Source organism: Lepeophtheirus salmonis, chromosome Z (assembly GCF_016086655.4).
Source record: "Lepeophtheirus salmonis chromosome Z, UVic_Lsal_1.4, whole genome shotgun sequence".
In the NCBI taxonomy this organism is placed as follows: Eukaryota; Metazoa; Arthropoda; class Copepoda; order Siphonostomatoida; family Caligidae; genus Lepeophtheirus; species Lepeophtheirus salmonis.
Genome location: NC_092584.1, coordinates 21,195,272 through 21,267,360, shown reverse-complemented (window position 1 = coordinate 21,267,360; position 72,089 = coordinate 21,195,272). Strand labels below are relative to the sequence as shown.

General features: G+C 32.0%; 1 protein-coding gene and 1 long non-coding RNA gene across 2 annotated transcripts in view; both read right to left on the bottom strand.

Moving 5' to 3' along the window:
* Nucleotides 1–173, bottom strand: part of LOC139907337 (uncharacterized) — a 1,396-nt gene extending 1,223 nt beyond the window's left edge. Inside the window, exon 1 of the long non-coding RNA XR_011783879.1 lies at nt 1–173. This exon is cut by the window's left edge and continues 35 nt beyond it. This is a non-coding gene — a long non-coding RNA (uncharacterized lncRNA).
* Nucleotides 174–50,064: 49,891 nt separating this feature from the next.
* On the bottom strand, nt 50,065–68,526 carry LOC121130335 (rho-related GTP-binding protein RhoE). Its single transcript, XM_040726090.2, has 4 exons — nt 68,091–68,526; nt 56,937–57,033; nt 51,823–51,994; nt 50,065–51,147 (listed from the first exon to the last, which is right to left on the bottom strand). Exons 1-4 carry the CDS (start codon nt 68,232–68,234, stop codon nt 50,424–50,426), a joined length of 1,137 nt encoding a protein of 378 aa, XP_040582024.1. The 5' UTR covers nt 68,235–68,526; the 3' UTR covers nt 50,065–50,423.
* Nucleotides 68,527–72,089: the final 3,563 nt, after the last annotated feature.

Sequence of the window (72,089 nt, the reverse complement as noted above, 5' to 3'; positions counted from 1 at the left end):
ATGAACGATCCCTCCATTAAAGTAGATGAAATCTGCCGAGAAAAGCATCTGTTCATGGGATCTTACATTAAAAGAAGATATCCCTTGAACATACCATGAGATTGAAGGGAGTATTTATCATCCAACACCTTGATGAATTCTCAACACACGTTATTATAATAATATTATTGTTTTCATTTCTGAGTAAATAATACATTTGTGACGTCATTCAGTTCAGCAAATCAGAATGCAGAATATAATCGACACCCCTCCCCTTCCACCATCTTGCTTTCTTAACTTGGCAATGACATATGGATGGATGTATTTATTTACAACCATGGAATAGAGTTTTTTAAAGAAATAAAAACACACGACTTTCTATTATGTTTAAGTGAAATGAATCTTTGGGTCATGGATTCGTGACTTGAAACAACCTAATATTTAAATATATTCTTCCTGGTTTTTATAAGTAGGGGAGTCGGGGAAATGTTCGACTGATGTCTTTTTTAAAGTCAAACTTATAAGTTTAAGTTTTTTTTAAATCTTGATTTGACTGAAAAATTAATGCAACATATGCCTCCTATTACTTTAATAATTTGAAGGCTTAGATTAGTCAATAGTGTTTCCACAAATTGAATTTGAATGCAGCACGCCAAATGTTGCAACTGCCCCTATGGACGGTTCCAGGGGTTTAAAAAATTTGAATTTGAGTTTGAAATTAATAAAATAGACGAAACAATATTATTTGATGAATAAATAATTAAATTATATTTCAATCTATTATAGTAGATTAATAAATAATCAGATTAAACTATAGATCACTGATAAGTATCATGGATAGGATAAATTTACTATCAAAAAACTCTTCAAGGCTAAAAAAACATGCTTGATGTAAGACGTAATGGTTACACTAAATAAAATTGATATATTCGTAATGGAAAAGATGCGCAGTGGAAAAGGCGGGAATCTAAAATAGGGTTCGGGAAGTTTCGTGTACTACTGAATTAAATCCTATTATATAATCGTTAGAAGTGGTAAATTATAAATAAACAACGTGGTCAGGTTAAGCGAAGCCACACGTTGAAAATATTATTGAATTAGCCGGTGAGGGCTTTCAATTTTTTCAAGATATTTATACATTAAAGAATTTAGAGAGTCACTAAAGTAGATGGAAGGTCTCAATATGCTTTTGTCTCTTATGGTGTATCAAAGAGAGAGGGTCGATCAGAGTCGATCCTTGGACTAAATGATGAGGCCAGAGGAGATCACATGTCATTATGTAAGACACTATGACTTTTTTTATATTCTTCCTCATCCCTCAGTCCACGATAGACTCCTATCTTACCTTCCCAAATTCTCCATAAGAGACAAACTCACAATCTCCTCCAGTTATATCCTTACTATTAGAAGGTTGCGATTATTGAATTTCAACTTACTGCTTCTGCGGCGTCTAATCTCGGAATAGAATGAGAAGGTATGACGCACCTGGAAAACATATATAGTGTACAGAAAGTAATAATAATCTACCTTATATGGACTCTATTTACAAAATATATAGTTGGATATCAACTTTTGCTTCCCTCAATCTGAAAGCATGTTCCATTAAGGAAATTGGGTAAGTTGACACAATTTTACTAAATTTGTTTTTTTGCAAAAAACAAACAAACTTGCACATTGTCCTGAATTAGTCTTTTAAAAAGTAACATTGATTCAACTTAAGAATCATCTAGCAAGTAAAAAATAATTTAATGAATATATAAAATACGTTAGCGGGTGCACTGTATATAGTCATCCTTGATTCATATACCATTAGAGTATAGAGAAAAAAAAGGGAGTGTAATATACAGGGGGCACTTTATAACATAATTGAAATCTTGCAGGCATTTAATGCACCTCATATTAAAAAGAGTACTAAATTTAAAAAAAAAATGAATGTGACATGAGATGAGGTTTTGAAACAAAATAAACTACTCTCTGGCTCATCGCAAATATTATATGTGGTTAGGTAAAATGATTACTTTAGAGCTCTTTGTTTTGCAAAACGTTCATTTCCGCAATGATTGTGGGTATTAAATATGAAAATGCGAACGGCTGGTGTTAATAGTTATGGTGTGTGTGTATACCATAAATATTCACTTATTTTTAAATAGCTAAAAGTATTGATTTACCTAATTAAATTATATATGATGAATGTGTTTGAAACTATTTACATTTGTATTTAATCCATAAAGATGTGATGTGTGTAAAATGAAAGAAATAAGTATATTGATTAGAAAGAGAAAAACGGTTGATGCGTCGACTATTTCTACTTTTTTGTTCATTATCTAATCAGTCGCGGGTGTGTCAACATCTCCCTCTAAAAGAAGAGCCTTGACCTTGTTTGTTTGTTGTAGAAGACGAAAATATGCATAACTCTAATTCTTCTCTATCAGCCACAAAGTCTTCAGAAGAGTTAATAAAGGTTTAATCATACTAAAAACATTCAGAAATGCCGAAGGAATCTTTTCATATTAGGATTTGAATATCAGAAATAACGAAATATATATATATATATATATTGGTCTTCTCTGAGGCTGAAAGATAAAAACTTTTTGAGCGTATTTTTAAACTCAACAAATAAAATTAATTTTTGCTCTTGGAACATTTTTAAAATAAAAAAGTGTCAATTTAGGACTTTATACACAAATAATAATCGGATATTTTTTTTTCAAGTGGGGTAGCAAGTCTATGGCTCACTATTTTATTTTTGGTGGCTCTATTAAACATTTCAATAAGGATTTTTACAAAAATATATTACAGTTTTATGATTAGAAAAAGAAAAATGGGATTTCTCTTTTTTTTAAGGTCGTTATGTTATAAGAAAAATAAAAATGAAGTAGATTTTTTTTCTAAATTCCACAAATTGTATCAAAGATGTTTAGTATTGAAAAATTCACTTTTCCCTTTTTTTAAATTTAGAAAGTGAATCTTGATTTAATTGCAATTATGCATTTTTTCTCTCTTCAAAATCACCAAATAGAAAAATGATGTTAGGAAAAGAGTATTTCATCATGAGCTTTATTTTCCAAGAGGTTTATAAAACATGTCATAGAAAGCAAAAAAGGGGTATTATATTTGGGAATCAGAAAAGGTTTTTTTTTTTTGATTTTCACTCTGATATAATTATTATTTAATAGAGAATATATAAGTATAAAGTAATCACTAGTGAATGTGCTTATGAAGGATGGAGATAAACACTTAGGGTTTGTTCCTCGGGAGTTATAAATGTAGGTCCTTGTGGACTAGGTGTATAATTGAGGATCGACATTGAAGTACTTCCACCCTAAATGTCCTTGCAGAATGAGATTTGTGTTTATTTACTCCGCCTTACAGCTGCTTGGAGCTGATATAATGAAACGTCATGCCCGCTAAGCTGATCTCCTTACAAAATGTCTTCAAATTATCATGATGACTACGTTCACTTTCAGTGTTTTTTACTTTTACATACAGGCAGGATGTTTATATAATAATGTATATGCCTATATACTCTCCCTTCTTCATTCGTTCTAGATAATTCACATCTCTAATTATATGGAAAGCTCAATCTTAAAAGCCATACTGTGGGTTGGAATCTGGAATTCCTAATATCACATGGAGAAAAATCAATAGGGCGTTTCTTCATCAATTTATCAAATTTTCTTCATATGAAGGACGTAATTATTCCTTTAACATCGACGAATATGTAGCTACCTACTGGGAAATAGGTTAAGGAATTGAAAAGACTGTATATTGAGCCTCTCTTATAATGAAGTCGTTTGATGATCTCAAGATGGTAAATTTGAGCACCCTGAAATCTTTAAACTTTTATTCTTCAGAAGTAGTTGATAATATAAAAGTAAATATTTACATGATGAAATATCAGGGGATCGGAAAGTGAAACGTATATTCTCAAATTCGGCAATACATTTTTGTTTATTAGATGTAAGGTAAATTTAAAGTGATATAGTGTGTATCATGTACAATGTGTTGATGTCTGAAAGAGATAAAAAAGATTGGTGAATAATTAAATATTCAAAAAATTTACCATATGGAATAAAGATGTATTCATCTAAATATGTGTATATATTGTTTATGTAAGTGATAATTAGCAACAAACATCGAGAAAGTTGAGTTCTAGTCCTAATTTCTAAATATGACGTTGCCTTTTTCACATTCAGAGCCTCTGATTTTCCACCTCTCTTATTAAATCAAAGTCAGAGTTTAAAGGCCAAAAATCCGGCTAGATGAAGGTGGTTAAAATTTTCTTGGATCAATTTTTGACTTATTTTCGAGGTTTGGCAGGGAGAAGAGTCCTGCTGCCACATCTTATGCCTTCCTTGTCAACCATGTCGATCCAGGGCTTAATCCTGGTCTCTAGCACCAGTGTTGAACCTGAGGCCAACAGGATGAGGCATGACGTGGCTATCGAATATAAACACCCCAATCACCATAATGTAGGGCGGGACCTTCGCCTGAATAACAACGGGCACATCCTTAGGGCAGAAGGTCAATTACCAATCGTTCCTTATGCTGACCTTTAGGTCCCGGAAAACGTTTTTCGGTGCAGATTCCAAGGACGGCTCAGTTCCAAATATTTGGAACAACAAATTCAACAGATTCCATTTTCCCCACTGGTAAAGGTTTGATCAAGATGTATCAAAAAAATCATTATCTCAAGTACCCGTGTTTGCCTAAGAGAGCGCCCCAAAGTGGCAGCGTAGATAGCTTGCGCACTTTATATATTGTAAAATGGTATTTACTATTAATTATTAACTTCCAGGTATATTTTTTAAGTAGGTAGATCATGGCATTTTAAATATTTAAAGACCAAATTATATCCTAATCCATCACGGTTTTTTATAAGCGAGCAACTTACAATGTGTCGTGCTAGTGTAAGGACGTTACTTGAACTTATCCTAATTATAAGTTAACACAACAAAATAAATACTGTGGTGTGGCTAACCTTTGCAGAGGTATAAATGTATCTTGAAACATTAATTTTACAACATGAATAGAGTAAAATAGATATATCTACGTGTACTCGTATATATTTTTTATTACCACTGCAACACAATTTTAATGCAATCATAAATGACAAGCAAAATTGTTGTGGAATGCGTGTGTCTGACAAAAAAACAGACTTATAGAGTTTTTTATTGGGGTCTTGCAAAGATTTATAATTAATAAATATAACCAAAGTCATAGGTTTAAAGATATGACGGATCTTTATTTTTTTTAGATTCGAGTCGGTTTGGATCTTTAGAGGTAAATATTCAGGTAAATTTCGGGTACTATATCCGAAACCAAAATTAAACAGATAATTGTTTCATATTTTAGTTCGAACATTAATGAAATAGGATCTGGTATATTTTTATTGATTACTGATTCCAAAAAAATGATTAAAAACCAATATTATCACTATTAGTTATTATTATAATAATTGTGGTAATACCATTGCACACTTCCTTACTTATACTGTATCTTACAACATTTCCTCCCAAAAATAATAGAAGATAGACCCAAAACATGTTGGTAGTTAGCCAATTCTTTTAATTATGGAATTATTATTCAATAATAGTTTTAAATTGTTCAGAGCTGGATAACAGCTTATTTGAATCGAATTAATCATTATTAAGAGCACAGATTAGAGGCAAAGAAGAAGAAATATCAACAGCTGACATCTAAACACAGTTTAAATGTTTGTGTTAGAGAGGTAACCTTGTGGAATAACCACAAGCGACGCGTTACAGAGCTAACAAAAAAATATATTCTCTATTTGTTGCCAGCTGTATATATTTATTCTTCTTTACCTCGAATTATTGTCCTCAATATTGATTGATTTGAGTGAAATTATTTTTTATTCAGCTAAAAAGAAATGGCCACCTTCCAACAGACTTTGAGCCTTATTTCTCTTCCTTTTCGGAGGAAAAGTTGAGTGAACTCCTGATCCTATTGCTTTAAAAATGAAAAAAAAACCAACAACTATAGTTTAGAAGCTATGGGTTTTATTAATTATAAATTAGATTGGGTATGCTTCCTTCAAGATGGCAGATATCCAGAATAATGGCCTCATGGGAAAAAGTAATTTTAGCAACCATTTAGAATAGACGTTGTTTCTTAATCCAAGGTATGATTGTACAAGTATTTCTTCAAATCATCAAACTCCAATATAATACTATTCTTATTAGGAGTGTATCGGTCCCGTCCTTGTTATCAGTTCTTAAAAAACCTCACAAATCTTAGAGCGCACTCTAACATGGCATCATTTCAACTAATACAATAAGTAAAATAGCATATTTTACTATTTAAATATGCTTAGTAAACCAATAATTATCTTTCATACAGGATAATTTTTTCAGCGATTCTTAATTTAGACCTATTTCATTGTTCATATATCAATTAATAAAGATTGATGGATGTGAACGTCACAAAGTAAAATATATGATGAAGTCATGAAGTAAAGATTGTTATATGCAAGGTATTACCTCGATAACACAACAATACCCAGCTGTGCATTCCCTAGCAAGTAATTTTGACCTCCAAACTCTCCAAATCTGAATCTGATTGATTTTTTTATGTGGTGCGGAAGCAAACGACAAACCAAAGGAACAACCTGTAACGAAAAGATAAACTTATCAGTGGGATCTAGATGGAATTCCATTATTCAAGCGACCAAGTGGCAAAGACCTGCTTTCACTTTCAGTCTCGTATAAAGACTGTTATTGAGGCCGGGGATGATTTTATTGATTAAAATAAATCCTACCCCATCAAACTAACAGAATCTGGTTTAATTTTTTTGAGTATGATAATTGGACGGAGAAGAAATTGCGTCTGAAAAAAAACAACAACATTTCATCGGCACAAATACCCTATGCATCCTGTATATATATAATGTAATTCCTTTTAAAAGTTGTCGCGCTCGGGAGAATTTATTCTCTTGAATTCAATGTGTGTTCACCTTTTGTGTGCATGTCGAGCGGAAGGCATGTTGGGTACGTCTTCCAAACACCTACCTCAATGTCATTGCCAGGCAGTACTGGGAAGCCATGACAGAGGACTACATATGCAGCGGGTGGCAGGTCTTCCAACACCGCCTGGAAGCATCGTTGCCTCTAATGACAGCTACATTAATGATTAAATGAGCTCAGACGCACATTTATTAATAGTATTCATTTTTTTGAAATTATATTGTTAATTAATGAATTATATCTTGTTCAATTTTAAAATTCAAAGTGTTTACATTTTAATGGACCACTCGGTAGTGAATAATACTTAGATTAGTAGTTTATAGCGTATATATTTGCTCCCATCATAAGACTATTTGTCATATTTATTGACAGTGGGCTTACCAATAGTGTGCGGTACTTTTGTCCTAAACCATTTTGCCTTAATTGTGGAAAATTTCCGATGCATCAATAGTAGAATCGTCTCAATATTGCCAATTCCAACGATACCAATACCAGTACTAAGCAAAATAAAAAAATAGTCAACCAATAAAAAATAGAATCACCATAGCTCATCTACAACACGCTCGGGAGAAGTTATTCTATTGAATTCAATGTGCGTTCGCGCCCAGGTGATTCTTAGAGAAACAAATATACTTTATGAATATGGATTACACCCAAAAGATTCCTAGGTCAGATGGTCAAGATGGTCTTTTATACTTGAAAATGACCATCTACGTTTATCTTTTTTATATAAATATATCATCTAAACTGATTTTAGTTTTGATAATTTGCGGCAATTTGTACAATCAAGTGAAATTATTTATAATTAGACAGTTTTTGCTAATATATAACTAAATGTATATTAAATTTAATTCATGCCAGGTATTTTTATGCATTGCTTCTGGACAAAAATGAAGGAATTGTTATGGTAATTATCATGCTGAGAAAGGGTAGTTATTTATTTATGATTATAATAGAAAGTTTATTTATTTTTATTTTAATAAAGAAAATGTTTAGGTATGTTTCAAAAAATAATTAAAATGTTGTTGTTGTTTTTTGTAAAATTATTTATTCGTCTTTTTACCATTCAGAACAATAGAAAGCCCGGTGTCCCCAAGAATATCTCTTATATGTAATCTTTGAAAATTAAATTTTTGTTTTCTTTATATATCCCATTGAGTACAACAATATCAAAAAGTTGGATGAGAATATCATCAGGGATCTTATAGTCCCGAAAGGGATAACTGCGATTCGGTACTTTATTTCGACATGAAATAACTATATGGATAAAAATGAATGTAAATAACAAATTGATACAAAATGTCAGCATTCGAAAAATGAATTATTTATTAATTTATCTTGATTACAATTAATATAAAATGTATATAAGGTCTAAAAAATAGATTACTTAGAAGTGAATATCTTTTTTATTTTCTCCACGAATCCTTTCATTGCTTTGCCTCTCTACAAGACAACCACCTCTTTTTCTTTGACATTCTGCATCATAATTCAGCGGAAGTCACTTTTCCTTCTTCAAAACAAGTATTGACTTTTTTTTAAAGTAATAGAAATTACATATTTTGTTTTAAATATTCAAAGCAAACATTTATTTCAACCAAAAATTTAAGAAAAAAAAACGAATTATACATATCATTTATTTATATATTATGGCAAAATATCCTTAAGGCAAATCGTTCTCAGACTAAATAGTTTAAGAGTAATCTACCGAACACCGTATGTAAATCCCTGTCAATAAATATGACAACTTTATTGTAAACGAGGAAAGGGAGCAAATTTATGTCAAAATTATGTTCTAGAGGGATTGATGATCACATTCTTGCTTAAGGGTGAGCAGTAGATGTCCTTTATCCCACCTTAATTCATTAATAAAATTAGCACCGACAAATAAATCAACAAACACGACCTGTGACTTTTTGTAAAAAAGAATCTGACACCTTTAAAAATATGTGGCTCAGGGTATGTTTTTATATGGCAGATAAATAATTAGTTATTAATTAAGAAATCAATAATTACCTGATTAAAAATGTAATCCAGACTTATTTTTAAGAGAAATTATCCTTGCTAGCTTTTGTACTGACGACCATCAATATACAGATAAAATATAATATATATTTGATATTGTTATAACTTATAGAAGTCATTGAAAATATAACTTTAAAATCCCAAAAATCCATTAACACAATTAAAGAATATAATAGATTATATTTGAATGGCCGTATCAACACCAAATAAAATGAAGACTGTAGCTACTAAAAAATAAAATTATTGGATATTTCAACCCATTCTGGATATTTAAATATAACCCCCATAATAGGTCATAATATGCTTATTAATTGTTATGGTTTTTTAATATTTATAAGTCGTAAAATATACCTTTGGAAGTTCTCAAATGCTTTTGTTATCGCAACACCACTTTTACTGTTTAAATTGTACTTTATTTTATGTTAAACTATTCAAAAGTATCCAAATAAGTACCATTATGTCTGCGTAAGAATATTTGGATTAATGTATAATTTGTCCCATCATAAAAAAAGTATAACATTCTTGTTCTAAGCTAGCAATTTGATTAATCCAAACTTTTAATATAACATACTTAGATTTGTTTCCAGTATTTCAATTTTTCTATCAAGCGGTGGGGAGACAAGTATTGGTTTCAAAATAAGTGTAGACTAGTAAGATTTCAAATTTGTTGGACGTAAAGTAATATAAAAGCTATTTTATATTTTGTGGATGTATTAAGCATTCTTCACTTTAGGAAATTTAGGAGTAGGATTGTGTATTGACATCCCGCACCGAATGGGTATAAACGTTAAAAATAAATCACATTGGCCATTCGCATTGTCAATGTGATTTTCCGCTCCCTCCTTGGCCCGAGAAGCGATAGGATTTTTTTTTCTTTGTTCATTTTTACCCTCTATATACTTAAGATTCCACTAAGCATATACTTTTGTATGTGAACCACTTAGCACTTATTTTAAGATAATCATCAGAACTTGACTTAAAATTTTGTAACAGATATATTTCTTTATTAAAAAAATTATTGAATATATTGAATTTTTATTTCGTTTTAAAAATTTCTATGAAATATTCATTAATTTATTCGAATTTTGGGAATCAACTTTGTGCCCATCAGTTTTGAAGAGAGCGCCTGTATTATATATAATAACTTGCAAAGTTTGGCCCGGCGTTCTTGGGCAAAGGAGGGAGCAGGAAATCATATTTACAATGTGAATGACCAATGTTATTTATTTTTACCGTTCATACCCCTTCGGTGTGAACATTATAATAAATAATTTATATGTATTATAAATAATATGAGCCTGCCTTTTCCACAGACGGGCAGGGGATGAAAATCAAAAGTGTGATTTGATGTCAAGAAACTTACCCACTACTAAATTGCCTAAAGTGAAGATCGCTTAAAACATGCAAAATCTATAAAACAGCATTAATATTACTTTACCTCCAAATAAATTTGTATCCAGCATAATATCCAATGCTTCAATAAAATGCTTATGGTGCATAGGTACTTCAATATATTAGCAAAGTAATATGTAAAATTAGGTATACATTGTCACTATTTGGCTTTATTGAACAGATTAAATTTTTATATGTGTTCATTTGAATTGCAGCAAAAGGGTGTATTTTAATTGTAGCAATCTATGACGAATTAACTGGTTAATGCAATCTCCCCTTCATGTTGCTACCTTAAGAATTATTGAACATATTGAATTCTCATAAATGTTCATCCAAGACAAATTAACTGGCAAATGCAATCTCCCCTTCCTCTCTAATTTTTAAAAGTACAGAGAGGAGAACAAAAATTGTTGTTAGGCAGAAAAAAAGGGAGGAGGAGGAAGATTCAAAAGTTTATTTATGTATGTACAAGATGAATTTAAAAAAAAAGTGTTATATCATGAAATAACATATCATCATCATACCTATGGATAAAATTTTTTTGTCTATATGAAAAATCCATCTTTGTTTTTTGTCAATAAATTGCCAAATCGAACTTCACAAAGAAAAATTGCAAAAAACAGTTTTTCACTAATTTTGCAAAAATACAAAAAAAAAGATTGTGTACCTAAAGAAAAATCGATAGTCACATTTTCACCAATTTTTGATTTTGCTCCATACTTTTTTATTATGAATAAATTAAAAAAACCTCCATATTCGTATAGTTGTATTTTTGAGACGCCAGTCACTTTTAGATTTATAACTCAACCCTTTATCTAATCTCTTTGAGCTCCAAAAAACAACTTTGGTGTTTTAAAAATAGAATAAGCCTCCCATATATAACCCCATCTAAAATCGAGTACCCCCTTTTCAACCTAGCCAGGTTCAAAAGAGGTGTTCATACAAAGTTTCAGCCTCCTAGGTCCAACGGCGTGGGCACCCATAAAGAAATAAGTTAGATAATAGAAGGAATAACTTTGAAGCAGATTCAGTAAATTTAAGTCACTAAACCTCCATTAAAAAAATGTGTAAATATACGAATAAATCCTAAACAAGGCATTATCAAAATAAATAGGGAATTGTATATAATAACATTTGATGCTTCAGGAAAGTATTGCCGATTAAATGTGGATTCAAATGAATAAGAAGCATTATAATGTCCCAGTTCAATAACAGGGTGTTAAAATTGATAAATTGTATTTGTTCTTAGTTGACATATTTACAAAAGGAAGTAAATATTTCATTGTATCTCTTTTTTTAAAATAGGACTTCCGAGATACATAATCATACTTGGCTAATTATATATATAATTTAATGACTCAATGAACCAATGACTTATTACTCATTTATTTTTGTCAACAATAAAAAAAAACAAAAAACTCAAAAACTTAATGGTGCAAAAGTTATTATTTTTTGATGTTATTATTCTTAAGGACTTCGATGTAACACATGGGCTGAAAAGGACGGGGCTTATCATAGAAAAAAGGTATTTCTTTGCTTCAAAATTGTTTTGTTTTTTTAAATTATTATTATTTTTACTCGGTGAATAAAGCAAATGTCTTATACGCCTTTTCAAGTCATTGCTTAGATTCAATGGTATTTTTGTCCCATCAAAAAGAAGTGTTAAATTAAAACAAGAAGGAGTTTTTGATCCATTACTTTGGAAATAACAAAAGTATCGTATTACTTAGCACAATAACTCACACACAAACTAAAAAAAAACAGATTGTCATTTGAAGGTAGGCCATAACTGAAAATGAGGGTAATTAAAAAGAAAATAGCGCCATCTATGTGTAAATTCCGAGACTTTTCAAAACATGTGTTATAACTTCAACCCTCTTTAAATACAATTTAAACATACGAATAAATTGAACCAACCAAATCTATGATATAAAACTCTACCCACTAAAAAATACATAGGAAGTGAAATTATACTTGCCCCTAAACAAGGGACAATACAAATTTATTAAGTCATTTTCGCCAAACCTTCAAACTAACGAACTTATTTCATATTAATTATATATAAAATGAATATTCTAAGTGATTTTTTAATCTCTGTGTAGAGAAATTAGACATGTGCAAAGGTTTTGTCACAAATTGTTGAAGCAAACCCTGAAAGTATTTCATTGAATATAAATTACTAAATTGATTTAATGGGTCTTTTACTTTTCTAATTGATCAGCTCAAGTCGTCGCAAAACTAAAGATTTTTAGTTCTTCAATTGTTTTAATAAGTTGAAATATTTATAGTAATGGAAGTTTTATATGACTTTCATTATTATGTTTGTCCCCTGTTTTTTGAGGGTTTAGTTTATGTTCAATGATTCGTTCATTATTCATCCCTAATTAATTGTATAATTATTCTGTAAAAAGTCTAAAAATACATGATACAGACAAGCAAATAAGAAGTAATCAATTTTTATTATATTTCCTCAGACATATATATATAAATATATTTTTTCAAATATAAAATATTGTGCTATTTTCTTTTTGCAAAATTATATTAGTAATCATATACAATATTCATATATGTATAATGAATGAATTGTTTTAAAATATCAATATATAAAGTTATATCCAAATACGTCTGCAACAAATTGTTGTTGTGTTTTGTCAAAATAACTTTCACCTTGACCTCTCAAAATATAATCACTTCTTACTATCATCATATATATTCTTTGTACTAAGCTAGATCAAAATCCAGACGTAACTTTTGCCTTAATCCTGAGGACCATCAGAAAAGCAAGCAAACAATCAAAAGTAAAAACCCAACATCATAGTAATTCCTAAACTGTGGAGTTTCTTCCTTTAATAGTTGAAAATTGTATTCATAATATAAATTATGATTTTAACTTTTTAAATTAAGTGCTCAAATTACTGTGAATGTATCTATTAGAAACATATCATACCGGTTAAGTACACGTTTACAACAACACTGATACTATGTATTGTGCAAAAAGACGCATGGTATTTCAGTCACATCTAAAAATTAGTAGGTGTGCATGTATTTCGATTGTTCTTCGTCCGGTCTAACAATTTCGTACTATGAATTCAATGAGTTGTGTGCTCACGTAATCATTATTTTATGTATTATATACTAATATACAGTGCCGTATGTCAGGAAGATTTTTCGGTCCGCTTTACAAGGGTGAACGGTTGATTTTCAGTGGTGAACGTGGGATATTTAAACAGGGCAAATGCTACAGCATAGATTAAATCTTGCAAGAATATCGTCCAATGGACTGTCTGACCATTATTTTCTTTCAGGCAAACATTGGGAAAAATAAAATGAAAAGGAAAAACTCTAGACGGAAAGTCAATGCCGACCTATTCATAAATGAAGGAGTATAATGGAGTATAAAATGCACGGTGCAAGAATGAGAGAAAATTTTTGAACTATACAATTAAGTCAAACAATTTAAACTTCCTTAAATATTTTTAAAATAATAACGGATGAAGATAATGAACGAAATTATAATATACCATGAAACGGTTACATCGACAGAAATAAATTATGTTCACAAGTCTTGATGTTCTTAACTCGCATGTATACGTGGTGATGTGTTTGAAAAAATGAAGAAAAAAATACATGTGTTCTTTATCATGATTAGAAGAAGAAGTTTTCCTCTCTTTCCTTGATACAAAGGTGTCAATCAAACTGTCCATGTCTTCATGAAGCACCTTGTCCCCCATCACCCTGTCCATGTTCAAGAGGGTGAGGGAGGAGAGCCTCTCCTGGTCCATGGTGGTCCTCATGTGGTTCTTGAGCCTTCTGAGACAGGAGAATGACCGCTCCGCCTCACAGCTGCTGATGGGCATTGAGGCCAGGATAACGATCACCTTGTATAGCTCCGGCATCGGGTGGAACACTCCCGAGCTTATTAACTCCGCAGCAATTTGTGACGAAACCATGTCTTCTGTGTCAATATCTGCCTAGAGAAATATAAATTTTAAACATATAATGCAAAATGAAACATTATAATATTAACCTTGAATTGCTGGAAGATTGCATGGTCTGACTGGAGCTGCTCGAGCTCAAGTCTGTAGTGCTGGGCGACACGCTCAATGACACAGGTCTCCACTTCACTGTCATTGACGATTGCAATGAGATCCATTGTGATGTTTGTATCGTCGGTGGCAAATCTGCTCTCAAGCTCTAATACAATCTTATTGATTGCAACATCGAAATGGGTTTCACGGAAGTAGGATTCAGTTGTTCCTTTCCACTTTATTCTCCTTGGAATCTTCGCCTCCTTGAATTCCAAATCAATTGAGTCCTCCTGGTCAAATACTAATTTCATCTCAGACGACTTCAACTCAGAAAGTTTCCAGATTGATTCAAAGATTTTCTCATTCTTCAGATCTTCAAGAGTCCTAATCACTAGGTTGACGTGTTTCGGGGCCTTTGTTAGGTCAACCTTTCTGCCTTGAAGTTCATCTGACAAGCTAGATGTGTGTCTGAGGAGTGTCTTCAACAGTTCAATGCCGAAAACAAATTCGTGACTAAAGATGCTGTTGAGCAGAGAAGTTGCTGTTGAACTCGACAATGTATCTTTATCTTTTCTCATTATTATGAGGGGCTTCATGATTCTGATCATCCCTAGAGATACAGCGTGTACAGCATAGTAGCGGAGACTACAGCGGATAGCAGACTGGTTCTTCAGGGTCATCACCTTGGCATGCTCCTCATCTTTACTTGTTATCTTCACCGACTTGTAGATTGCTGACCTCTTTGGTGACCCTTCAATGAAGTTGTATAAAATTTGTACTGTCCCCATTGTATTTCTCAACAGGGTTATATCTGAGAGAAGATCCTTGACTACAAGATTGAGGACATGGGCGTAGCAGTGGATGTAGACACACAGTGGGGCTGCTTCTTTCCACTTGGTGGCAAGACCCTTCTTGATGCCGGATATGTTGGAGGCACCGTCCGCGGCCAGGGAGACAGTGCGGCCAGGGTTAAGGCCGATATCCTCGACAGCCTCGTGAAGCTTCTCAAACAAATATTTGCCGTCAGTCTGGGTAACTTTTACAAACTTGAGGAAGCTCTCTTTCTTGATGCTTTCACTCGTCAGATATCCCAGTGACAGACTGAACTGCTCCGTGTTTGACATATCTGATGTCTCATCAACAATCACAGAGAACCAGTAGTCATCATCGCCGGCACAAGTCTTGACATCTTCAATTATATTTTCCGTCACTTTGGATGCTAGAATCTCTATCAGCTCATTTTTGATGTCAGGTGAAGTCCGTTTGGCAAAACCTGCCCCAGCTGATCCAAATTTTTTGACTTTGGCCTCCAGTTTATCTTTGAGAATATGATTGTCGTGTGAACGCAGGGACAAAAGCTCCAAGAAGTTTTCTCGATTGTTTTCATTAGATTCTGTCAACTTTTCTCTTGTTTCGAATCACCCCTAAAAGCCAATCCTTGCTTTGCGAGGAACCCAACAGTTTGGAAAAGATACCTCAAATAACCTTGCCACTTCACGACTTCCTCAGCATGTTGAGACTGAACATGGCCGAGAACCAAAGTATTCTTTCTCTTTGATGTGAGGAAATTGATCCACTTTTCCATCGACAGTTTGTGTTTTTGGTTGTTAGAATGAACTTTCAACGAGGAACTGTTTTTCCATGTTTTGAACTCAAATTTCTCAAGGTTGGAAATGGAAAATTTGGAACAGGCGAAACACTTGGCTGACTTTTCAACCTCGTCATATTCTAGCCACGGGAACTTACGGAACCAATCATATTGAAAGTCTCTGGAGTATTTGTCATCTATCTGAGGACTGTATGCTTGTAACTTGGGCTGTAGAGGATGATCTCTCTCGACTTTAGGCATAGTTTCCCGCTCAGTCTCCACTCTGGCTCTGGTTTGGATGTCCTTCCGCTTTGGCTCCCGCCCGGTAAGTATTGGGTCACCCAGCTGGCTCGTGAAGACGACAGGGTACTCTGGGCCTCCGCCCACAAACTCCATCTTCTCAGTCTTGCTCTTGTCACCTCCCTGGACATTGTCGCTAGTCTCAGAGTCCTCTGCAGAGGGAATATTGTTGTTGTTGAATACAGAGAGCTGCTCGGGAGAAAAGATTGGTCCGGTATCGAGATTAGGAAGTCTTATTCCATGAAAATCCGTCCGCTGGGGTAATTTGATGAGTCGCCATTATTTTCTGTGTCTGCAGTAACTTTCTCTTCAGCAGAAACGGACTTTTCAGATCTTGGTTCAGGCAGTAAGGCCTCAACTGGAGCAGGGTCATCGGGGCAGGAGGAGGCAGTGACTGAGGATGAGGATGTAGCAGAAGAAGTTTTCTTAACAGCAAAGTGCAATGTTTTCTGCTTCTTATGATCAATTTTCACTTGATACTTGCAGCTGGGGTCATTCTTATGGAGTTTAACTTTGTGATCATTAAAGTGTCCTTCTGTATTTCCTTCTGACAGATAGAACAAATTACCAACTCTCTGTTAAAATGCGTTTTCCGCTTCCCGTGGTACATTTCTGATAATTAATAAATTACTGCAACAATCCACTCTAAAAAGTACATAACTATTATTTATGTCGCTTTTAAGCAGTAATAATTTAATTTATTTTGTATTCAATGAAACAAATTCTCACGCTCTTAAATATTTCAAGAGTACTCCATACGAAAAATGTTGTGTGCGTCTCTTTTTTTTTTTTTTGCTGTAAAGTACTTCACATTTGCAACCAGTAACGTTAAACGTAATATCTAACTCATATCTAATATCTAAGTACTCAATGTGAAGTACTTTAAATCCATACGAAAAATGTTGTGTGTGTCTTTGTTTTTATTTTTGGCTGTAAAGTACTCTTGAAATAATTGCAGTAATTTATTAATTATCAGAAATGTATCACGGGAAGCGGAAAACGCGTTTTACATTCAATGGTTCAATCATTTATATTTATAAAATGACAGAAAATATTTGAAAGAGATATTACGGTAAATTACAGGACTTGAATTCAAATTTCTGCGATGAATTGAGATACCCGAGAGTGTCAACTGTAGTTTAAAACCTCTGTTTTATCTATCTGACTTAATTTGGCCCCAATATTGTCTTAGAGATATAATTTATTAATTTACTCTATAAATGTGCCGGTGAATTTTGGCTATTTTAAGTACAATTTGGGGTGCCTCCAAAGGATTAATCAGAATCATTTTTTCCTTTAAATGAATTACAATTTGTCGGAAAATGTATTCCATGTTCAATTTTGAGAAAAATTATCTAGCTTCCTTTTGGGTAGACGTGCTACAAATATGTTATTTTATTATATTGACTCAGTACTATTATGAGTTGGTCATAAGTTACATATATATAATAGATTTTAATAATTAATTATGACTTAATTCATCTATATTTACATACCTATATGATTGGTGGACGGCTGAGTAAGGTTGTTTTTTTTTGGTCCGCTGAAGCGAACGAAGCGCAATACTGACGTACGGCCCTGCTAATATATACATATTATGACATTTTGCATTTGTATGCCCAATGTGACATATTTGACCATAACATTATACATGCTTGTGTGCCTAATGTACTAAATTTTGAACACATCAATTACATACAGGTTTATTATAAAGTATTTTATTTTTATGCTAAATAAGTGTTTGTTATTCTGAATATACTTCATATATTCAAAAAGAATTTAGAAATCTAATTCAAACATAATTTGAGCCATAAAGGGTTAAAACTTAATTCAAAGTTAACCAACCAAAATTGTTCTCAATGCTGATAAAGTGGAAAAATATAATATAAAATTTTGTATCAATTTTCAAAGCTCCAATGAGGAGTAAGATTACAAGCACAGTCATTTACCTTGAGTTGTGAATTTCTACACGTACGTGTTTGGAAATGTGCACCTTAAATCTAAGCACTCTAGATGTAATAATCTTCAAACCTCAACAATTATCCGTTTTAATATAAAGTCGTTTCTTGTAGATTGCTTGTTGGAGAGAAAAGGCCACAAAGAGATAAATTTACAAACAAGTTAATAACTCTCATGCTTGAAAAAGTCAAAGAATCACTTCATTTTGACTCGGAGATTTGTTGAGTTTTGAGAATTTGTCAATTGATCCGTTCCAAAATTTTAAAATTAATTAATTGTGGAAAACTTGTCATTAAGAGTAGTATAAAAATTAACAGCTCAGCGTCAATTACACAGTAATTTTTTAATTATTGGCCTCAAAATACTTACAGACAATGTATGTATATCAGTCATAATTTTTCTACCATGCGAGGCAATTATGACGTAAGGAATAGAAGCTTAATTCATATTCATCCCTGCATTGAATGTCCAATATATGCTGGTAAGATAGGTAAGATTTATACTTAATGCGTTTCTGATATTCTTTGTTTCTAGGTATATTGATTTGCGCATTAACGTTAAATACTGAGTTTATAAAACTATTTCCCTACTCAGAACCCTGAACTTAATCAAAAACTATGTACTTCATGAGTCTAATATTGTAAAAAAAAATTTATTTAGTACTTTTTGAAAACAGTTTAGATAAATTACAGCTCAATATGATCTCTATTAGCCCTAATAATGACCTCAAACCTGTGCCTGAAATGAGAACATGACCTCCAGATGAGTTTCTTGTTACTATTATTCCAGAAGCTTTCAGGGTCCCATTGTTAGAGTGGCGTTTGCCACAAGCCTTACTCTCTAAATGCGTCCAGATGGCAACGGCTTTACGTCTGGTGAGTATGATGGTCTCATTACCTTTTACTACAAAAATCTGTTCTTCTGAAAAAATCGCAGGGTAACTTTTGTATTATGTGCAATTGCTCCATCTTGTTAGAAAAACACATTGATGTTTTGGTAGCTGCCCCTGACCCATGGGATCAACTTGGACGTCAACTGGATTATGCAGTCGGCAGCCATGGCCCTGAAGCCGACGAGCAATCAAATCAAAAGGAACTTGAGGCCTCTTTGATAACAGATGATGATTTTTTGATATGGCAACTACCTAGAGGCTTCTTGTCCAGCAATTATTCGGCTTCCAGACGTTTCCGAAGTTGTACACAGTCTTGTGTTCACCCTGGTCTGATTGACCATGTCATTTTCAGTGGCTGCCACACGAAGCAAAGCGGCAAATTTTCGCAATTCACTTGCTAGTTGTGAAATAACAAACAAAACATGGAAGATTAATAGATTAGACTCTTAGGTACCATCTCTGATTGAAAGTTTTGAAATCAGTCAAAACAGCCTTGATATATCAGCATTAAAGTACAGCCGATATAAGAATAACTAATAACGAGACACACAACCTTTAAATAAAGATTACACGATTTATTTAATTCTATGTCATATGAAATATAAACTTGTAAACGGAGACTTTTTTATTATGAATAAAAGAGTAATCTTTGATCTTTGCAATGCGTATATTCTAACCATGGATTACACAAGAGACGGATAGCAAGAAGGTTAAATATTTTTCTATTTTAGTCGTCATAATATTCCGTTTTTGTTATTTTATTTTATTCACTTATACATATGTAATGAATGGATTAATTAATAATTCATTTTGATGTGTAGTTTCACTCTTTAAATTTATACAACTGTATTTTTTTTGTGAGATTGCCAGATTTTTATACTGACGGGGTTGTAAAACAGACGAAAAATTTATTATGCTCACAAAAGTTTCATCAAATCTCAAAGAGAGATAAATAAATAAAGACTATCAAAAAATTTATGGCCAATTAGACTTAGCTTTCAAATACCAAGAAATATCGCATGCTGAATTCCTTAAACTACCTATGTTATATAGGTAAATTGCCTCTTTACAGTAGTTTTTTTTTTTTTTTTGTCATTTCTTTGTAGACATTTGGAAAAACCAATCCTCCAAAAATTAATAATAAATTTAGAAACAAATCAATCTTTATTTGCTGCTGCAACTACTCAGAAATTGGAAGAAGACATCATAAATATAACAGCAATCAAAATTGAAGATTTTTTCGTAGTTTCCGTGAAAAAGAAAGTATCCTTGTTGGAATCATGTTCCGCCAAGTAATACCCTATTTATCTAATAAAACTTTAATAACAAAGTTTGTACAACTGACCAAAGAACAGTAACACATTATTAATAATTTTTAAGTGTATCTTTATCAATCAAATAAAATTGGACTCCTGGGTGATTATAAAAACATAAACACTTGCTTACTTCAGTATAAATGATGTTCCTTGGAGGGAATTTGGACATTAAATTTTTTGGGAAAAAAGTGAGTTAATACAATTTGACTGAATTGATTTCAAGATATGTTGTTTTGCAAGAAATTGTCCTAATTTTTCTGAAAATATCTTTAAAAAGTAATATTGGTTTAAGAGCCATATAGCGGTGAAAAAAAAAAATGTTTGTATGAAAAGAAGTCATGTTAAAAAAAAAAAAAAAAAAAAAGGGGGAATTTCTATATAAATATAAAATTTTAAAATTGAATGTGATTTTAAATTAGGTTTTGCAATGAGCTAAAGTACTCCTTAGCTCCAGGAGAAAATTATCCGTATTTTGTTCGAATTTCATAATGAATAATAACACGTTATAAATTCACTTAATATTATTTAATACAAATATCTAAATATATTTGTTGGTTCAATCCCTCAAAGGAATGTGTAAGTAATATTATTGGAATACAATTTATTTTTTTTGCAATTTTTTAAATTCATTCAATCTTCTAAGAAATTAATCAAGAAGATTGGTAAGGAGGGGGCCAAAAAATTAGTTTACGGTCTCTTACAATATGGTTGAATACCATCCGCCCTCGGATTGGCCCAGTGGTATACTGGGATTGCTAAAAAATATGTCCAATACTTCCAAGGAATCCCTTTAATACCTAAAAATAGTTCATAGCCTTCAGTTTGAGCGAGGTATGTCGGGGCAGTACCTCTAAATCCTTAAAAATACCCACCAATTCATCTAAGGAGCCCATTTATTGGCACAAAATAGTTCCGTGTCTTTGGATTGTACAAGGCACTTGGGAGTGACCCTGGATCCTTAAAAGCCCCCGCTAATTCATCCAATACATCCAAGAAACCCATATTATACCAAAAACTAGTTCCGAGCCCTCGGATTACAAAAGATACTGGGGGTGACCCTGGATCCTTAAAAACCACCTCTAATTCATCCAATACATCCAAGGAATCCTCTTAATAACAAAAAATAGTCCTTGATCTCCCCCCCGCCAATTATCCAATACATACAAGAACCTCCCTCTCATAACAAACCCTCAAGTACCCTGCTTAACCCGTGGGGACGATTTTTTAATATTAAAAGGGTTCCTTTGATGTATGTGATGTATTGGCAGGTTTTTTTTAACTATCCCACACTACCCCCGGGACCCCGACCAACCTGAGTGCTTTGAACTAGTTTGTTGTGTTAGAGGGATTCCTTGGATGAATTGCAGTGGTTTTTTAAAAATCCCACACTATCCCTAAAACACTTGCCAACCCGAGGGCGGAGAGTATTTAACCATATTTTAAGCGGGCCTAACCCCCTTCCCCCTATATGCAATAATATTACTCACACTTGAAGGTATTTCCAAATATGCTAAGATATTATTCATAAATATAAGAAATACGGGCCATTTTCCTTCATGGTAATTTTCTCCAGGCAGTTTTCCATGATGTACGCTAAATTTGTATGTTTGTCGAACCCTAATAACCTCTGAAAATGCAAGGTACTACTACCAGTAAAAAATAAGTCATATATTATAAAATAATATATTTCCATTTATATTGCTTTGACAAAAAAAAAATCATTCATAAATAGTTGTTTATGAATCAACCAACCCTACTATTGATTTCAAAATGTGTTCAAAATATCCAAGCTTTGAAATACTTTATATGACTTATGTAAAGCGTGAAGCTATATTTTCATGATGTCGAACGTATTTGTTATTATTTTAGTGACCTTGTTCGTCAATCCAACTATTCAAAAAAATAAAAAATAAACAGCCTTGCAACCTTTAAATAAAGATAAACTCCTAAGTTTACTAATACGATAGATGAATTTTTGAAGTTGGTATCTTTGTAAGGAAAAAGTGTGCCGGGAGAAGTTGAGAGCATAACTCTGGCAGCTGCCTGTCAGGAAAAAAAATGAATTATTGATATAAAGAGGAGAACCTCCTACATTTGAAATATCCTTTGTACAGGAAATTTTTTATAATTGTATTTAAATTCATACATATTAATAAAATGATGTATTTTTTAAATAATTCATACGAAAGATGGAGAATTATTCTTTTGAAAGATAGATGTGTACAACATGAGGATCACACTTTAAGAATGAAAAAAAATAAAAATAGGACACGCAACAAAAAATTTTCCTTTTCCCAATTTTTAAATGTAGTTTTCTTATTCCAAACTACTCAACTCCATGAATAATATATTCATTTACAGATACTTTTTATTATGAATAAATCTCTTTGATCATTGATATTCAATCCACGCATATTCATGGACTTACATAAACATAGAATCGTGACTGTTTAACGTCAAGTACAAATTATCGAAGCAAAACTACATAGGATTTTTAACTATAACTCTGTCATAAAAAGGATGAAATACGAAAATCCAAGGTTAAAGCAAAGTCTATACCCCAGGAAATTATGCCCCGGAGTCATTTGAATTTTTGTACAAAAATAAGAATTCTTCTTAGCTTTTGATATTTGAGATCCCCCCTAGGTTTTAATTGGATGGGGGGGCGTACTAGCATTCTTGTCCATCATAACCACGAATATCCTTCTATATTTCCCCTCTTTAAGTAATTGATTTGAAAAAATCATTGACTCTTTTTTTTCAACCAATCACTTCTTTAATATTTCTCTTACATGGGAATAAACTATGCCTGATTATTTCAAATGACTACAATTCCATGATATATTCTATCATACAAAAGAGCAATTTTATTTTATTTCAACCCTTTGACGAAAATAAAGTGGCCAGAGGAGGAAATAGGTGTCAATGTTCTAATTACGTTGTAACAATAAAGACTTCCGTATCTTGTACATATATTATGTATAGCAACCGAACATACAAAAAAAAAAAGAACATGTTATGTACTTTGACTTAATTTATTTATTCATGGACTTATATATTTAAATTATATAGACCATATTAGTGTTGAGTTTCGGTCTGAAAATTATAGACCAGTCTCAGACCATTATATATTTTGTTGGACCGAACCTATTCAGTCCAACAAAAAAGATCGGTTTGGACGGATCTCATATAAAAATTCGGTCTAGATGGGTCCGAATGAAAAATCGGTCTAGTTCGGTGACAAAAAAAATCGTTCTGGACCGGTCTCATATAAAATTTGGTCTAGATCGGTCCAAATGAAAGACTCGGTCTAGTTCGGTTAGACCTATTTTACATATAAGTTATTTATATCATGGCATCATATGTTTTTTTTCAAGAACAATGACGTTATACGAAGTTTAAACAGAGATAGATCGGATTAATTTTGAGCCTACTGTCTCTTATTTGTATACAGTATTTATTATAGAACTTATCGTGTACTTTTGAGGTTTTTTTGAAAAAAATGAATGACAGTTGACCAATTTCTCTCAAATATATGAGACTGGCAAAAACGGTGCATAAATTGAGACTGAAAAAAAAAATCAGTCACCAAAGTGAGACAAAAAAAATCGGTCCACGGTCTGACACCGCGATTTGGACCGAAAAATCGGTATAAATCGATCTAGAAAAAATCACTTACTACCAAACCGAAAAAAAAGTTCAGTGCTGGACCGAGTCTCAACACTAATACAGATGTAGAATGTCTTTTTTGTACATGTGTACATAATAGAGATACATATTTACAATTCATGTTGGTAGATATGAAATACATACATACGTATGTTATTAATAGGGATTGTCTTTTTAAACAGTTTTTGGTATTCCATGATTTCGAAAAATCCGTATTATCTTAAAATAGGTATATTTTTATCACTACAGTCTCAAACAGATACATCCGGACAAAGTTTGACTTTCAGTCGATTTAAAGCCCATAAATGAGAGGCTGAGAGTATTTGCCTCAAATTTGTTCCAATTTTGTGTCAAAGATGTCAAGAACAAACATAGAAGGTACTCAAGGAGCGATTATTACTGAATTAGCTCGAGAATAAAAAGGAACAAGGTTTATCATGGACTCCACCAGTTACCCTCGAGATGACCATCAAGGATGTTTTAAAGTGTCTGAACGAGTCGGTTCAAGTCACAAGTAGACCTCAAATGATCCAAAGCGACAGGAAGAGGATTTGAACACTCTTAGACGGCCTGAAGAGGTCAATTGACACGAATTCAACGAAGGTCACGTCAAAACTGGCCAATCATCGCTGTGTATTCACAATTACAGCTCATTTGTTAAACACACACTTGGGCCTCGCTTCCTTTCGGCCACCACTAATGGCATGTGCCCGTTGCGCTGCATCGAGATCTCGAGGCCGTAGAAGATTGGCCAAAACTTCTCCACTTAGATTTCTCTCAAACAAAAAAGTGTTCACCGTCGACGCCAACAGGAACAAGAGGAACGACATATGGATCACTGCCAGCAAGAAGGCTAAAAAGTAACCATTACTCCTCTGCCATGTTATTCAGTGTTGTACGAATGATGGCGATTTTATGCCACCCTTCCTCTTCCGACCTCCACAAAAAAATATCCATACTGTGGAGGAACAAGGTAGTGACCCGGCTCCATTGTTTGTTCCATTAATACTCTGGGCCGATGATTGGCGCCAAAATAGGCCGAAACACGCCTACCAACTACCTCAACTTAGGTTTCTTGGATTTCCATGTTTAAGGGTAGTTAAATTCCACTCATCCATGATGGTCTTGAAGTCCAGCATCGTGTGTAAGGTTCTGCTCACGTCAAACGTACCTGTTCAGGTACAGGATTGAGCGTGTCGTGGCGGCTGATGGCAGGAGAATCAAATAAAATACTATCTCTCTTCTGTTATTGTGAAATAAAAGTCTTAGAAATTGGCCTTATTGATTTTCATGAAACTTTGTTTTCATGAAATAAATATTTATTTTCCCATCTAGTTAAAAAATAAATAACTATGCATATAAATTTTAATAGTTTTCAATAAAATTCCGTTTAAAAAAAACAAAAATAAATAAATTTAAAATAAGTCCTTAAAAAGCATAAACAATCAACACTTTATTGCCTAGTGACGAATTTTCAATCTTTTATATAAATAAAACTACTTCCAAAAAAGGTCATTCTGATTCCACAAATGGGGTGGATGTAATGAATTTCCATAAGCTTATAACTCAACTAACATTTGCTGTTTTTTTAGGTACTGTTCAAGTTGGGTATTTGGTATTATAAATTTTATTTTTTTATATCGAGATATCCTACATATTTTTCTTAATTGTAAAAAATAAAGGGATATTCGATTTTTTTTTTTTTTGTATTCGGGAGACAATCCATACGACTAACATAATTCCTTATCAAATAAAGAATCCTTTTTTAAATTACTTTTGCCATTATTAAATTATGCACAATTTATTTATTTAAGCTTTACATAATATGAAACTTATTTATAGAGTAAATCAATTCTTAGGCCGGTATAAAATACAATAATGAGACAATAACGATATGGTGCAAAAAGCATTTAAATCCAATAACACCTAGATTACTCTTAATTACTTTATACCTATTGACATAGATACAAATAAACTTATCCGTGGTATGTATCTCTAGTGATCTGTTGCACAATGGCCATGTTAAAAACAAAAAGAAACCGAAAATCAGCATGGCAATTTGAAGAATGTTTTGTGGGACGTCAAGAATAATGCTATTGACGTTTCATTAGATCAGCTACATTCAGGTTTGTGACAAGGGAGGCAGGAGTAAAGGATATAAATAATGACATTTGCTAGTATAAATTCGATTTCGATCCCCAATTCTACTCCAACAAAAACTCCGCAACAAATTAGCAGGTTTACGCTCCGTATGATCACACACGAATGTTCCATATGGTTTTGACTATACTTGAATCTTTTTAGGAAAGGATGTTCACGACTCTTGAATTAAATAAGTATGACAACTGTAAAAGAAAAGGAAATTAATTCTGACGATTACCAATTCCAAGAACAGAAGCCAACTAAAAAATTCATAAAATTTACATAACTCTGTGTTATTTTTTTAAGTTGACCAAATTCAAAATTATCACGAGATGTGTTTAGGGGTTGGTAATAACCTCCAAAAAAATAATTCTATGCCATCAAAAACTGTTACCCTCTCTCCAGTTAAAGTTCCGGCCTTCCGGAAGTACTTTAAAATGAGGTCAAATTAAAAAAAAAAGAAAAAAATCTTATAATGAGTATCACCATTATCTTATTTACTTTTATGTAACTATTATGATGTAGGGATTAGATTTAGAAATCAATGTACCTTATTCGTGATAGTTTATATTTTATTATTGAATTATGACGTACTTTTTTTTTATCGGAAATCCTGATAAATAAATTATTCAGTGTATGATTGTACCCCCAATGCAATAGTGTCATTTACATGCTCTTCCCCCAGTCTGTTGGTTTCCGTAATTAAGGATACTTCTGTGAATTCTACAATCCACTTATATGTTAAAAAAAGAGGCCGGGAATTAAATTGGTCACCCTAAAAATTTGAAGATTATTTTGGTGAAAAGAATCTTATTTAGGATGACGTTTCATTGAATTAGCTAGAAACAGCTATGATATGAGAGAAATAAATACTAACTCCACTCTGTATTTATGAATGATATGGGCAAATTATCCAATGATAACGATCCTCAATTTAACTCCGAGGATAACGTGGACTTATGTAACTCCACAACAAGTCATCGTATTTACTTTTTGTCTTCCACGCCGTATATACTAAATATATACGTTTATACTAAAAGTTATACGTTCTTTCTTCAAGAATAATGATAACTCCTTTGGAAAATTATAAAAAAAAACATGTATTCAGGAAACAATAGTGATAAAAAGTGTGAGTACTTTTAAACTGGCCTATTTCTTGTGGAATTGGTAATCTGAAAAAGGAGTTTTCTTCTCCACAGCTGTTGTCATTATTATTAAACTCCGGAGTAGTCAACATACTTTCCAATTACATTCAATGATGTTCCAAAACCTGCTCGAGTATTTATATCTGCTCATAAAGAAATCAAAATTGTAAGTCCTTGTTGGACTCGGAGTAGAATTTAGGATCCACATCGGAGTGATTATTGTGAATGTCTTTATTTATCCCTGGTTTTTTTGCAGGTGATTGTAGCGGAAAAGCCATAGCATCCAAGTTGATCCCTTCCAAAAAAAGTTCAAATTGTGAGGGTTACCATTTTGATTTTCAGTTTTTTTAAACATTCATGAAAAAATACACGATTTTCATCACTACATGCTTATTAATATGGATAAGAAAAGCTGTTGAGGAATAGAAAAATATATATATTTAAGGTAGCGATTACTAAAAGTTGAGCACTCGTCCATCATATTATTGTTTTTATTTGATAATAGCATTAGAAAATAAAGAATCCTTTTAAAATTGCAATGAAATAAAGCACGGCATCTTCACTTTTAATATTTTTAAAACTACTTGAGTATTTGTCTATTCTCTTTATGAAGACTTAATACATAGTTGTATAAGCTGAAAATATATATATTCTATTTTAAAATACAAAGATTTAGTGTTCTTAAGCGTTTCATTCACAACATCTAAGATGCTTTTAAGCTCAATAAAACAAATCCCTTGATCATTGGAATTTAACTACGCTGTACATGGAGTTTTGCATTGACTATCTTCAACAAAGATACGAAAAAGAATTGAAATTCGTTAGTAGCAAGCTGTTATCTATATTGTACCTCGCAACCTTTCATCTAAAATAAACCTTAAAGAAACTTCATCTTAACTATGGAATTATTTCATTTATATTGTTAAACTTGAAAATCCAAACACTTACTATTTCAATCATTAATGAAGGTTGAGTCATTGAAATGAATTCATATTTCGATATATAAAACTACAAACAATTAATTGCAAAACAAAAAAAACTGACTTTAGCTAATGTACCAGTCGAGAAAATGACACTTAAACGTTATCAAAGAATTTCCATTTCCCCGCTCCAAGCAGTTGGGGGTCTCAAGGACCACTGTTTACGCCATCAGCAAGTCCAAACTTGGGAAAGAAGTAAGGACTTTGTCAAAATGGCCAAACTGAACCTGGCGGACTTAAAGAAAACAGCCCAGGGCAATCCCCTCAAGTCTATGCAGGCATGTGCAAGAAATATCGGGGTGTCCCCCCCTGTCCAGAGAGCTTTCAAGAAAGGGGGTGTAATTAGTCTCGTGAGGGTGGAGATGCCACTTTTGATACATTCAATGAGAGAAAAAAACCCATCTACTCTGTAGAAATACTCTTTTAAATTAGTCTTGAATGAGTCTTTTGAATTCCTTTGCCATTCCTAATACCAGTCACCTCGACTATCCTTTTGGGCCTGTAGAGTCATTCATCTTAATACCAGGCCCTCAAAGCCACTAACACTGTCATGAATTAAATATGGATGAAATTTGTGCCAAAAGTAGCAGATTGTTGTGACCTTTGCAAACCAAAAAAACCACTCGTTTCAATATCACTTCTACAAGCTGAGCCAAAAAGTGAATTTATGCTCTACTTTTCCCTACATAGAGATTAGGGCTGGTAAGAATTGATGCTGTACCGTGGTTCGGCTCCGTACAACCTGTACGCTTCTGTACACTTTTACCTTCGGTGCAGTACGTATATATATATGTTTGTAATCACATTTAATATTTTTATATAATATTTTTTTTTCTTTTTCAATTGATAGATTTAGAAAGTGAGGTAAGATTTTAATCAATGAGCATCCCTTTATATCATTAATGATTTCTGTATTTGTTTATACAAAAAAGACGTAACGACTTAGAAACTCCAAAAATTCATCCAAGTTGAGAAAAACCCAGTGTCAGGGTGGAGGGATAATTTAAATAGATTTTCTAATGTTCCCAAGTTAGCTTCACAATACCTTGCAATTAGATACATCTGTATTAAGCGAAGTTATCTTTTGACAACAGGCGATATTATGATAGCTAATCAGTCTTGTTTATCACCAGTTCATCTTTTTGCAAAATAAAATATAAATTCGGGAATTATTGTAAAATATAACTGTTGTATATTTTACAACAATCCTTGTTTTATAGAGAAGTTAAGTACATTTAGATATAATTTATAATATATTATAAAAATCAATTAACTATTATACCGTTCGGAACCGCACTTTCTACTGAACCGTGAGTATAGCATAACATCCTGGCCCTAATAGTGATGTACAAATTGTGAATACTATAGTGATGAATTGCAGCCCATAGTAAAATTTTACAGTTATTTTAATTCGTTAATAGTTATTTTTTTTTTTTACAAAAGTAATTAAATATTTTGATATTTCAGGAAAATGAGGACATACTTTTTATATAACCTAACATCATAGATATGATGTATTAGCAATCTAATAACGTTGCAATAATGTTGAAACATGCCTTTGTATTTTTGATTTATGTTTATTTTAGTATAAATTATACTCCCATCATAGTTATTTGGTTATGGCATTCAATCTTTGCATTCCTTGATGGAACAACAAATTCTACTCTTCCAATGGTTTAAACATTTAGAGAATGTTTTTTATTGTTAGCATGACGCCATATATGTATGTAGAATATTATATCTTTACAAATGATGGAATTCTAGGATCTTAGATGATATTATGCAGAGTCCATAGACTAGTGTTGTGTCAAATAGACAGGATCGAGTCGAACTGGAGTGGACAATTGAGATATAGCACGTCTTTGCATATATTGCACCTTTTAACCTTTGCTCAAAAAAGAATATGAAAAATGCACACAATAAGTTGGTATTTATGAAATTATGGAGCAGGGCTTGTAAAATTTGGAAATGTTATTAAAGAGTTGTTCGGAAATGTGTACAGCTTTAGAAAAAACTTTTCATTGCTACGGATGCCTACTACCAATTTATAAATATCTATAATAAAAATAATTAATGTGTGTTTGTCCGTATGAATATATTTTTTGAGTGCACTGTACATAGTGCTCCATGATGTATATCACTAATATTTTCTGATCTTAGAAAAGACAATGTAGTCGTATTAAGGAAGTTTTGCATCTAAGATTGAACATATATGGATACAATGTACGAGAGTCGTCGAAAAAGTACGTCTAAAGTACGAGAAATGGCACTGTAGGTAAGTATGGAGATTATTAGTAGCATCTCTTGGAAGAACATACACCAAATTTTAGACAAATCCGTCTATTTCTCTCTGTTTGTCATTCGTTTGAATCGAGGAGAAATGGAGTGATTTTTAAAAATGGACGAAAACAAATTTCATGTGTTGATTAAACATTACTTTATGAAAGACTAAACGACTCAAGAGACTAAAAAAAACCTTTATAAACCTTATGGGGACTCTACACCTTCGATTGAAACAGTTTATAAGTGGTTTCAAAATTTTCCCTCTGGCCATTTGGACACAAGTGAAGCTGAATGTTCTGGTCGCCTTGTTGATGTTACAACTCCCGAAATCATTGATAAATCCATCACATGGTGATGGAGGACAGAAGATTGAAAGTGGTTGAGATTGCTTGTGCTGTGGGCATCTCGAGTTGGAACCCTTTATCCATTAATATTGCAACATTAACTGCTGAGGTGTGAGCGTGTGCATTGTCGTGATGGAAAATGACTTTTTGTGGACCAATTTTGGGTGTTTTACTTACAGTTCGGTTTTCAAACGGTCTAATACCAATGTATAATGTACACTTGTAATAGTTTTACCCTTTTCGAGATAGTTGATGATGATTATTCCTTGCAAATCCAAAAGATAGTAGCTCTAATCTTTCAGGCCGAATCCTCGATTCATACAAATACCAAACAGAAAGAAATAGAACAATCTGGAAGGAAATTTAATATATGTTCTGCAAAGAAATGCTACTAATTAAACATAACCTCAATACGCGGCAGGAGTGACATCCCGCAGACTTGGCACAGAATATAACGACCTCGTATATATGGATGGATGGTGTATATTATATTTTTTATACAATAAGTACAAATGTATTCGTTTGTTTCGAAGAATCTAATAGAAGGATTATGGTGACTGTCATTTGGATTTGTAACGAATAATCCAGAAGAACAACCAAAAATAGTCCTCTATTTGTGTTTGATTTGATTTTGTTAGTGATCTCTTATATATATCATAATTCACGTATATAGAATGAAGGTGTGTTGTTATTTTAATAAAATAAAAAAGCTGATATGGAAAAATGAATTTTGTTTGTTATTATTAGTGAGCACTCTAGAGACTAACGTACTCATCAGTCATCAAATCATATTTAAAAAAATTACAAAGCACTTATTATTATTCTTTAATTCTTCTGGATAGAATACACATAAATTGATAAATATTGAGTAGTCACGTTTGAACTTACTCATGAAAAGCGGAGATAAACACTGATGATTTCAATGGGAGTCATTTTCCATATTATGGAAACAAAATTTGTTTTTATACACACACCGGTGGTACGATGCCGGGTACTCCGGCTAATATATTACGAATGTAAAGTTTTTATGTGTTTGTATATATGGCTCATGTAAGTCATTTTTGAGTTTAGATACTGTATCAAAGAAATGCCAATACAATATAAGAAAAGAAAGAATATATAAATTAAGGAAAGCGATATATTCAGTGATGCCAATCTTTAGCCACCTGTTGTGATGGAGCTTGTACCTTGAAAAGGGAATTTTATTTTCCTTAGCTTTTATCATTATTATTTAATTACTGAGAAGGGAACTTCCTTTTTTTTTTTTTTTTTACATAAAAGCTATCGAAACTGATTTGAAAATTTGCCTGAGCTTATAAAAGACGGAGAGTCAATATTCTTTAAATTTCTTACAACTTAAGTGAAGGAATAAAAATGAAGTGTCCATTTTTACTTACATTTCATAATCCACATGTATTTGTTAGAATTTCCTAAATAGCTAGATAATGTCTTATAATTCCTTGAAAAAATTAAAAAAATGATTTGGGTTTATTAATAAGTTAAATTGTGATTGATTCGGAAATCTTTTAGGAATAGCATAACGAAAATAAAAAGATTTGTTGAAGTTTAGTAATTTTATTAATATAGACACAATCAAAATATGCTTCGACAGGTTTGTTTTCGAATTTGGAAATCGACTAATCATTTGAGTCAAGTCGATAATTGTTCTAGTCGACACAAGGCCACGTATCATAACCACATCGTGTGTTACAACGGAAGTCAAAAATAGAAAATTCGATACATTTTTCAGTATCATTACGAACAAGGTGAAAAGGCGGTCAAAAACAAAAATCCTAGTTATGGGCCCAATACAGTATTGAATTCAATAGCAAAGCGGATGCTCTAATGATTCCATTCTGGTAATATGGATATCGAAAATGTCGATGAAATTATAGAAATCGTCGAGTAGGACCAGGATCTGAAGATACCCCAGAAAACAGCATGGAACCTATTTAATTGGATAATCCTAACAAAAATTAATTTTATTGTCAAAATAATGCAAAAAAACGCTCAGAACATTTGACTTGGCCAATTATATATATTTAATCATGTTAAAATCCTTTATAGTATTTTATTCGATACAGAATTATAATATTGTTTATTTTTTATAAATATTTTTATATTATAGCCAAAACTTCTTGATACATATGAACCATATATATACATGACAAGGATCAACAAGAAACTACATTCATATAAGCATATGTAAGTATAGTATAAATTATTATCAAATTGATAAATTATGAAATAAACATGACATAATAAGTGAACCAAGGAATTCGACACCTGACTTTTGTCTGAGTGAGTGAACGCCCTGCTACAGGACTACATACAATAAAATTCTAGGATCTCAGGGGATATGCAGAGTCCATACACATAATTTAATTTTATTTTTTTTGTATTCCAACATTACATAGAGCCAAAACTTGAATATATAATATGCTTGAGGTACAAATGTGAGTATCCTTCACCTGGGGTAAAGATAACTATGTACGTAGAATCTACACATACTACCTAATTTTTCAACACATAAAGGACCATTTTATAGAGTATTTATTTAGCCGGAAGCATGTAAACAAATCCAGTTGGTCAAACGAGTAAGAAGTAACGATTAAAAAAGGTAGGAAATGATTTGCTCAAAAAAAAAATTCAATGTTGTTATCATGGAGTCATTAAATACTTTTGCAAGAAAGTATACACTTGTATTTAACAAGTGTTATAGACGTTATTCAGGCTCTTTCTTAAAACATTGTTACCTTCTTTTTTTTTTTTTTACTTTTAAATATATACTAACCAATTAACAAACTGTTGGCAGAGATAATTGACGCAACTTTCATCTACCTCTCCTTATTTATTTTATAAAACTAAGTCATCACAGTGTTACCTCCCTAGCACACAAAATACCCTATGTATTTTGCTGTCAGCTGTCGATTTCCTCCTCCCCCTTGATACATCATGGCTATTTCATTATATATTATTTTTGATAAATAGACAAAGTAATAAGTTATTCTAACCTTATGTTCCGGGTTTCCAAAAAGAACCGGAATACACTTCCCTGTTGATCCATCGTCGTTTGTATAATATGTATAAATTTTGGATATTTTATTATTTCTATGAAGAAAGTTTGGCCATCACACACTATTATAATACAGTATCGAATAAAATAATTATATAAGAGTTACATGACAACTGGTATGATTGACTGACTTGCCTGACTACCAAATGATTTTGACCCTTTTTACTGTTTCTTTTTGCAGGAAAGGTTGTGTGATTCAACATTAGCAGTAATTTAAAAGATACATTTAACAATTCCTTGATACTGTATATGTTAACGCCTACATACTTAGTTTTGTAGTGGTGATGCTTTTGCATTAATATGTACGACTCAACTGAATTACGCTTTTTTTTTTTAAATTTAGAATTATATAGTAGGTTTCTTTTAATTAGATAATAGCCAATGCCATTTTAACCACTCCTCATTCTATACATAAATATATATTGTGAATAATTAACTCTATTTATTTACTTACAAACTGATTGGGCTATAAACTGTAAAAAAATACCTTTCATGACGATATTTTTGGAGGGGATTGTGAGTAAATTGTTGGAAAGAGATCTGATATTTGTGTAATTAAATATATTAACAGCAATACTTTCAAATAATTACATTAACATCATTCTTGGATTTCCTGTAGTAGGACCAATTGCCACATAGGTCCCATCTTCAAATTCCAGCAAGTTACTATAAGATGTGTTCCATTACTTTTCCTGAAATAACTATCTACCCTCTGCGTCATATTTAAGATTAGAATGAATATTTTTTTTCAAACTTGATTAGAAAAACTAGTTCAATGACGATATTGATAACCAAATTAAGTTTATTTCCAGTTTATTAAAACTAAAATCTTTATTCAATATAGCCTCTCTCAGCCTTAATGGTTACCTCCACTCTGTTCCTGAAGGACGCACAATCCTTACAAATGTAGTCTTCAGAGAAGTCAGCCCATGCAGCCTTGATGACTCACTCCAAAGAACTCACTGAGCCATGTGGCTTGTCGGAAGCAGCTCCCTCGACTAATGCCTAGATTTAATAATCTAAAGAATAATGATCGGGGGAGCGGATAGGCCACATATTCTTGGACATTTTCAAAAGAAGCGTAGCTCTAGACAACTTCTTCTCCTTTGTGACCATTTTGATTTGATGTTTCTTCCTCCTTGGTCTTGATTTTGATCACAAGGTATCTTAATTTATCCTTCGAGGCGTAACCTTGCTCAGATAGGATAATCTTGGCTATACTGATATTCACCTTCTCTGGATTTCGAGCAAGGCGGTTTTTTGGACACGAATAATCATGACATTTGCTTATACTATTCGTTTCCATACTGCACAGATTTTCTGGAGACTGTTCCTTGGCTTAGAAATCGCTTTTTAATTCCATACACTGCCGTCTGGGCTAGTCCTGAGGTTATCAATTGTGCATTTTCAGCACAATACTTTTTTGGACTTCCATTTTGTGGTCTTTGAAGATACTTCCAATATTTATAAATAAAAACAATTGCAAATAATGATTAGAATATAAAATCACCTCACTTTTATAAAAAATTAATAGCAAAAATTTGGCTGTGAGCATTTCCTTAAGTGTCATCTTTGATATGATACAGAAGGCATTCTAAGATATCCCTCATGTTCTGAATTGATAGTCGCGAAGTAATTTTTTGGGTGTTTGTTAATTTTCTACTTACACTCAAGTATGAGCTAAAAGCCTTAAAACTTGTTCTATTTAACAAAAAAATATACTCTTCCGGTTAATCTCACAGTCCAATAACATTAATTATCCAAGTATTCAACTGTATCCAAGCGTTTGAAGTCAAACAATAGCCTGGGAGCAATTTCGGGCCACAAAAAAAACGAAGAACTACAGAGTCAAAAATCTCTAATTGATATAGTCTGTGTGTGATATCATTTTTATGCTATGTGTTTAATTTATGGTAAAATATTTTGTCCTTATTTTTATAAATGTTATTAGATTATTTGACATATATATTTTTGGTTAAATTAAATTTGTGTTTCAAATAAACTGACAACACCTATTTTCAGTAATTAGTTTTTTGATAACCACTACTGGCTTAACGTACTTCAGAGGTATTTGTCAAGATTGAAATTAAAACTTTGTACATTTATAGAATATTTTTATGATATAGGTCTCAAAAGTTGCATACTGTTTTGAACTTTGTAAAAAAAAAAACACCTCAGATCTCAATATCACTTCTAAAAGCTATATAATAAGCCAAAAAGTAAAGAACTGCCCTTCTAGCCCTGCTTTCCGTATGTTTTTTTAATTAATTGCCTTTTAATAAAATCCCCCTTGTAAATACAAAAATGATAAAATAATCATTTTTAGTATTGATATTCTTGATCAGTCTGCCAAATCCACAAAATATTCCGGACTTGCTCTAATGTTCTTGATAAATTAAATGATATATTATGAAATGGTTGATTATTATTTCATTTAACAACTAGCTTTCCGACCATATGTAGATATTTAAAGGATTTTTATAAAGAGTTATTTTTCTAGACACACCTCTAAGAATATTTCCCAGAACATCAGCTTTTATCGAAAAAAATGATATCAGCTTATGGCAAGAGAAAAACTACTTTTTTCCTATTAGATTCTAAATTTATTGAATGCAAAATCAATTAATGATTCTCTTAATTATTTCTTTAATGTTCCTTTAATTGCTCAGATGAAGTTACGCCTATCAAGTATAAGTAAACATGATCCCATCCGACCGAGGAATCCTCTGTCAAGTCCATATAATTAAAGCAACTTACTTTCTCTAGGAACGACCGAGTATAGTTACTACGCACATTGAGTTTTAGAGAATAATTTCTCCCAAGTCCCGTGTTCCTTGAGCTACATCGTTTTAATACATAAAGTTTAATAATTACAAAATCAATATTCAACTTCACCATACATCAATTGCTAAATCATCATGCTCCAAAAGCATGTTAAGTTCACGTTCTTATGTTTATAAGTCTGAGAGAAGACGAGAATACTGATGCTCTCATAAATGGCACATCAATATAAATAAAAGTTTAAATAAGACAGATATAGCGAAGATATTCAAATAACTGCAGTAGAAGTCAAATAATTCAAATCCAAATTTCAAGATAACTCAAGACTAAGAGTTAGTCTACTTCCAAACTGGCGATAAATTATCCTCAGTTATATTAAACTTTTTTTTGTATATCAATCCAATAGATTGTCAATAGTTGAATTTACAAATATTTCCTTATTTAAAGAAATAACAAGTCATGGAACATTATTCATTGTAAAAACAGATTGAAATAGAATGGGCTCTGGGTAGAGAGCAAAACCTCCTTTAAAATAAACTTTGGTTATATATCTGAATTTTTAGCCCAGAATATGGTCGATTACGTATTTTTATTTATTTGTTATTAATTTCCTTAATATCTATTATAAAATAATTTATAGTTGTATTAGGATGTACCCGTATTATAAATTTTATTATGCACATACTAACAATACTAAGACAAACTCACTAAATCTTTTTCCCCCTTTATTACGAATTATTGTATTATGCACATACTACGAATACAAAGAAAAACTTCTTAATCCGCGGACGGACGGCCGGACACGTACTACAATATTATATTACAGAAGATATAGGTAAGGTTGATGGAAATGCAAGGCTGTACCATAATGCAATGCATGTACAACTGATGGTTGACTTCCAACACGCTTTTAATATCGACGTCATAGTAGATGAGTGGTTGCGTGTTTTGTCAAAATCTGTTTTTCTTCCCCAGCGGTCGGTAGGATACATTAAATTGAAAAATTTAGCAATATGAACGTCATAGACTATGAGTGGTGTCGTATTTTGTCACAATCTGCCTGTGTTGCCCCGCACAGGCGTTACAATACATCAGATTGAAAATTCTAGTAAGCCCGAGGAGCACCAGGATTGTCCGGGACGTCACCTTCATCAACAAGGTCAGGAACATCATCGACGAAGACCCCCAGCGTTCCATGAGAGCCATGGTAATTCTGTTGTCAGCGACAGGCCGTGCATGTGGCAGCAGGACTCGGCTCTGGCCCACAAAGCTAAGCGGACACAAGAATGGCTGAAAAGCAATGCTTTTTGCGTTCGTACCCTTCTCCTCTTGGCCTCCCTCATCATCGGATTTGAACCCGTTGGACTACTTTGTCTGGTCCTACGTGGAAAACATGACCAACCCCTCCTCCCATAACACCAAGCAGACTCTCATCACTTTCATCAATGAGAAATTCAGTGAGATAGAAGCAGCACAGATCCAAAATGCCTGTTCTCGGTTTCGTAGCCGCATTGAGCGAGTTTTTGTGGCAGACGGCGGCTACAATGAATAGATATCTGCTCTATATCCTAATAAAGATATTTGATTTTATTTTATCAAAAAATATTATCAAATAAGTTTGTAGTTGTTGTTTTTTGAAGCGGCAGATTTTGTCCACTCACCCTGTATAAATGTAATAATAAAGTCCTGTGCAATTATGTATTGATACATAAAAAAACATTATAATTTAAACACACTGGCTCAGAGTCAAAGAATATCTCTAATAGACTAAGGCTTTTAAAATATTGTGCTAAGTTTTGTATTTGTGAAAATGTTTAGGTGAATCCTGTATCTATAGGTCTATTGGGTTAAATTTGGATGAGTTTATAAGTCAATCCATCGCCGGATAATTGACCTAAAAGCAAAAAATGTTATAAGTGTTCTGGTATGCTCTTCATTTTGTATTTCGTTTACTTATGTTTATTAAAAAGGTAAACAAATGGAAGTGAAATTTTAGAAGATATGCAAATAAAAAATGTTGAACTTAGATAAATATGATACATGTAAAAAAGGTTTTAAGAAATATATTTGTAATATGATCGATTTTTAGATATAAATACATAATACAATTGAATATATATATATATAGGTTAAAATGTAATATTGGAATTCGAGGTATGTAACATCGATTTTATAAGTATCAGACACAAGTAGATATCTTTGAATTGTGGGATATAACCATAGATTCAAAGAAAATGAAGCGCCCTTATATTAAAAAAAGAAAGATAATAATATGCAAGTAATCACTCGCACAATTTGTAAAATCTTTAGCTACTTTTTATTAAATTAGCTGCGAGGAGCCATGAGATGAAGGAAATCACCACAAAGGTATCGATATAGGCGGGATTTAAAGCGATGTCAATCCTTGATTCTACTTCGAATCCAACACATAACTTACACATAAAACTCCACAACAAATCCTCAGGTTTACTTATTGTCTTTCAAATTTGTACAGGCAAGCACGTTAGCCATAGACGGGAACAGATGGTAGTCACTTGTTACCAGGGCCGGACTGTAGGATGGATGCATAAAAGCTTCCCCTCAGATCTCCTGGAGCTTCTGGCACGTCATCAAATATGTGTGAGGCCTGGCGTTGTCTTGATATATCGATATAGAGGATTTATAACGACGATTCTTCTCCCACTTGAGATTATTTTTGTGTCCAACCATCTGCAAATGTTTCTAAACAGTTTTATGATCGATGTTCAGAGCTTCCTCTGATCTCCTGGCTTCTGATCAAATATGCCTATGACACGATTCTTCTCCCACTCATATGTTTCTACGGTTTTATGATCAATCTGGGCGATATTTTTCTTGCTTTTATTAACATTTTCGACGACAAGCCTACCAGTGCTTGTTGTATCATTCACTTCCCCTACACAAGATCGAATTTTTTTTCGATCCAATGTTGTACAATAGGAACGGAAAGAGTAGACATTACAAATTTTCTTGGTCGCTTGCGAGGCGTTTTTCTATTTCAGGTTGTAAAAATGAAAACTAGGCTAAATTTATTCATATAAAACCTCCATACTGGGGCACAATAATTCACTACGGAAACGATCAAGTGGTAAACTGGTTCGATTTCCGGTCGCTCCAAGAGAAGGAAGTATAAAGATATATAATGACTTCAGGGAATTTTGCCAGATCAAATGGATTCATTGTAATAATAGATTATATTTACTTATTTGATACATAAAAAATGTCCTGCCGGTATTTAAAAGTAATAGAAACCGGAGATGAAAGTGGTACTATTGAAAATTTGAATAATTCTTGGAAGGAGAGCAACTTATCTGTCCTGACGTTTTATTTGATTAGCTGCAAGCAGCCGTGGGAGAAAGGAAATAAACATGAATCCTACTCTTTATATTTCAAGGATATCCTGAGCGGTGATTTCAATCTAAGTAAATTAATTCCCTTTTAAATTCATCCCCGGACGTTTCATTCCCACTTTCAAGGGGGATATTTAGTGACGGCATACGCTTTATGTTTCTAAACTAGTTGGTCGTTTTTCTGTAAGGCTATACTTAGACGTACTTGAAGAATGATTATTCTTGTAGGTTTCAATACAGAGCTGAACGTGAGCAGAGGTAGTTTAAGTGATTTTGGTGAAGGGATTGATGGGCACGAGCAACTTGCTCATTGTGTACAAAGATGTAAATTGTGAAAGAAGAAAGAGAAAAAGGGATAACGGAATGAAGAATTGTTTTTTCCAAGGAAATAACATCCACGAATCGGGATTCCATTACTTCAAATTAAATATTTGAAATTATTAAATATTATTTTAATGTTCCTTTAATTGGTTAGATGGAGTTGCACTGATAATATACTGAGTATAAGTAAACATTATAGTATTACAATTACTCCATCTTAGCCTAGGAATCTTTTGGTGGAATCCATATATATATAAAGTATATTTCATTCTCTAGGAATCACCGGGGCGCAAACGTACACACATCGAGCTCAAGAGAACAACTCCCGAACGTGGTGTACATGAACTATGGCAATTCCAAATTTCTAACATTTTTTTCCCAAAAAAGCTAATTTCTTATGTTTTTTCCTGAACATTTAATTTTCTGGAAAAAAATTTTAAATTTTTTTCAAAATTTAGTATTTTCAATTTAATTTTTGCAAAAAATTTTCTAAAAAATTTGATTTTTGGAATTAAAAGGAAAATATATTAGTTTTCTATGTATAGCTATATATTTTTGAAAAAAATTAAATGTTTGGAATTAATTTTTTTTTAAGATATGGATTTATAATTTTTTTTCCAAATTCATGAATTTTTTTCCCGAAAAAGTTAATTTCTTTAGTTTTTTCCCAAAAAACTTGATTTTCTAAAAATATCTATATATTTTTGTAATTTTTTTTTCAAACATAATATTTTCAATTTAATTTTTGCAAAATTTTTTTCAAAAAATTTGATTTTTGAAATTAATAGGAAATAAATTAGTTTTCTATGAATAATCATGGATTAAAATAATTAAAAAAAGTGACTATTTGAAATTATTATATTTTTTTTTTTTAAATATGGATTTTTGATTGTTTTTTGTTCAAAAATTTTTAATTTTTTGTTGTTATTTTTTTTTAAACAATTGCAAAAACCAAGTACCCTTCCCTTAAATATAATCTTGGAGTCGCACCTGAATTATCAAAGTGTAATTAACTAATTTTATTATTTGTTAAATTATAATCAGAGAAAAATGGATGTATTTGCAAATTTGTGAATTAAAGCAGAATCCAATGATTATACGACAATACAACTGTGTCACACATCACAATAGACTCTGTTTGTTTGAATTGGAACCACGTGTCCATTGGTGGGGGTTTCGGACAGGATATACACTGTATTAGCCTGTCGGACAGAACAATTTGTCTGTCACGGACGGTTGAACAAGTGTTATGCATAGCCCTGTAATCTTAAATATAACCTTGCTAGGTCGAATATTATTTTTAATATTGTTTGCAAATAACATTGAGCTGTTGATTAACAAACTGAGTGATCGACATAAATAAAGAATATATTTCAACAAATAAATAAATAGATAAATCGAACTTTGAACACTCTGCAAAATTATAGTGTCAAAAGAGTTTAATTGCACACTAATTTTTTAATAAGATCTTGAAATGTATGGAGCATGTATCATTTGTCAAAAATATAAATTCACACAAAAAAGGGGCAATAAATTGTCTTTATGATGAAGAATATTTTATATATTTATTTTAGTATGTTTCTATTGGCTTATATAATGTGATTTTATGAGAATTGAATACAAACAAATTTAATTACATATGGATGATCCATTGAATTACATTTGGTATGAATAAAAATAACAAATACATAAATTACTTTCATGTGTTTGATTTATTCACATCAAACTACTGATTTCCGGTGATTCATTCACTCTGTAAGCTGTATAGTTACACTTTGGACTACGAGAGATATGTAGTCAATGTTAGAATTGGGATTTTAATCCAAGAAGTTTGAAACTAACTAAGAGGCAATGGGAATTTTTAGTCATTAAAAAAATACAAATGGCTAAAAACCTTTAAATGTTATCATTTCTAAAAATTTTAAAAGAGGAAGTTTTTTTCTTTCTTCGAACAAAAATGCTTTTTCAGTATAGCATTTATAAAAAAATTGTCTTAAATTTTTCAAAAAAGCACATCATTCTCGAGATAATTTATTTTCTTGAACTCAATGTGCGTATGAATAAAATATACTTTATTTATAAGACTTTAAAGACAATTCCCAGGTTCGACGGAGTAATTGTAATTCGATAATGTTACCCTGCAGCCATCAAGGCCATACATGCAGCTGGAAAAAGTGGCACCTAGATCGCCAAGTACATCGGGAACCACGTGAAGAAAATTTATCAGGTCATCAGATCCCTCAAGGTCAATTTCGACAAGAAAAAGTGTAATATGGACGGGAGAAGACATCAAGCAAGAAGGCACACATTCATTCAGGCTTTCAAGGACAATATTAGCAGGAGCTGGAGCGCTATTTTGGAGGGATCAAAGGTCAAGGAGGCGTGTGTTAAGGTCAAGAAGAGTATTGGGAAGTTGATGGTTGCAAATGGAGACCACTTCGTGTAGTTTTTGGAGGAAAAGGACTTACTTTTTGTCGATATAATAGAAAACATTCTAGAAAATGGCTGATATCAAATAAAGTTGAATCAAATCACAAATAAGTGAGTTAAAAGCGCCTAAGTTGGAATTGTATAAGATGTTGGAATCCTTTTGCCTTTATCTTTCAGAAATATTGAAAGCAACAAAAGGAGGCTTTTAATAAAATTGTTTTTGGTTTTGTTGATTTTCACATTTGTAGGAATCTGAAGAATTTGCAAATGGGATCTTAAATTTTTTTTACTATATTGATTTGTAAAAATATTTAATAAATGAGTCCTTCTTATAAAAAAAAGTATATTTCCTTTGTAATTTTTCTTAACATAAAAATAGATTACATATTATGAAATTAACTAATTAATATCATACAACGAATTTTGTAGAAAAAACATTTAGTAACTTACTAATTCCAATTAAATATTATTTGTACTAAATCAATATATAGATTTTGTCTTGGAATATTCATTGTAGGAAACATTGACCCCTCAGAGGATTCAGAGATTTATTTGATCACAATTTTTTGAGGTACAACTCCGCTACTGAGAAATACATTTTAAATTCTACAATAGTGGGTTTCATAGAATTTTAAATACTCTGGAGCACGGATGTCCAAACTTTAATATAATAGGACGCAATTCCGCTTGGAATATTTTCATGGACCACAAAACTGATTAAATCACACTTCATGGAAATGGCTGAATAAAACAAAACTATTACATACATACATAATTAAATTTTCATGAAACTTCCTTTTTTTATAGGAAATCGAAAAAAAATAAATAAAAAGTTCTTTTATTTTCTCATTAACCTTTTTTTTTGTTTAATAATTTTTCAAAAGCTTAAAGAAAAAAAAATGAGATGACGTCAAATATTTGTCCCTCACTGTTTGTACGTATTCGCGTTCTACGCGTTTTGATGATATTCTGACGACAATTCTACTAAAAAGTATTACTTGAAGTGGGCTTGAGTAGTCGGTCGAACCTAAACAGTAAACCGGCCGCACTTAAACATTAAACGGGCTACAATGAAGGCCGGGGTCACGGATTGGACATCCCTGCTCTGAGCATGTAAATTTTTATGTCTGAATTTGTTTCCTCTCATATTGGAACTTTCTGCAGAGGTGGATTTGTAGATTATACGAATTATACTTACAATATTTATTTAATACTGATTTTCGAAAATTGATATTCGCCCTATTTATTAAATCAGTGTCCTTGTCTATGGCGAGGATTAATACAAGTGATTAATGCAAAGGTATTTTCTAAACTGCTTGCTATACAAAACACTTGCAATTAATGTGAGGTATTCTTAAACAGTATTACCTTAGATTTCGAGTATTAAATAATTATTCCTTATCCAAAAAAAAAAATTAAAAAATTAACCAAATTGACATTGAGTATTTTCCCAAGAATATTTTTTTCACAATTACATTGCAACATATCTGTAATTACAAGATGCTGAATGAAAACCTATTTTCAGAATGATTAAAGTAAAAAAAGTTTTTACCCTTTGCTGACATCATCCAAATTTAAAACAATCATCCATTATCTAAAATACATACTTGCAAATTAAAGTATTAAATTACATAAATTATTGAAGTAATAACTACTAATACGATTCGTGTCGAATAAGTATTTTCTCTGTACAAATATTCGTATAAATGAACTAACTATGAGTTTGCATTTTCAAATGCAACACTATCTCATAGCAGTGGCAGAGTGGGACAACTTGCACAAGGGAGTCATCCGTAAATTTTACCGGCTCTACACTACAGATTTACAAAAGTTAGGTGATCCTTTTTATTTGACAAAAAAAAATATTTTTTATCCTTTTTCAAAATTTCGAGGTATTTTTTAAGAAAAAATAAATTTAAGATCTTCTTGCAAATCTGACATCTTTGTAATATTCATGTCAAAGATTGTCACTCACTTCTCAGCCCTCCATGGAACGGATTTCAATGATCAACGTGTTTTCAGGTGTAAGAAGCTCAATGGTTCTTACATTATGTACTCGTTCAACAAATACGTATCAGTATAGGTTTTTTTTTGGGGGGGTGGGCGGGTGTCAAAGTTATGATTTTTTACCTTAACACCACGGCACAATAGTGTGCCCAAATAATTTTCAGATAAATTCCAAAGGTTATGTTTATCTGGCGTCACTCGAACCTTTTTTTCTGAAACCCCGAAAAGCAAACTCAAAATAACCACCACCAGCTTCAACCACAGCCACCAACTGTGATGAGGAACTCCTAGTCCATGTTGGACACTGACTCGAGAATGGAGACAACAATGTTATGAGCATACTTATGGGACACTCTCTCCCATACATATTAATCCCAGGGTTGAAATCTGGGTAACTAAGAGACCACATTTCCTTTGTCAAAAGTATCAATTGTATTTAAAATGTTAATTTTTCTTGAATAAATCCGCTTTCAATTACCATCTTAAAACAAACTACATCAATATATTGATCTAGTAACATCAATTTAAGCTCTCAATCATCATTATTCTTGAAGGTATTTGCTCCTTGGGCAAGCCCCGGGACAGAGGCACACATTAATGCTAGTACGGCGTTCGTAGTTGGAGAACATCTCAAGGGGTTTGTACTTTTTTTTCAACAGTTTTTTAGGTTGAATCAGATGAGAACACTTTCATAAGCATACATCTCAGATTTACCAGGAGATAGAGGTCTAAAAATGTTCTGGGTTCAAAACCTCCACCTTATTTATTTAATAAACCCATTTATAGTATGGTTTAAATAGTTTCTGGGCTAAGTCCCCCCCCAATTGATGAAAGCTAGCATCGCCTCTGACTACACATAAGCACACAAACAAGATCAAAAGTTTGTCATTGGCAAGCCCCTTGGGTTGAACTTTTCAAGTAGCTCGACTATAAAAGTGAAGAAAAGGACGATATTAATCTACTATAATATGGCCATTTTGGTAAGAGCTACTATAATAGTCTAACAATCACAGATATTATATTACCTAATTAAATATACGTAATCCAAAGTATTACTCTACTTAATAAATCATCCTATTAAGACATGGACTATTATGCAGAGCGAAACTTTATCATAATGTACTTCTTCTTAAGAATCAAATTAAAAAAAGAACTGCTAAAATGTATTGTGACAATGGAATTTAATATACTTTTTACGCATAATTTCTTTTGAGATAAAGTGAATATTCATTTGCTTGGCTTTTGTCAAATGGTTGGGGTAGAATAAATACAATTAAATGACTTTATGTATATATACTATTTACAAACTAGTGATGTTCATTACCCCGCTACCGAAATGTTTTCTTTTTATAATACAGAGCATGAATAGAAATTGTCTTTTATAACATCTCCAAATTTATGATCTGTCCTCTCTACTTCAAGACAGGACCGATCATCATTTTCTCGGATTCGGATCAGCTCAGATCTTTAGACGTAAATATTGGGGTTAATATCGAGTACACAAGCTTTCAGATCCAGATCCCTAACCAAAATTAGACGTATACTTGGCTTGAGATTTATGATAATTTTACCCGACTTTCAGACCTTCACAATATAGGATCCGGATTTCTGTTATATTTTGATTGATTACTTGTTCCAAAACAATGAATAATTATTAGTTGTATATCAGTGTACACGTCGTTACCTTTACCGTATCTCATAACTTTTCCTCGCACTATAAATAGAAAAAATAACCAAAATAATTTGGTAGTTAGCCCCAATTCTTTCAACTATATGTATAATTTTATTCATTAATATGAAATAACTGAGTCAGAAACATGGACAGCTGACAGCCAAATACAGTGTATACTTTTGTGTTAGTGAGGTAACGCCATCTAGAATAAACACAAGTAGGGTGTTACCTGTATTTAGTTATCACCTGTTAATTTGTCTACTTTTTTTTCTCCTAATCAATGTTCTGAACGTTGATTGGCTGTGTTAGGATTAATTACTTTTCAGCTGTTAACAATTCTCAACAACTATTGAATAAGAACTCCATTATTGGGAAGAATTGTCTTACTACCAACTGATTTTGGCCCTTTTTCTTGTGTCTTTTTGGGGAGGGGATGTATAATATTGGTAATTGTGGTTCCAATGATAGATAAATAGTTTGTATACCAACTAATAATTATATTCAAATAGAAATAACATTGGGCTAGTCATTGTTCCGCAATCTCCTCAATCTATGAATCCTAAATTTTAAAAAACAGAGCAAAGATATAAATTAACATTTGTCCTACCGTCTGGAAAAGGCAAATTGTTCTTTTGGACAGGTTAATACAGGTTATATTTTGTTTCAATGGACAAGTGATCCCAATTCAAGCCAACTAAGTTTGTTTTGACATATGACAAAGTTGCAGTATCGTATATGACAGCCATGATTTACTCAGAATTTTAGAAGTATAAATTTTGAATAAATACCATATGTTTCAAGATATTACAACCAATTTAAGAAATCACAGTATTGATTCATGGAGAAGTAATCCATGATTGATTTCGTACTCATGCTATGAAAATACGTTAATATTTTTTAAATATTTATTATAATCAAATTCAACCAATAACCAAATCAGTTACTTACACATTGATAATTACCATAACAACATTTTTATGAATTATAACTCTCCCTGAAGCACTTTTGACATCAAACTTTTCAAATTGTAGGACAGTGTTTGTTTGTTTTTGTTGTTGCTTTTTGTAGAACAGGTAAAAAAATAATGGTAAGCCTTGTAACGTCATCAAATTTATGGACTAGCCCATCGCCCTGAATAGGATAACTCTAAAAAAATATGGGTACCGTGATATGACCAGTATATATGTGTATCACTAACGGAAGTTTGTGAATCCATTAAAATACTAGTACATCGCTCTTTTGTGTTTTCCATTTATAATGCAGTTCACACGTAGGGTATGATTGGTAATAATGGATATAATTTCTACTTACAAGATAGTCTAGAGTCATTTTCAAGAAAATATTTTTTTTTCCAAACAAATCATATTGTTCACAGTTTATCGCACTAACATAAAAATGGACAGTGTTTTTGTTATCAGCAGTCCATTTTTCTACACCCCCCTCCCTTAGTATTTGGAACGTTGTTTGGTTACATTGGAACAAGTTCTCATGTTAAGCTAAAAACAATTTATTTAATAATAATTGTATAAAGCTGAATAAACAGATGCTGAGTGGTATGAAAAGAGTAGATTTTAATAATCATTAACAGAAGTATGACCTTTTTTTATTTTGTTTCTTTTTGGAGTAAAGATAACAATTTGATATACAGGTTTGATCTTATCTATTGGTATTTCATTTTTTTTCAACTTTTCTATAGTAAAACTTAGACAAAAGGTTTTGCAAAGTCATTTATTTTAAAAAATCATCTGAAAATAGAGCTCCACACAACTTTTAATCCACTTGTGAGTCACCATCTCTAATAATTGCTTCAATATTAGGCCTAAATCCCTGCATACCTTGACTATGTTCGGGTTTGGGCTAATAAAGGGTTCGCGTCTGGGGAGGAAGTCGGCCACATATTGAGGTCCTAAAAGTCCAGAAAGTTGTCTCTCAGGAAGACCAGGGTTGTAGTGGCGCTATGACACGGACCTCCACTTTGATTGACAACAAAGTTGTCCCCAACATTTCTTTGGTCCAAAGTAACACTTTTTTATCTAAAAGTTCCGGTAAAGCAACTGTATTGAGCTGCACTTTCCTCCCCGCAAAAATGGAAGAGCAGACTCCACCACTCCCAAGAGTCTGGTTCCAGGTGGATTTTTTTATTCTGAAGACATGTCTTACTGAAGTTGAGACATTCTCTGGTTGTTTGGTTGTGATGAAGAGATTGTCAGGTTATTTACAGAGGCATCAACAGTCAAAAAAAAAAAAATCATCAGAAAAGAGCAAAAATTTGTTGGAATTTTTTGTTGGCCTTGAGAAAATTAAGACTCTTCCTTGCTCTTTCCAAGAGGCTCAGCTTCTTTTGTTCAGATATAAGCTGTCTTGTTAGCCCCATCTTTCATTTTACAACAACATCATTCCAAATTGAAAATAATAAAATGTTTTGCCCCTAGACAAGATCAACCCTTTATCTATCCAAATAAATTGATTTTTTCTATAACGTCATATATAACATACTACTTCAAAAGTGAACTTGTTGGTGATTAAAGAGCTGTATTCGATTCCACCTCTTAAGAGTCAAGACCGAGTTCTCATGCTCCAAGACCAAATCAAGGTCGAGTAGCACTTTAATAAGTCCCTCATTAAACAGAACAAGAAGTTGGAAGAGTAAATAAAAATACATAAATAGTTATTAGATCCCTAAAAAAGCTAGGTTGGACATTGTATCCGGGCTATCATTGTTTGTCCCCTCCCCCGGACATTGTGTTTTAGAGTAGTCTCTTGGGCTCAGTGCTTTTAGTGTAAAAAATGTATTGAATCTTGCGTCTATCATATTTAATAGCTAATAAAAAACAATTTTTATGCTATTTTTGATACAAAATATATAACGTTTAGTTACTTGATTCAAGCGTATAGAGTGGATGCAATGCTTCTGCTTTATATTTCATGCCCGATGGAAATCTTTTCCAACGTGCTCCAACGTTTTCAAACAAACACTTTCGCCATTTTGTATTATAGCTATTATTGAAAATTACGAGTATCTTAGGGATGTTAAAAAAAGGAACCGCAAATACACATCATAACCCTGAAAATTTGATGAATGTTTTCGAGAAGAGCAGCTAGGCTTTCATTCAGCCAGATCAGCTACATTACTCTGTGACAAGGAAGGAGGAAGAGAAGGAAATAAACAAAACATCCTCAGCGTTACTCTCAGTCTTTTATGAGCACTCATGAATGTTCAATCAGGTTTTGAATATAGTAGAAAAGAAGATAATGGCCGCTAAAAATCTATAATACTTTTATCACTATTTATAGGTATGCTGTTGCTGGCGGTTGATGTGTATCTCACAATGTGACTGAAGGATGGTGTCACAGGATAATTGTGAATAAATAAACCTGGATATGTTTGATTGATATAAACTGTATTTCTTTTATATATGTAATAATAAAAATAAAATAATAATATTATTGCACTTGATAAAAAATAAAGAATATAACTTAGAGTCTTATAACACTTATGTTATGAATAAAGTATTTATTTTTTTTTGAAAAAAAAACATCAACAATCAACGACTAATAGTAGACAAATTTACCCGCAAAAATATATTTTTTTTTATGGAAAAAAGGATTTAAACACATTGAAATGGCAACGATTTCTTTAATTATTTTTTTTGTATGTCAGGATATCACAGTAAATGAGGCTGAAATGTTTGAATAAAATAATATATGTAATAGGAAATTTGAACAAAAAAAAAAAAAATCAATTATATCTTAACGGCAAACAAGCGTTTAAGCTTCGCTCTCAATGACTTTTTGGGTGCGTCATTCTTGCAATCCCTAAGTAAATCATCAGATGAAACATTATAGAATCTCAGGGTTTCATAGATGGGAGCTGGAACCTCTACATCCACTTCTTCTCGTCTTTTATCAAGCGTAAGCCTTTGGCATTTAATGGTTACCATTCTCTCACGTTCTTTCCGCTGTGTTTTTGGTGTTCGTGGAGTTGTTCCGCTAAGGTTGAGTAGACTTCTCTCACGGGATACGACCTTAAAGGGCTGTTGCTGACTATTGCTCTCAGAGACCTGATGTAAATGCAATAAGCTCTTTGTTGATGAAGGTTCGGCTGAGTAGAGGTTTTCTTTGTTTAGGTGGACCGAGGAGACGGCTCGTCGTACAGGAGGCTTTGGAGGTACAGGAGGAGAGCGAATGTTTTTTGATTTGGGAGGAAGAAGTGGTGCATGGAATTGAGGGGAAATGCGAGCGGTTCTCGAAAAATATTCATGATGATTTATGTGTGTGTGTGAGAATTGTCCCATGGTTGTGAGAGCAGAGACTTCAAAGGCCGAAAGGGCAGCACGATGGGAGGATTTGGCAGAGGTTTCAATGTAGAGAACTGCTTGAATTTGATGACTAACTGTTAATCCTTGCTCTGCGGAAATAGGAGCTAATCCTTGGGAAGCCAAATTGGTTATTATATCTTTGTTTGACCTGAAAATATAGAGAGAATAGATATAAGAAGCTGTTCCCACTCAATGCAAGTAATTATATTAATGAGAAAAAGTGATGGTATATTATGAATCATGAAATACTCGGGGGTTTTAATCCATTTTTGAAGCACCATGAGAATTGAGTCATAAATTATACGAAATATTAGGATAAAGAGTATCAAATTTATTTTGACATTCTACATATCAGCATTAAGGTGAGACTCAGGGGCACACAACGCAACTTTAAAACAGATTAAATATAACCAAATAAAATTACTTTGCAGCTTGAATTACATGTATTACATTACTCATGATCAATGACCCCTTCTACCGATAAGGCTAAAAAAAAGCTGCTAGGTATATAAAAAGAGCAAGATTTCATAATATTTAAATTAATTATTTGTCACACCATTTCAGTTAGTACCGGCCTTCAAAAGACAGCATTCAAAATGTTTGTACAATTGTTCTTTATTTTTGTGAGTTATTATGATAAGTGTGACGCTGCTTTTGTTATTTTCCAAAACAATTTCGTGCTTTAATTTTCGACTGCCTCGGGAGAGGAAAAAATACCATTCAAGTTAGCAATGGCTTGAACAGGTTTATGGGATTCCGCTCTATACAGCGAATAGATAAACACTTTTTGCCCCATGAGTTACTAATAATTAAAATATCTTACCTCAGATCTGACTGGCATCCGACAAGTATGATGGGAACACTAGGTGCAAAATTACGGATATCTGCCGTCCACTTATTAAAGGCAGAAGCTAAAGTCTTTGGTTCGGTGATTTTAAAGCATAGTAAGATAACGTCTGCTTTGGCGTAGAGTAAAGGTTTAACCTTATTCGATCCTGAAAAAAAAAACAAGAATAATATTAATATCAAATAAAATAGTTTAAAAAAAAAAATTTCAAATTGAAAAAAAAAAAAATTTAATAATTTTTTTAAAATGACTGAAATATTAAATTTAAGAAAAATCCTTTATTTAATAACCTCGAAAAAAAACACCCCCAGCTATTAAGTAAAATTTAAAAAAAATTCCAATCCATTGCTTTTCACAGAAAATTATACTTTTTGAGAAAAAAATTTCAAAAATTAAATTTTCGAATATTAATTTTTTTTTTTTAAATTTCAAAAATTCATAGAAAAAGTTTCAAAACTTTAAAATCAAATATTAAATTTTTTGGGCAAATATAAATCAAAAATTTCTTGGGGAGGAGCCCTCCTGCCCACCCCCTGGGAAGCCTCTGAATACTGTTTATATAATATAATATATATTGTATTATATAGATGAGGTAACATTCAGAGTTTAACCTCATTTAATATTTTTTTTTGTTGCCCTCAACATTAAAACATAACCTTCCCCCCTCCACCCCCTTCGTAGGAATCATATAAGGGGTTATTTCTTTAAAAAAATTTAATGTACATATATATTAAAAAAATATATATAATCAAGATATTATATTAGTGGAACAATTTTGTTGTTTAATTTGAACAGTGTGTGAGTTCTACCAAAATGTATTAGTGATGGGACGGAATCGCAAATTGGAGAATCGGGTATTTTTTCTGGAATCGGCATCAGGAAAATAATTGCAGTTCATGGCTTCAAATTCAACCAATCAACCTCCAGAGCACGCTGTTCATAGTGATGAAAATCGTGTCTGTTTTTGGTAGTAATGGGATGATTAATTGGATTTTGAGAATCGGAGTCAGAAATTCGAGAATCGGGTGTATTTCTTGAATCAGAATGGGTATCGGAAAGATATTGTACAATTTGCAATTCGGATTCTCATTTATTACTGGTATTTAACTATTTATTACTTTTCCAAGTTATGAAGAAAAATCTCCCTCTCCAAAATGAGGGATCTTTTTACTAATTGCTTAAAAGAAAATTTAATATTTGAAATTTTTTTTTAGAAAATTGAATATTTGAAATTTTTTTTTAGAAAATTGAATATTTGAATTTTTTTTTCAAAAAGTTTTAAATCAAAAAATTTTTGGGGAATTATTTTTGTATTGAGAAAAGCTTGAGAATTTTAAAATTTTTTTATAAAAATTTCATTTATTTTTCAAAAATTACCAGAACCAAAGCATTCCTTCTGAAATATAATATTGTGGACTATTATTTAAAATATTAAAGGATCGGAATTGGATTTTTTTTTAAATCGTCCCATCACTAATATGTATGTCGACTTCTTCTAAGAGTGTTTGTTCTACTTTTCTCACAAACACTGGGTGGTCGCTCCGTTGTTTTATTTTGTCTTCATGTACCTAATGTATGACCTTACATATATAGATAATTTTTTTTTTTTAAAGATACCTACAATTATTTAAACTATTTTCCAGGAGCAGAAAGGAAAAAAAAACTTGTCAGATATAAAACTTGTAAACTTAAAAACAAGCTTAAGTGATTTGTCTTTAAAATGAATTCCAAATTAGACTATTTAACTATCAAATTAATTAGTACTCCTTAATTTTTATTTAAATATTATTTTGATGAATACTTTGAAAAATGCCGCAAAGCGTAGTAAAATATTATATTTGAACGAACATAATATCAGAGCCAAATATAGTCATATAAATCAAATGAATATTCTTGAGTTTAGAGCGAGATACTCAACTATTACAAGCTAAGGTCCATTTACACTGGATCCAATATATGCATACAGGGAGCAGAAACAAAATTTTCCCGTCGATTTAATCGCGTTTTAGTGTATTTTCTGAGTAGGAAAGTTCCTAATTTTTTTTTGATCAAGTCGTTGCGTCATAAACAAGCTTTGTTTTGTATGCATGCTTTGCTTAAAAGCGGATAACAAATAAGTGGAGCGGATGCAACAAGTATCCGTGTACCCGATTGCTTGACGCACATATTGACCGAAGTGACATTGTTCTCAACGGGGCGGTCAATGTGAGGACCCTCTACAATATCCAACAAGCAAATAAAGTTAGTAAATGGACGTCCAGAACTCGAGGAAGTGGAGTTCTGCACCCAAAACTGGTCTGAATTATGGCGTTATGACATGTGGCCTCCCTCCCCTTCCCAAAAAACTTAAAACCTCTTGATTAATTTTGGTGGGGTACCATTGAGGGCATCACAAATGCAGCTGTGGATGACATGAAGACTAGGGTGTGTGACAACTACCCTGACTACACAATTGTCAAAGCTTTTACCAGCTTCAGGCACCGTATTGAGGCGGTCAATGTTTCTAATGTAGATCATAAGAAATAAAATACAGTCTCTCTGATTTGCCCACCATTCTTCCAAATATATTTTTTCTAATCAGTTTATAGAATTTTGAGTTTTTGAACAAAAAAGTTTTGTTTTTGCTTAGAGAAATGTTTTTCTTCTGCAGTCTATAAGTCTGGAAACCTGCCCTTTAGGACCTTCATGGTATATATCTATATTATACCCTACTTGAACAAGGGTCTAACTAGTATAACACTCGAAGTTTCGAAGTCAGACTGCAGACCACCAGTTAAGTAGTAGACCTATTCACAATATAGCAAACGGTATAATTAAGTATTCCTTACTATGTCAAAAATTTTGTTATAAAACTCATAATGGACGGAGAAAATATGTATATTCTCTACAAAATATTAGTCCCTATTGTCCAGAAGCTTGGCCTTGAGTCAAGACATCAATACCTAGACAAGAACAAGATTTTGAGGAGTTTGGACTTGGAAGATACCTGTGTCTTCATAGCAATGTCATTAGCAGGACTCATTAAAATTTCAGGATGACAACTGGACTATTTAGCACCAGACTGAGAGGAGTCTTAATGCACATTTATGACTTATACAAGACAGAAAGAAGAACTCGGGACTGGCACTCAATTTAAACCATTTTGAGTGCTAAAAAACTCAAGAAATCTGCAACTCCTCGACTCTGAGGCCACAGCTCTGTCACAACAGTTCATCATTGTGAAATAATCACTCAAAATTATTTAATTATCTTCTAAATCACGATTATATGTTGACTTTTAAATTATAAATATATATATATACTTTGCATTAACTATTTAAAATCATTTGTTTAAATAAATACTCAAGTACCTACTTTAATCCCCATCACACCAAAAACCTAATTACATTATTTTTTAAACATCTTTTTACCCTCTTTTACAAGATATATAGAATCCTAGGTACACATAATCCTTTGATTCTCCAAATAAAAATAAATTTCTTTAAATTCAGCGTATATAATTTATAGTATTGGAGCTTATTAAAAGATTGCAAATGAGCAGATCTTTTCAAATACTTATTTGTAAATGCAAGCTATGATAGCAGTAATGAACAATTATAATATGTATATATTGTACATACAAAATAATGACTAATCACTTTGCAAAAAGTGTTACTTGAAAGAATATTTTAAAAGAAAGAACGATTTAAATGAAATTTGAACCCTTAACGAAAAATAATAAAAAAAAATGATAAGTTCCTTCCTTTGTGCTTAATATTTAAATCAAATAATTTCTTATATCAAGTCATATGTACCCTATGTACATATTCAAATAATTATATATACATATGTTATAACTTGTATAAGCAAATTGTACAAGTTAAAGTTTGTACGTCTAATAATGCCTTATTATTTAATTAAATCATCATTCATTTTAATTAAAGACCACATACTAAATGATGGCTGTTATTTCATTTTGATGAATTAATATTTCATATTTATTATATATTTACGAGTAATATAAATGTGGTCATTTGAACCTAATGATATCCTACAGACCATGAGCGGGATGGGAAATTTTGTTTCTCCGTATTTTTACGTTTGTTTCTAAATTAAACAATTATTAAGACAAAATATAAACTTTAAAAAAACCCTTTTTAAAATAACTCTACCTAAATAGCTTAAAATATGTTATTTTCTGTTGTAACATTATTCGAAATGCGGTAAAAATAGTAAATTTAATTATTTAAATACTAAATTAGCTTTTTATTATTTTAAAACTGAGTATGCACGTTTTAAGCCCTTCTCCCAAAAAAGCTAAAAATATGACATTTTGTGTGGTGGTATATTTCGCGATACGGTCTAAACGGTTAATTTAATTATTTAACCACTATTTTACAAATGATAACATTTATTCTGCATTATTTAAACAAAATATGCACTTTAAAAGCCCTTTTCAACCTAATTTCCCCTAAAAAGCTTAAATTGTAGTATTTTTTTAATTATCATAGTACGAAAGGTGGTCAAAATGGCAAATGAAATCCTTTAAACAATAATTTCCAACTAAAATCATGTATTATTTAAACAAAATATGCACATAAAAGGGGCTTTTTAAGCTAACTCTGCCGGAATTACCTTTAAGTGTGGTGTCATAGTTCAAAAAGCGGTCAAAACGGTAAAATTAATGATTTAAACAATAGTTTCCAATTAAAACATGTATTCTGCGTTATTTAAACAAAATATGAAATTAAAAAAAAAAAAGATCAAGGAACAAAATATTTTGATGACCTTCTTTAAATAAAAAAAAAATCCACCGTGCAGAGGCCTTATTTTATTTATAAACAAAAAAAATAGCCCTGGTATATTAGTCAAATGCCCCTTTTTCGCAAAAACCGACCTTGCTCACAAAATAGTTATCAATGAGTAATTTATATTAAAAAAAGTCAGGTTACATCATAACTAATCTATTTACCATTCTAGGAATATTCAATTATTGCATGACCCAGATTATTAGGAGTTTAAACTCTTCATATCATATTTTGGTTGCAACTTGTACAAGTTACAACATGTACAATATATATATATGCTAATATACCATTTGTGTGACTTACCTCCTCCAGGAGTATCCCATATGGTGTAATAAACATCTCTATTCGACACGACATGAGTCCAATTATGTTTTTCAATGCTTGATGTCTTGTAGTAATTCTGGAATATTAGAGAATACACAAAATATTAAATTAAATCTTTATACAACATAGGAATTATGTAACATATATAGACAGATTTGTTTTATTTTTAGATATTCGTTCCTCATAAATGTAAAATAATTATTTAGCCGACATGGATCACAAAGCACTTTAAATACAAATATTGGCATCCTACTTTACTTTTAACATATAAAATATAAATATAATTTGGAAGATGGGGACTGCCAAGTGAATATATAGAATTATCAGCTTCAGCCAAATGATGTCTAAGAGTCACAAACCTACAGAGAATAGTTGTTAAGAACCTACATAGGTGTACATAAGAATTCTATCAACTTAGTAGGGAGATTCTATGTATGTGTTGTTTAAAAATAAGTCAAGTACATACATTATTTCAACAAACGAAGCACTCAAAGGATCTTCTTACACTCAAAAGACCCCAGACGGAGTAGCAAGGTACTTATTGTATTAATGATGAAACAAAAGAACGCTGTACACAGGTTAAGTACACATAGGAATCCCGTGTACACAATTGTATGTGCTCCTATAAATAAGTAATAATTACGTACAAGAAGAAGTCTTATCAAACAAACACATACAAGGATTTAAGGGAAGGCTTATATAACTACTTGTGTAAACTTGGCAAAAGTTATTAGGAGTCGACGAACAGACACACTTTTCTTTAATACTATTCAAGATGGGATTTTGATACTTTTCCCTCAAACCATTTCGCCTGAATGATATTTTGACTCGGGGAGATTTCCCCTTAATATATACATAAATGAGGTTTAGACCCGCACGTTATACTTACTCTTTCTATCTTGAAATTTGAGAGAGTGACAGCGGATACTTGAAATTCAATTATAACAACCTCTTAATAATAAGGTAAATAATATATTATTTGAGTAAGAGGAAAAGGGGAAAACGAATGACTCCTATTAATAGAAGAACCTTCTATCTTTAAAATAACATTGAAGAAGGGGAAATATTATAATTGTATTTAAATTAATAAATATTTATGCATTTTTAAAACAATTTACACCAAGGATAGCCGATAATGATTACATCGTAGAAATAAGTTAACAAAATGGGGACCTATTTAATTAGAATGGGCACTTGGTAGAGGGCAAAACCTTCCCCTAAAATCAAATTGAGTTATGTATCTCCATTTCTTACAATATTATGGTCAATTATGCATTTTATAAGTTGTATGTTACCTTCCAAAATTGAATGGCGTCTTACTCTGACTATAAATAAACTCTGTACTCTGTTTAACCAAAAATGTATATGTAACTTTTGCCCAACCCTGGTAACTAACTAACAAACAAACAGAGGGCACCCTTCAACTTCATTGCGGTAATAATATTGAAGGAATATGAAGTAGACGCAATAACTGTTTTTCCTTTTCTAATTCCTAAAACCCAAGTTTCATTGGTAAAAAATTTCCAAACTCTACTGGCATAGGCCGGGATTTCAATGCTCACTTCATCTTCTAGAAGAAACTATTCAACTCCATTTTTCAAACACACCATCACAGGACAATAAGGGCAAAAAAATGAACACTGAAGGTAAAACCAACGAATTTCAAAAAATAAATACAAACCACATTTCCGACCAGAGGTAAAATTAGAAAAATCAATGAACCTAGAAATTATTACCATACAACGTTAGACAACCTTGATATTTAAAATAATACGACATTCCATGAATGCATGAAATGGTAACTCGTAAAAAAAGAATGGAAAAAAACACGTGTACATTAGTAGTTAAGTTATAGCAAGGGGTAAAATCCCCTCTTAATTAGTCATAAAGTTCTATAGAAGTCCATATGACGACAACAATGAAAAAGTATAGCTTATAAAATAAAAATGAATTACTCAATTACTTTTCAGTCTTCATATTTCATATATATTTTATCATTTGAATCTTGAAGAAACAATTGCAAATTATATAACAGATTTGTATATCTATAGCCATTTCTATTATCATTCCCTATTAGGAAAAGAGACATCCTTTGAACCAGAAAAGCAATTTGAGCTCTGAATACAACAAAGAGAAAAACCCACATTAGAAAGATCTGTTCAAAACATAGAAATAATATATCTTAGAAGCATTGAAGGATGAAGTTTCCTTTCAATAAACATTTTTGCTATTGTAATATTACATACCATCACAAGAGTATCCTTAGAGCATCTCACAACTACCTTTTGTAAGCTGTAGACTTGTTTATTTATAAATTATGAATATATTGGATGTTCATAAATGATTCAGACTGCTCCCGTAAAACAATAAATTACGTTCAAAAGTTTACAAAAAGTACTCAATCATTTCACATAGACTTTTCTGGCTGGAATAACCTCATGGCAATGGTTTTCCAACTCCCACAACTGCCTGCAGTTATCATCTCCGTTCACTAACTTCATCACCATCTGCGTGTGAGGTCTTCATGACCATCAAAATCGTTATCCCGGAGAATCTGCTTTAGTATAAGGGGGCAAAAATCGGTCAAAGGGATTGAGCTCCGGGCTGTGGAGACTCTGTTTGCTCGTTTCCACCTTTCTCCGAGTTGGAAGCGGCCTTATCCCTGTTGGCCTGAGAGAGAGAATGGGGTATACATTTTGGAACAGACTAATATTTTGTTTTCTGTTCTTGATTTACTGTATTTTTTTTTTTGCCCCACTTATCAGTGTTCTAACATTGAATGCTTCCATTCTAATTAGCTCTGGTAAAGCTTGGAACAATTTCCCTTTGAATTATTGAATAATAACCACCACTATTTATATCTTTTATTTATATCGCAGATTATCACTGTTATATTATTTCTTCACTATTTTCAAAATAAATTACATATTATTAAAATCGACATAGTATTTTATTCGATACTGTATTAAAATATTACTAAGTATAAATAAAATGGCTATGAAGAAATAGCCAAAATTTCTTTATAGAAATAATAAAATGACCCATATATATGTTATAAAAACAAACGACGAGGGATCAACAAGGAATTGTATTCCTGTATTTTTGGAAATGTACCATAAGTATAGAATAACTTATTACTTCGTGTATTTTTAAAAAAGAATACATTATGAAATAGCCATGACGTATCAAGGGAGAAGAGAGAATCGACAGCTGACAATAAAAACGTAGGGTATTTTTGTGTTAGCGAGATAACGTCATGATACGTCACGACTAGCCTACGTATTTACTCCCAACCTCGACTGTCAAAAGAAAAAAGAAAAATTTAAAACAACAACAACATATGGTTGCTAGTCCTCTGTATTTTTCTTGATGACAACTGTTAATTATTATTTAAAGAATATTCATTCACGTTCTTACATAATGATTTAATAATCTTATAAATGACAGAGTATGAAATGAAGATCCTTGATTTTTAGTAAGTAACATCAAAATCAAAATCCTATCTTATAACTTTTTTGACCTCATCATATATGTAGAGTCAGCTGATTTAAATTAAACAAGAGTCAACATATTGAAATTAATAAAAACAATTGAAAGGAAAATGAACTAAATCTTGTTTGATTAAGAAATCGAGCCGTGCGTAGCTCAATGTCCGCCGAGCTTGGGACTCTAGGGACGATATTTGGTCGTTCCTAGAGAAGGAAATATGCTTCATGGGGATACTGACTTAAAAAACAATTCATAGGTAAGATAGCGTAGTTCTAATATTATAATATTTACTTATATATAATAAAACTCCATCTAACCCATATAAGGAACATTAAAAAGACCTCCATAGATGAGAAGAATTGTCTAACCAATACTAACTGATTTTGGACCTGCTTTTTATTTCTTTAGAATAATGCTTGCGAGATGAAATAAAAGTAAGTAACGACGTCGTACTTTTTTAAATATGCAATGATTTGTTCAAATTGAATTATTCCTCGTTTATCTTGTTTAATATATTAACATTGTTTACTTGGTACACTAAGGATCACTATATCCTCCTAAAATTATTAAAATTTAGTTCGTTTGCTAATCTCCTATTAACTTTTTCTATCTATTTTTGGAGCAACGCAATCGAAAACTGATCGAAACGGACATTATTACACATCAAGCTATCAAATCCCTACAATTAATTATTGGTTTAATTAACTATTAGTGTTGGATTAGAGTTCGAGTTTTTAAACATGAAAACAAGTCGTCGTGTTTGATTAAAGGCATCAGGCACATAAAAATATATTTTTTCAATGATTACCCCAATACGGATGTCAATTAATTCATTATAATCAAGTAATGAGGGCAATGTTATTTTTTATGCTATAAACAAAGCAAAGGACTAAACACCAATTAAACTTTAAAAAAAAATTTCAGTGTATAAATATGACGACGAAATTTATAAGGAATTACTCAATAAAATGCAAAAATAACAGGAGATGAGATTCATATATAATAATAATTAAACCTTTGAGTTTCAATCATTTGAATTCAACTTTTGTTAGAGTTTTTCAAATCAAATTTTCTGGCAAGTTTCCCGAATTTCCAGAAACTCGGAGACTTTAGTAAACGATAACTTTTTGGAGATCAACTGATACTCTAATCCAAACCAACTAATTATACCCCTGCGAACGTTAGTTTTTCCGGTCTCGGTTTCTTTGTTTGTCCATTACGGCAAAAGTTATAGATCGGTTTTGATCTAACTTGGTAAGAAGATTATATTGTCAAAGGAAGAGGCCATTAAGTTTGAAGAGGTCAAGGTAGAACAAAATGTCCATAGGTGAAGGTTTGTACTCTAGAAAGTGTCTATTCTAGTTCCTCCGCAACGACGTTGAACGGAAATTATCTTTTTGCGTATGTTTGTTTGTTTGCTAGTCACAAGGATTACTGCAAAAGCTACGGATGGATTCTAATCAAACTTGTTATTCAGATTATAAATGGTCACAGTAAGAGATCATTAAGTTGTCAAGGTAATACAAAACGTACAAAATACATGATTGACAATAACTTTGGAACAAATTGTGATACACAAATACTGTTTTTAGGCGAAGGCTTTGCACTCCTCCGAGTGCCCATCGTAGTTAATAACTAAATTCGGGATTTTTTTAAAGAAGGAAAGGTTCATAGATGCAATGAAGAACTTCCATATTATTATATACAAAGTACCATTATTTATTTTATATTCTGAATGAATTTAAATATGAACGAGAATATCAAAAAAATTGACAACTTTTTTTTTCTTCAAGGACTTACTCTCCATATAAAAACTTCTTTTTTTTTTTTGTTCATTCAAGAAATGCAATTTCATCCCTCAGTTACGTATAAAACCATGTATTTGTATTTACATAAGAAAAATCAGAGGTAAACAATTTAAAATGAAACAGCAAATTAAAGTCATATCTAGCCTTTTCCCTTCTTTCAATTAATTAGAAGCAATAACAGACTGTTTCAAGGACAGACAGAAAATATGTATATTCGATTGAATCAAAAGAATACGGACAAGGATAGACCCAGAAGAAAAATAAATAATATAAAGATGATCCAACGTTCTCATTGGTTTTTGGTCAATTGATTATTTGAAAAGAGGTAGAAATTCTTCAAAGCTGTAAATAAATATACAAACAGTACTAAATTGTAGGGAAAAAACGCTGAAGAATGGTCAGATGGCGAGCACTTAACCTCCCCCTAAAATCAAATTGAGTTATGTATCTCAATTGGTGAAAAAGTTGTGGTATATTATACATTTGTTATGATTTTGAGTTACGTTTTGACCTTAACTTTTCATAAATTACAGGCATCTGACAGTGATCAGTTATTTTCTTCCTACAAAGTTTGATCAAAATTGATTCGTTACTTTTGCCGTAATCCTCATGACTAACAAACAAATAGGATCAAAGACATAACCTTCGTTGGTGAAGGTAAAATTATGCACCTATTGTTTAGAAGACGAAATCATGTAACCCCTAGCTTGATCCCCCTTACGCCATTGTCTATGAAATTAATAGTTTTGGATTGAATATATAGATAACTCTAACAAATCTGAACTATGTAATCAAATCCAAACGTGGAATTTATGTAACTTCTTATGTAAATTCCTAATTTAGTTTTAACTCAAGAGATTTTATACTTTTTTTAAAATTTAAAGGATTTGATGTGAATATATTTTTATGTGATTTATCATCCAAATCGTCTAAGGAAATAAAACGATTTGCATACGGCTGGAAACTATTTATTACCGTTGAACAACTTATGTTGAAAGAGATCTGTGATGATAAATCGTTGTTTACACTTCTGCTTAGAGGGATAATTAATGGATCGACGGAATGTTCCCTCTCGATTTAAGCAGCAAATATCAATCACCACTTTAACCCTCCATAAACACGAAGTCCTACAACATAAAATTTCTACCTCATGGCTTCTTTGTTAGATTAAATTATGGAATGAATCTAATTTTCTTTCTTCTTCAAATCCACCTCCCCCCTTCTCATGTTACAATGGCTTTAACACATCATAATAGGTTCATGTACATTGAAAAAAAACCAGCCGTCAAGGAGTTTTAATGTCCCTTTTCAATGGCATGAAGAGCAGATGCATGACTTGAATTAACGGATACATTCAGGAAAGCAGTTCCAAAATACTTTAATATGGATATTGTATAAGTTCCAAGCGTTCCATACAGCAATTTTGTATATGTGTCAAGTATTAAAATTCACATTTTTTAAGACCACAAAAGATCGTTCATTTTTGTATAAGGTTTTTAATCAAGGGATGTACATACTATGTAGCTAACCAAAAATATCATCATGTACAAGTTGGGATATTGTGGGATGTATTGTTTGTGACTACTAAAATCAGACTATACATTAGAGTGGGGTTTTTTTTTGCAACTCTTTTTGAATGTCGATTAGAGCAGGTTAAGAAAATAAACCATGGAAAATTTAATCAAGTCTAAAATGTCATCTTTAGGTAGCACATCTGCTTTATAATTTGAAAAGAGACAAAAACTTCTTTATTTCGTCAATAAAGATTAAAATATCTATTATTAATCATTATTCCGCATGAATTGATTATGATAGACATTATTTTCACCTATAAAAAAAATTAATTACTTTTTTTTTCTAAAGCTAAAATGGAGCAAAAGAGAGTAGGTCATAAGAAAAATTTCATCAACATTTTCTTGCAAAGAAAAGAAAAATGATGAGGGTTTTTTTTTAAAGCTTTTAACTCTTTTTTTTTTTTGTTCCATGGGTAATTTTAGAAAAAAAAAAAAAAACTTCTTTGATATTTTTTATAGGTTTGAAAAATGTCTATCAAAATTATTTTATAGAAATAATAAAAAATGTCTTCTTAGTGCCTATATTGACTAAATAAAGATTTTTTGTATCTTTTCATAATTTGATCCAGATGTGCAACGTAAGGATGACCTCGTAGGACAATGCAATTTTGCATAGGGGTGTCTCATACCATATAACAACTTTCCTGCACTATCTGTAGTCGAAATTCGAACAAAGTTGAACAACAAAACGCTCAATTATACATGATGTAAAGGGGCATGAGCAAACTATTACTAAACATGGATATATGTAATATTGAAGGGCTGTCATAGTCTGTAGCGAAGAAAAAAATATGAAAACAAACTATTAATAAACAATAATAAATGCAAGACAGACCCACAGACATCCTCAGCTATGTAAAGAAACTACAAAACAACGTAAACTTATCCTAATTGGTCCTACAGAGTGTTCTGTCAGTCCAGTCTTAGGGCCGCTAATATGTATCAGTACTTGGGCCGGTCCTTTGGACTATCAGTACGAAAACTGGTTAAAAAAATAAAAGTAATCAAGGACGTAAGTCCTACACTGATGTGCATGACTCAACTTAAATAACTGACTTCAGTCCTAAATAAGGATCAACACAACAATACTACCCTCTATTTGAAAGGTCCATTATGCACATGTGAACAACCAACGTTTTTTGTAAATTGTAAAAGCTATTTCAATAAACTAAGTGACTAATTAGTGGGGATTAAGTCAATTTACTTGGTTTGCGTAACAATCGAGTTGTTCATGACTGTATGTCAAAGCAAGCAAATCTGGGAAATAGCATTAATTCTGTGGAGGGAAGGCAAATAACTGAACAGCATCTGGATAATACCGTTAACAAACAAGGGGCAGAATAGTCCTACCTTCTATAATAATGTATTTATTTATAATAGCACCAATCCTTTTATTTACCGATATCTATTAATGAATTCCGTCATTTTATTTTGATGTATTACAATTACTTATATTTGAAGGTATTTATTATATATTGAGGAGAAATTGAATTATGTACTTTTTAATGATGATATATGGTATTTCATGTGCTATATAATACTAAAATAGTATTACGAAGTAATCGTCATTAAGAAAGTCAGAATTTACACCATTAATAATGATAAATCGACCATCTAGTGGAATGTCAATAATTACATTATATAGAACTTAATATCCCTGGAAGTATTTACAACAAATTATTTATATAAAATACTTAATTATATTTGTGGGTTGCCATTTGTGCAATCTGTGTATAGGCACTACAAGGTTCAACTTGTGCAAAATCCTGCCTTATACATTAGAGTGATCATTTTAGTAAATGTAGAAGGATTATACAATAGTTTTGCCTTCAATCCAAATCTTTTTAATACTCACCTCGGCTAATTTAAAGATGGTTGATAATTTCAGTAGGAGATTGCGAGAAGATATTGATTTTAATTATGCTCCAAACAAATTCCCTTTGCAAAACACAAACAAATAGTCAGCAAAACAAATCGAACAGTGACACAATATCAAAGATTGATAAGTAATGTTCACTTACAGATATCATTGGCTAATTGGCAATTTATATGATCATTAAAGTATGACTCAGTTGCTTTCTTACATTAGCATAGTGACATATTATTTTCATATCTAAAATATTTATTATATAGTCTCAAAACCTCATACTAAGAATAGGCAAAATCTGCAAAATCGCCCTATTGTGTTTTGGAAGGACTTAGGAGGGATTTTTTTAATTCTAAGACGAGCCATTTCCAATAATTTAAATGGGGACCTTCATAGTATTCCATTACAAAATGTGAAACCTCTACAATGTATACATTTTTAAAATATAAATTACTTTTCCTGGGGATTCCTTTAAGCATCGTACTAAGAAAATTTCATGCATATAATACATATTATCTTATATTTTCAAGCTATTAAAACAATTAACTTCTTAGTCCTACCCAAAAGTTCAATGAGAATAAGTAAAGTAATTATGACTAAGAAAGTAACGAAAGAAAATAGGAATTCCTTTCATAAATATCTTATTTAGCCCCGAGTTAAATTACATACGAGCTAATTATTACAATGAGAGGGGCCCTACCACAGAGGTTGGAGAATCATTCATTAACATGAAACGTTCTACTCTCTGTCGGTGTCTTTCTTCTAATGCGTAGATACTACCCGGCTTCGATAGTCATACATATTGATGTTGCGTACAAGTTGTAACTTGTACAAGAAGAATGAAACATCTTTTTCAGTTATAACATTGGCCATTGTCATTAGCAACTTACTAGTAAAAAATTGACGGTCATAATTAAATTTTGATCCATTCAAATGACGCATTTCTAAAGAATATAACTGTGGGCATTTGAGTATTGTAACCTGATGAAGAAAACACCTAATGAATGAGTAATTTTCTTCGTAATACTCAAAAAATTAACACAGCAATGTTTCAATCCTCCACGATTATTGTCCTAATCCTATTTGCCTACTCTAAATTCTTCATATATTTTCTTGGATGCAAATTCTACAATTTGCTTATTCTAGTTATAATTTGTAAAAAATCGTAACTTGTACAGCATCTATGCAATGATATACCTGAGTAAACGCTTATAAAATTACCTATTAAGAAAATAAAGCAATATCCAGGGGCTTCTGCAAGATCATATAAATTTATTTATAAAATTTTTTTTTTGGGGATTTTTTTGAAAAATAAATCCCAAAATCAAAATTGTGGAAAAAAATCAAAATTTAAACTTAAAAAATTCACTGTTTTGGAAAAAAATCAAATATTCATAGAAAATTGATTTTTTTGGAAAAAAAATTCTCAATTTCACAGCTGTTCTCTAAAAAATATTGTTTTGAAAAAAAATTCAAAAATTAAATTCTAAATATTAAATTTTTTGGAAAAAAATTTCAAAAAATTCATAGCCATTTACAAAAAATTACATTTTTTGGATAATATAATAGAATAATTAAATTTTTCAGATATTTTTTGAAGAATTAAACTACTTGTAAATCTGGATATTTAGGGTATCTACCGCCCCTCCAGCCCTCCCTCTACAGATGCCCCTGCTATCTCATAAATCTACGAATTCTATCAGTTTTGACTAAAGAACTGTTTTTCAGTTGAATAACTTATTATACAGTAATATAACCCACCATTTGCAGGTAAAATTATTTCAATGTCAGTTCGTAGTACTATATACAAAATCCCCTTAGGGTATCCACTAAACCATTTAGCCAGACAATTAGAGATATTGTTTCATAAAAATGCAGTCACAAATGAATTTATCAAACATATCCTTACTAGTGCTGGGGTTTGGCTATGGAAATCCTACTGGTCTGAGACTATTATATTTTTATTGGACCAAATTATTTCGGTTCAACAAAACAGGTCAGTCTGGACATGTCTTAGAGAAAAAATCCGTCTAGATCGGTTTTCAGATAAATTGTTTATAACATGTCAACATATTTATTTTCAAGTGTGATGACGTTATACGAAGTTAAAACAGAGTAGCTCAGATGATTTTTTATTCTGTCGTCTATTATGTGTATACAGTATTTGCTCTAGAGTAGTTTATGTAGTTTTGATATTTTTTTGAAAAAATTAATGACGGTTAATTAATGAAGAAAAAAAATTAGTCTCTCATAATATATAGAACAGGAAAAAATCGGTCTAAACCGATTTTACGGATAAATTGTTTATAACATGACATCATATATATTTTCAAGTGACTAAAGACCGAACCGAAAAAAAAAATCCCTGCTCCGAGTCTCTAACACAAATCCTTACCTCATTAAATTTATTATGAATGTTCCGATGAATCAGGGATGACTTTCCAACCTTGTGATCCCCCACGACAACCACTCTTACATCCTCGAAAAAGTCCATAGAGTTTCCTAAACTCCCCATACTAAATAAATTCTTTTTTGACATCACACTTCAATAAATATTATTATTAATAAAGTAATCACTTTTCTTTTTATTTAAATCGTATCCACTCAACTTGAATATGATCACTTAACTGAATATTTAATAGTCCAAATATTTTACTTTTGTTTTTTCTCAAGACGTGTGTGCGTATTTTTTTACAAACGGGCGTGATGGGACGGTGAACAACTTCTGAGTGTGTGTACATATTACAGGCCCGATTGGATTTTGATTCTGTGGTACTCCTCCATAAGTGTTATTATTAATATTGTTTTTGAATATGCGATGTAAATAAACGAATAGACCATTTTTATACTATGTGGTTTTTTTGCGATTTTTTAATAAATTAAGTGATATTTTGAAGCAGTTCTTTTTAAGTATGAAATATATATTTCAGTTGCCACATTAAACTAACTAATATGAATCATATAAAATAAAATGACAAGTCAGGCTACGAGGTGTTGGGTTTCGGACCAACCTAAGGACTTTCAAGTCAAAATATGAGAATCTATACAATAAATATTATCTAATATAAAAGGGTGATCCCTTATTATTACACAGTCGAACCGAGACGGCAATAACTTGCTTATCAGTCTCGGTTCTTGTACTTATTTTCGTTTGTTGTACTTTTTTGGTATATTTATAACCTTTTAATATTCCATCTACATAATGGAGGCCCCCTGTATACGACACATGTGTACTATCTATTTGTAGAATGAAAGGAAACCTCACTTCTACATCTTCCTCTTCCCCCAGCTTACCCTCACGGTCCCCATTTTGAAAGCAAAATTGTCTTAAGAAACCTTAGTTTTCAGAGCCCATTCTGGAACTTGGGACACGACGCACTCTGCGTATAAGGTAGCTGCGGCCCTGTTTGTATCTAGTACCATATCCTGGGTTCGAATTTTCTACGGACGCCCCTTGTTTTAAGTGCCTGTTACCAAACTGAGCCTGTATAAAAAAGAACCGAGATCCTCACCAAAACCGATGAAATGAAAGAACCGAGACATGGATCGATATAATTGCTGAAACTGAAACCGGGAGCAACCTTGCCAATATATACTCATTACTGTTAAAAATGTTTTTCAGCATAGGTTGACTCAATTTCTCATTAAATATCTCCAGTTCTTTTGTATGTTGTTTCTGTCCATGTAAAACTTACAAATACTCAATTTACTTATCGTCAGCTTTTTTTTCCTAAGGTCTCAAATCGAGGATGACGTTATCAATTAGTTATAAAGGAACTATTTTACATTATAAATAAATGACGGGCAGGAAAGTTCGGACCACAACTTTTTGGGCTTGGCGAAAAGAGATTTAGAGTGTGGGCTTTTGATCTCGGACATAGACGGAATCCTCCATTATTTGAGACACATGTAGCTTAGTTCGTTTTTCTAAATTTCTCCAATTCTAGGAATTGAGTAGTAAATGAAGTGGCCTCTATTTTTTCTTTTATATTCCAGTCATTTAGGAAAAAATTTATAGGTGATTGTTCCGGGTCTCAAAAAGGCCATGTCTTGACACAGGTCTAGTACTACTCTTGTATTCTGAAGAATAGATTTATCAGACTTCCCCTGGTAGGAAATCACTGTATATTTAAATGAGGATTTTGTTTTAATTTTTTTTTTTTTTGTCGAATATCTAATCGATAATTGATGATAAGATGATCTAGAGTTTTCTAAAGTCCGTGTACGGTTTCCTCTGATAATTCTTCTTTAGGTACATACACAAAGAAAAATGTCATTGGAGTTTGAGAATCGTACGTGTAAAAAGTGTCTGTTATCGTTCTAAAAGTCAAGAAATTCTAGACAAGAAGTGGATTGAGTTAGAAAATATCAGGCTTCAAGCTAAGTAAGAATACAAGGTGTTGTGTTTTGGGCCAGCCCACGGCTATCATGGCAAAATATGAGAATCTTTACAATAAATGTAATCCAATATGTGCCCTTATCGGTCTTGTGGTTCAAGAAGTTCAAGAACTATATTATTAAAATTATCAATGTGGTAAGCAGTGGCAGTGTTTTTGGGAGGCATTGGGCACTTGTTCTAGGCCTAATTGAAAAAAAATTCTTTAAAATTAAGTTCTACGAAAATCAAGACTCGAAGTTATTTTCCTAGCAAAAAAAATTTCGTTAACAAATGAGATTTCGTATTTAATTCAGATCTAAAAAAACGAAAAGGGCCCACCACATTTAACTTTGCCATATGCACATGGTAAAACCGTTCCTGTCGGTGAGGCTTTTATATCGAGTAACCAAAGGAATGAAATTTTCTAGATCCTACAAATCACAAGCATTTTTCAAGTTTAAACATCGTTTTTTCCAACATTCGCAAACTGGATATTGATCGTTTTGTGAATCAACTTAACAAAATAACGTTGGCTCTGATTTTAAAGATGTCCCCTGTTTTACAGATCTTGAGGATGTGACTTAAGGAATAACTTAATTCAATCCAAAGCATGAAATAACAAAGCAGTGGGACTTCAATTCCTTGACAATCAACAAAGCAACTTTGTTTCTTTAAAAAAAAAAAACTTATCCATTCATTCGTGACAAAAGGCATTTGGCTTTCAGTAGTCATAAAAGTTATTGTGTATAGTAGGAAAGACAGTGATCCTTTCATAAACAAATAGTCATGCATGTAAGTATTGTAGTATCTGTATCTGGTCCCTTATTGAGACGATGTGTACAGGGCCTTTATATGCCAACATGGAAATGTCAGTAAGAACATTGTATGTAATGTTAGCTAAATCGGTCATAATTTCTGCAAGTGACAACAATTGTTATTAATAATTATAATATTTAATATGCGTCAAGGAACGAGGACTGATATTCAGGATTGAAATGGACCGAGCAAAGACTCGGAACTGTATGGGATAGCAGTTTTCAGTCCTACATAAGGACTGAAATAACTTACGTGATCAATTAGAGTCACAATTCTACAAAATATAAGTGCGAGTCTAAATCTTTTCATCTGGATTAGATTCAATATAAATCAATCTATTTTTATTATCCTGATATACAAGGACATTGCCTTAAGGAGTGATCCTTTAGGAGGGTGGAATATAAGCTCATTTAGAGTAATTTTATACTCTGAGATTATCTTATTTCTTAATGCAGCTGCTTGAATGGAAATAAGATGATTTGAGAATAATACAGAATAAATAAATATATGTTTTAGGGGGAGAAAAATCTACCTAAGACCTAATGTAAACAAGTCTCAAACGAAGCGTATAATTCGAAAATTGTGGATGATATGACGAGGGTGTAAATAGTAGTGTTGTGAGGATAGCAATAACTTTATAACGGGTACGCTACCAATACAAGGCAGTGACATCAAATCCGCATGCCTTGGCGATTTTTGTATGATCCAGCAATCTCATGGCGTGGACTTTTTTCGCCCATATAAATATTGTTGTATCGACAAACTTTTTGGCATCATAGTTTTGGGGATCATAGCGACAGCTGCTCCAGATATAAAGACGATAAAACTTACAGAGGAGGAACGCCTTTGCAATGATTTTTATCCACAACAGCATGGAGCTCTCAAATCGGGATGCCTCAAATGTTACTACCGTCCCTAATCGACTCTGATCCTAGAACTGTCATCAGTTGCAAAAAAATACACTCAGGTAAGTGCATTGCTATGACTTTATTCAGAAAGAAATATAGCCACTACCAGTCCAGATGGATTACTTTATTTGGGGCTAGGTCGAATTTAAAATAAATCAAACATATTATACTATCAAGGTCTCTTTGATTGCCTCCATCAAGGAGACAATGGCCAACATTCCGAGTTATTATATTGTAATTTGCCAGCTCTTCCTTCCGGCTGGGATTGAGACCTTTATTGATCCTGGAAGCT

Excerpts from the sequence above, each read along its gene's own strand:
- LOC121130335 (XM_040726090.2), bottom strand. The coding sequence starts at position 68,234 with ATGTCAAAAAAGAATTTATTTAGTATGGGGAGTTTAGGAAACTCTATG. Across the intron at positions 57,034-68,090 it reads TTCATAATAAATTTAATGAG|AATTACTACAAGACATCAAG; the intron begins GTAAGGATTTGT and ends CTAATATTCCAG. Across the intron at positions 51,148-51,822 it reads GGATGCCAGTCAGATCTGAG|GTCAAACAAAGATATAATAA; the intron begins GTAAGATATTTT and ends CTATATTTTCAG.